The sequence below is a fragment of the Loxodonta africana genome, chromosome 2 (assembly GCF_030014295.1).
Source record: "Loxodonta africana isolate mLoxAfr1 chromosome 2, mLoxAfr1.hap2, whole genome shotgun sequence".
Classification (NCBI taxonomy): domain Eukaryota; kingdom Metazoa; phylum Chordata; class Mammalia; order Proboscidea; family Elephantidae; genus Loxodonta; species Loxodonta africana.
In genome coordinates this window covers 210,676,281-210,748,369 of record NC_087343.1, presented here as the reverse complement: position 1 = coordinate 210,748,369, position 72,089 = coordinate 210,676,281, and the positions used below count along the sequence as shown (strand labels likewise).

At 43.1% G+C, this 72,089-nt stretch overlaps 1 protein-coding gene across 1 annotated transcript; it reads left to right on the top strand.

The window, feature by feature from the left end:
- The first annotated feature begins 22,652 nt into the window (after positions 1 to 22,652).
- Positions 22,653 to 71,224, top strand: SLC47A1 (solute carrier family 47 member 1). The gene is made up of 15 exons (XM_064279357.1): positions 22,653 to 22,875; positions 26,291 to 26,359; positions 27,327 to 27,475; positions 29,462 to 29,504; positions 30,371 to 30,415; positions 35,149 to 35,246; positions 35,546 to 35,859; positions 36,170 to 36,237; positions 38,449 to 38,557; positions 38,672 to 38,747; positions 46,586 to 46,655; positions 46,940 to 47,072; positions 50,176 to 50,270; positions 50,968 to 51,046; positions 69,639 to 71,224. Exons 1-15 carry the CDS (start codon positions 22,789 to 22,791, stop codon positions 69,863 to 69,865), a joined length of 1,662 nt encoding a protein of 553 aa, XP_064135427.1. The 5' UTR covers positions 22,653 to 22,788; the 3' UTR covers positions 69,866 to 71,224.
- Positions 71,225 to 72,089: the final 865 nt, after the last annotated feature.

The window sequence follows — 72,089 nt, the reverse complement described above, 5'->3', positions numbered from 1 at the left end:
ATGTGGTAAAATATATGCAAGTACTTAGCTTTTGCCAAAAGCGCCGCTCTTCTCAGGTACCGGAGGTGTGAGTGGGCTGTGTGGCTAGCTGCTTCTCTCTGAGAAACCTGTGGCTGAACGCTAGGACCAGCCCGCCGCTGCTGCTGACGCCGCTCTGAGAATGGTGCTTGAGGGCTACCCGCTATTCAGGTCTGGTAACTCCTCTCCGCTTCTGAACGGTCTCTTCCTTCCCCTGCCCTTCAGTTCATTGTCTAAGCTTGCCTTTGATGCTCAGGGCCCCGAGCTTGTCACAAATATACTCGTTTCACTTTTTTTTTTTTTAGCCTTTGTTGTAAAGAGGGCTCCACGGAAACATCTGTCTATTCTGCCATCTTGGCCTCACCCCTGCATTTGAATTTTGTTTTACATTTTTCTCCTGCTCTGTCTGGGACCCTCTATTGTGATCCTTGCCAGAGCAGTCATTCTGGAAGTTGTTCCATCGACTTGTTCTGTGCTCATTCTGGCAGAGGTTGTGTTAGTTGTTGTCTATTCGTCCTTTGGACTAATCTTTCGCTTGTGTCTTTGGTCTTCATTATTCTCTTTTGCTCCATCTGGGATGGGACCAGTCTATGTATCTTAGATGGTTGCTCCCACGCTTTTAAGACCCCAATCACTACTCACCACAATGGGATGCTGAACATTTTCTTTATAAACTATGTTATGCCAAATGAGCTAGATGTTCCCCAAGACCATGGTCCCCAGCCCTCAGTCCAGTAGCTCAATCTCTCAGGGCATTTGGATGTGTCTCTGAAGCTTCTATGACTTTGCCCAGGTCAAGTTATGCTGACTTGCTCATATTGCATACTGTCTTAACCTTCACCGAAGTTATCACTTATCTATTGTCTTTAGTGTTTTTTTCCTACCTGCCCCTTCCCTCCCTCATAACCATCAAAGATTGTGTCTTTCTGTGTGTAAACCTTTTCATGGGTTTTCAACTTTGTTAGAGTAGAATTTTTCACAGCATTCTGTTATGATCCTTTTTATTTCGTTTGGGTCTGTTGTGATATCACCTGTCTCATTTCTTATTCAGGTTATTACTTCTCCTTTTTTTTTTTTTGTGAGTTTGACCAGTGGTTTATTGATTTTGTTGATCTTTTCAAAGGACCAGCTGCTGGTCTTCTTGATGCAATTTTTTTCTATTCTCTATTTCATTTATTTCTGCTCTAATCTTTATAATTTCCTTTCTTCTGTTGTCTGAGGGGTTCTTTTGCTGCTCTCTTTCCATTTAATTGAATTGTAGGATTAATGTTCTGATTTTGGTCCTTTTCTTCTTTTTTGATGTATGTGTTTATGACTGTAAGTTGACCTCTAAGCACTGCTTTAGCTGTGTCCCAAAGGTTTTGTTAAGATGTGTTTTCACGCTCACCTGATTGTATGAAATTGTTTATTCTATCCTTGATTTCATCCATCACTTCCATTACTCCGTTGTTTTTAAGCAATGTGTTGTTGAGTTTCCATGGCTTTTTTTTTTCCTTGCTGTTCCTGTTATTGATTCCTACTTTTGTGGCATTATGATCAGAGAAGGTGTTTGTATTATTTCGATGTTTTCGATTTTTTTAAGGCTTGGTTTGTGGCCTAAGATGTGGTCTATTCTGGAGAATGTTCCATGTGTGTTGGAAAAGAATGTTTACTTTGCTGCTGTTGGGTGGAGTGTTCTGTATATGTCTGTGAGGTCAAGTTTGTTGACTATAGCATTTAAACCTTCTGTATCTTTATTGAGTTTCCTTCTAGATGTTCTGTCCTTCACCGAAAGTGATGAGTTGAAGTCTCCTACTATTACTGTGAAACTATTTCTCTACTACTGTTACTACTACTATTATTGTGAAATGGTGACTATACACATGGAACTCGCCAGATGGAACACAGGAATCAAATAGACTACATCTATGAAAAGAAAGGATGGGAAAGCTCAATATCATCAGTCAAAACAAGGTCAGGGGCTGACGGTGGAACAGACCATCAATTGCTCATATGCAAGTTCAAGCTGAAACTGAAGAAAATCAGAGTAAGTCCATGAGAGACAAAATATGACCTTCAGTATATCCCACCTGAATTTAGAGACCATATGGAGAGTAGATTTGGCACACTGAACACTAGTGACTGAAGACCACACGAGTTGTAGGCTGACACCAAGGACACCATACACGAAAAAAGTGAGAGGTCATTGAAAAGACAGGAAAGAAAGAAAAGACCAAGATGGATGTAAGAGGAGACTCTGAAACTTATTCTTGAGTGTTGAGCAGCTAAAGCAAAAGGAAGAAATGATGAAGTAAAAGAACTGAACAGAAGATTTCAAAGGGCCTCTCGAGAAGACAAAGTATTATAATGACATGTGCAAAGAGCTGGAGATAGAAAACCAAAAGGGAAGAACAGCTCAGCATTTCTCAAGCTGAAAGAACTGAAGAAAAAATTCAAGCCTCGAGTTGCAATAGTGAAGGATTCTGTGGGGGAAAATATTAAATGATGCAGGAAGCATCAAAAGAAGATGAAAGGAATACACAGGGTCATATGCCAAAAAGAATTAGTCAATGTTCAACCATTTCAAGAGGTAGCATATGATCAGGAACCAGTGGTACTGAAAGAAAAGGTCCAAAATGCACTGAAGGCACTGGCATAAAACAAGGCTCCAAGAATTGATGGAATATCAATTGAGATGCTTCAACAAACGGATGCAGTGCTGGAGGTGCTCACTCGTCTATGCCAAGAGATATGGAAGACAGCTTCCTGGCCAACTGTCAGGCAGAGATCCATGTTTATGTCTATTCCCAAGAAAGGTGATCCAACTAAATGTGGAAATTATAGAACAATATCATTAATATCACACGCAAGCAAAATTTTGCTGAAGATCAATCAAAAGCAGCTGCAGCAGTATATTGACACAGAGCTGCCAGAAATTCAGGCCAATTTCAGGAGAGGATGTGGAACAGAGATATCATTGCTGATGTCAGATGGATCCTGGCTGAAAGCAGAGAATACCAGAAGGATGTTTACCCGTGTTTTATTGGCTATGCCAAGGCATTTGCCTATGTGGCTCTTAACAAATTATGGATAACATTACAAAGAATGGGAATTCCAGAACACTTTATTGTGCTCATGAGGAACTTTTACATAGATCAAGAGACAGTTGTTCGGTCAGAACAAAGGAATAGTGCGTGGTTTAAAGTCAGGAAAGATGTGCGCCAGGGTTGTATTCTTTCACCATACCTATTCAATCTGTATGCTGAACAAATAATCTGAGAAGCTGGACTATATGAAGAAGAATGGGGCATCAGGATTGGAGGAAGACTCATTAACAACCTGCATCATGGAGATGACACAACCTTGCTTGCTGAAAGTGAAGAGGACTTGAAGCACTTACTAATGAAGATCAAAGACCACAGCCTTCAGTATGGATTGCACCTCAGCATAAGGAAAACGAAAATCCTCACAACTGGTCCAATAAGCAACATCAGATAAACGGAGAAAAGATTGAAGTTGTGAAGGATTTCATTTTACTTGGATCCACAATCAACACCCATGGAAGCAGCTGTCAAGAAATCAAGACACATTGCATTGGGCAAATCTGCTGCAAAGGACCTTTTTAAAGTGTTGAAGAGCAAAGATGTCACCCTGAAGACTAAGGTGTGCCTGACCCAAGCCATGGTATTTTCAATCACATCATATGCATGTGAAAGCTGGACAATGAATAAGGAAGACCGAAGAAGAATTGATGCCTTTGAATTGTGGTGTTGGCAACAAATATTGAATATACCGTGGACTGCCAGAAGAACGAATAAATCTGTCTTAGAAGAAGTACAACCAGAATGCTCCTTAGAAGCAAGGATGGTGAGACTGCTTCTTACACACTTTGGACAGGTAGTCAGGAGGGATCAGTCCCTGGAGAAGGACATGATGCTTGGCAAAGTACAGGGTCAGCGTAAAAGAGGAAGATCCTCAACAAGGGGGATTGACACAGTGGCTGCAACAATGAGCTCAAGCATAACAACGATTGTAAGGATGGTGCAGGACGGGGCAGTGTTTCATTCTGTTGTGCATAGGGTCGCTAGGAGTCGGAAATGACTCAATGGCACCTAACAACAGCAACATTTCTCTTTTCAGGGCTTTTGGAGTTTATGTATTTTGGAGCCCTGATGTTGCGTGTTTATATATTTATTATAACAACAACATTGTTTTTGTGTTCTTCCAACACAGGAATGCCTGCTCTCTGGCATGACTGGACTTAACTTTGATTCTTTTACTTCCAATGAGATAAAAATTTGAGAACACCAAAACACAGAGGCAGGCCAAATGGTTTCATGAGCATTTGATTCCCTATTAAATGTAATCCCCAGATGATACTTAAACGCTACAAGCACTTCTTTCAGTTGCCTGCAAGTAAAAAACTTCAGTGTCCCAACAATTCCAAATTCTGCATTTGTTTGGCCTATTGTCTAGGGGTTTCTGTGGAGAATTTTCCAACCATTTTTTTCAGCAATTGGAGGATGTGCTTTGGCCATACTTAAATAATAACTTTCATGGGCTGAAAGAGAAGATGGTATGGCTTGATGATGAAAGTGGCTCGCTAATCCTTAGGGGCAATAGGTATTGGTCAAATAGTCCTATCAAACCTTAATCATAATGGTAAACTCTGACTGAATAGACTAGGAAAAGGTAGGCTGAACCATTAGGATTTCCAAAAGAATTTTACGTAAGGGAATTTTAAGTATATTTTCAATGCAAACATGCAAGCATCTTAGAAAAATACTCAGTGGTCTCTGTTATACCTTTCTTTGTTTTTTAATTTTTTATTGTACTTTAGATGAAGGTTTACAGAACTAGTTTCTCATTAAACAGTCAGTACACACATTGTTCTATGACATTGGTAAACTACCCCATGACATATCAACACTCTCCCTTTTCAACCTTGGGTTCCCTTTCCTCTTCCTTCCTGCCTCCTAATCCCTGCCCCTGGCCTGGTGTGCCCCTTTAGTCTCATTTTGTTTTATGGGCCTGTCCAATCTTTGGCTAAAGGGTGAACATCAGGAGTGACTACATTACTGAGCTGAAAGGGTGTCCAGGGGCCGTACTCTCAGGGTTTCTCCAGTCTCTGTCAGGTCATCAAGTCTGGTCTTTCCTTTTGAGTTAGAATTTTGTTCTACATTTTTCTCCAGCTCTGTCCAGGACCCTATATTGTGATCCTTGTCAGAGCAGTCAGTGGTGGTAGCCGGGCAACATCTAGTTGTACTGGACTCAGTCTGGTGGAGGCTATACCTTTCTTTGAGGTAATGATCATAAATTTATTTGTATTTTTATTGAGTGGAAAAAAAGTATTGCATGGTAGGGTAAGAGAAAACCTCCCATAATAAGTATTTTTAAAATAAACTTTTCATTTTAGAATGGTCTTAAATTTACAGAAAAATTGTGACAATAGCAACAAGAGTTCCCACAAGCCCCATACTCAATTTCTCCTATAATTAACATTTTACTTTATTATGGTACATTTACTGCATTTAATGAGCCAATACTGATACATTATCATTATTGTATTTTATTGTGCTTTAGGCGAAAGTTACAACTAAAGTTAATTTCTCATACAAAAATTTATACACACATTGTTACATGACATTAGTTGTAACCACCCTTTCCACCCTGGGTTTCTTGTGTCCATTCAACCAGTTCCTGTCCCTTCCTGCCGTCTCATCCTGTCTCCTGACAGGAGCCGCTCGTTTGGCCTCACGTATCTGCTTGAACAAAGAAGCATACTCTTCACAAGTATTATTTTATGTTTTATAGCCCAGTTTAATCTTTGTCTGAAGAGCAGGCATTGGGAATGGTTTTAGTTCTGGGTTAACAGAGCATCCGGGGGCCATTGCTTCTGTGGGGTTTCTTCCAGTCTCAGTCAGACCATTAAGTCTGGTCTTTGTGAATTTGAGTTCTGCTCCACGATTTTCTCCCACTCTGTCAGGGACTCTTTCTTTGTTGTTTTCCCTGTCAGGGTAGTCACTGGTGGTAACCGGGCACCATCTAGTTCTTCTGGTCTCTGACTGAGGGAGTCTCTGGATTATGTGACCCTTTGCTGTCTTTGGATCATATTTTCCTTGTGTCTTTGGCATTCTTCATTCTCCCTTGCTCCAAGTGGTTGGGATAAATTGATGCAACTTAGATGTCTGCTTGCAACCTTTTAAGACCCCAGAGGCCACTCGCCAAAGTGGGATGCAGAATATTTTCTTAAACTTTGTTATGCCAATTGACTTAGATGTCCCCTGAAACCATGGTCCCCAGACCCCAGCCCCGGCTACTCTGTGCCTCAAAGTGTGTGGTTGTGTTTAGAAACTTCTTAGTTTTTGGTTTTGTCCAGTTGTGCTGACTTCTCCCATACTGTGTGTTGTCCTTCCCTTCACCTAAGATAATTCTTGTCTACAATCTAGTTAGTGAATTCCTATTTCCCTCCCTCCCAACTCTCATAACCATCAAAGAATGTTTTCTTCTGTGTTTAAATATTTTCTTTAGTTCTTATAATAGTGGTCTCATACAAAATTTTCCTTTTTTGACTGACTAATTTCACTCAGCATAATTCTTAGAGTTTCTTGATTGTCAGTTACCAAGTTTGTGGTGCAGTCTCTCACCCACAGTCCTAGATGGGCAGGGCTATGTAGGGGTGATTGGAGCAGGTATCTGGCTGTACTGGGGGGTTATGTGCTGAGCAAGGTAGGGGGCTGATCGCTGCCCCTGAGTGCCTAGGTGGAAGACATGTCCCTTTCCCCTAGAGCATGTAGGTGGGTGGGTTTTGCAGCTGAACTTTGGGAACCAAATGCTGTTGGCTGTAAGGATTGGAAGGCACCACTTATTCTCAGGCCCCTGTCGTGGGTGGCTTGGTGCAATGGGTGAAGCAGCCCGTCCTCAGGCCCCTGATGTAGGTGGGTGAGGAACCTGCTTGGTGGGTGAGGAACCTGCTTAGCGGGCAGGGTGGTGTCAAATATCACGAATCTTCCACTTGCTCTTTGCCTTTGCAGTTGAAAATAAGCTTCAGGGAAATACCCTGTTATACTACACTATTAAGGCTTAGGCTGTTGAATGGGCCCATATAGGTCTAGGCAGGGGCGAAATGCATTCAAAGTCTGTGGACCGCTTATGCCTGTGCCTAGGCAAAGGTCCAGCGCCTATCCTGGGTTCCTGGCTTAGGGGGCGTGGCAATTTTTTAAAGCCACTAGACTTTTTTTTTGGACTAGTTTGGGCATGGTTAGTCCTGAATACCCAGCTTAGTGTAGTTGGTGGGCTTTTTTTTGTTTTTTCCCTAAAGCTGGGAGACTGGTTTGGGTGCTATAGGTCCTATTTCCCGCTTAAGGAGAGAGGCAATAGTTGAATACTGCCAGATTGGTATTGAAGTGGAGCAGGGAGTGGGTAGGTAAGGAGAAATGAGGCATTTCACTGCTATGAAAGTCCCAGAGGGGGAAGGGTTACTTTGATCCTGTGTAGTAGGTTAGGCGCTTGCACTTAACTTTCACAGATCCAGTGCTGCTTCCCCCTGGCTCCAGAGACATGTGCATACTCTCCACCGCCTGGTCTCTCCTGGCGTGGTAAAACGGAATGCTACTACTTGTCTCAGCCCATGTGCTCCAGCTGATCCAGCCCGCCAGGTGCCAGCTAACTCAAATCTGGCACGTCTTCACTGCTTCTGAATTTTCTCTTCTTCTCCCTGTCACTCAGTCTGACTCCTCAACGTTGTCTTTGATGTTCAGGGCTCCTAGATTGTCATATATGATTGATTCACTTGCTTTTTTGGGTCTTTGTTGTAAGAGGGACCACAGGAAGCGTCTGACTATTCCACCATCTTGGCCCTCCCCTCCCTGATACATTATTATTAACCAAAGTCCATACTTTATTCATATTTACTTAATTCTTACCTAATGCCTTTTTCTGTTCCAGGATACAACTCAAGATACCACCTTACATTTAGTCATCATGTCTCCTTAGGCTCCTCTTGGCTTTGATAGTTTTTCAGACTTTTCTTGTTTTTGATGGCCTTGACAGTTTTGAGGAGTCAGGTATTTCATAGAATGTTTCTCAACTGGGATATGTTTGATGTTTTTCTTATGATTAGGCTAGAGTTATGGGGTTTTTGAGAGGACGATCATAAAGGTATGGTGCTGCCATTTTCATCACATCACATCAAGGGGACCTACTGTCAACATGATTTACCACTGTGGATGTTTAACTTGATCACCTGACTGAGGTTGCTTGTCAAGTTTCTCCACTGTAAAATCACTTTTTCCCTCTTTTTTATATTGTACCTTTTGGAAGGAAGTCACTATGTACAGCCCACACTAAGGAATGGGGAGTTATGTTATACCACACAGAAGGTTTTTTTTGGTTGTTATTGCTATTAGGAAAGAGATTTCTTTCTTCAGTATTTTCAGATATGTTATTACTAATGCAAAAAACTGATATCATGTACTGAATAACTTATATGTAGCATCTTTATTAAACCCCCTTATTAATTCTATTAGTTTTAAATTGAATTTATTTTTCAATTTTTTTTATTGTTGAGTCTTTACTAGTTAATCTAGACTGTTGTTTGATTTAAAGAATGCTTCAGGGGATGTTTTTGCTTTATGGTTTCAGGGTTAAAGATTATCAAAGGGCAATAGTTTCAGAGTTTCATCCAGCTTCAATAGCTCCAGAGAGTATTTTTAATTTTTTTATTAAAAAATTAATTTGTTTAAAAAATTAATTAAAAATTTATTTTTAGAGTTTGGATTTTTTTCTCATTCAATGTCTTTGGACTGTCTGGAATTATAACTGCAAATAATGCTTTTGCCTCTTTCCATACTTATATATTACATTTCTGTTTCATGTCCTATTGCATTGGCCAGGACTTCCAGAAGGCTATTGAAGAATAGCAGTGATCAAAGATCTAGGTATACAGTACGATTTTTGTTCATTGAAGCCCTCATTTCCTTGGGGAAACTTTTCCTCCTCTACTCCAAAAATCCAATGAGACTACAGCCGGTCATAGACAGCACCCAACCCCTTTGGCTACAGGGCTGAGTACGTGGTCCAGGCCCAGCTAAACATAGACTCCTAACTTTCTGGCCACTGATTGGTCCAGAGGTGGGCAAGAAATCTAAGAAGGGTGGAACGTAAGTAGTTTGTTTGCTCCTTTGGTGCTTGAAGAAAAGGGAGGGGAGCTGTCTTTCTGGCTTATAGGGTGAGAAAGTTGTGAATGAGGGTTACTGGAGGCTGCCCTATCCTCAACAGGAAAACAGAGTTGCCTATAGAGAAAGAGGAAAACTGGGAGCACGGTAGGGGTGGGGGTGGGGGTACGGGTGAGAATGGGGCGGAGGTGGGGATGAGGAGAAAGGCAGAAGGAGAGGGAGACGCTGATGACCTTGTTTAAAAAATCCCTGAATCCAAACTTTCTGGTTATGTGAACCGAGAAATTATTTTTTTTTCCTTTTTCTTTGCTTGAGTCACTTAGTACGGAAAGAATTTGACTCACAGAAATCATCCTTGTCCTAGTTAACTAACACCTGTTAGAAAATTACTATGTGCCAGGCCGATGGCTGGCCGCCGTACGAATCAAGGCTCCAGAGGCCCAGGTCCTTCTACCCCACGTTTCAGGACCCAGGAGAGGTGCAGAGCTGTGCAAGCTCTGGAGTCCAACGGTCTGAGGACCAAGCCGCCCAGGCGCTTTCAGTTCCTTGCCTCGGCCGCTTCTGGAGCTGCCTTCCGAATCCAGGAGCCTTTCCAAGAACGCCTGGAGCCCACAGTCAGGCAGACCGGCAAGGGGCGAGCCGAACTGAAGACTCGCAGGCGCGAGCTCAGCGGGCTCTGACGCCTGGCGGGCGGTCGGGGCGGGGTCTGGAGCGCCGCCAGTCCGGCGCTCACCTCGCCGGGGCCTGCAGTTCCCCGTAGCCCTATACCGGGCGCATGGAGGCTCCCGAGGAGTGCGTGCCCGCGGAGCCAGGCCCGGGAGCCAACCCCGAGCGCCGCGGGCCGCGCTGCCTGCCGCTGTCCGGCTTCCGAGGGGAGCTGCGGGCGCTCTTGGTCCTTGCGGGCCCGGCGGTGAGTAAGGTCGCCTGTCAGAGGCCGGTCCCGGACCAGCGCGGGCCCGGTGACCGCGTGGCCCTGTGTGACGGGGAGTGGTGGGAGAGCGAGCTGGCTGGGGGCGGGCGCCGCGGAGCGCCATGGGAGAAGCGGGCCGGCGGGCGCGCCCTGCTGGGGGGCCTGCCTGACACACCCCGCGCGCCCAGCACACCTGGCACCTCTAGTCAGCATCCGGCGGGAGCCGCACAGCGCGGCCCCGGGGCTCCGCCTTCTGCGTTAGAAGCCTCTGGGAGCTGGGCCCTGCCTGCCTAAAGTGGCTCAGCCAAGGGTGCTTTCTTTGGGTTCAGGCTGCAGATGCACCCCGGGGGGAAGCTCCAGGCAACTGTTTGTGGATTCAAGCTAAGGAAGCAAAAGTAACTCAAAAGGAACTTGTTTCATTTGAAAGCCAGCAGTAGAGTCCGGGAGCTCAGGGATCTAAATAATTATCCTGGATTTATGCAAGAGGGAGAGCCCTGGTGCCGCAGTGGTTAAGAGTTCAGCTGCTAACCAAGAGGTCGGTAGTTCGAATCCACCAGCCACTCCTTGGAAACCCTACGGAGCAGTTCTACTCTGTCCTGTAAGGTGGCTAGGAGTTGGAATGACTCGAGGGCAACTTTTTGTTTGTTTGTTTTACGGAGGAGGGAGGTGACTTGTTTGTCTGCTTGGGTTTGTTGTTATGGGCCGTGGAGTCGAGTTTCGACTCGTAGCGACCCCATGTAACAGAGTAGAACTGCCCCATAGGGTTTCCTAGGCTGTACCAGAAGCAGATCCCCAGGTCTTACTCCTGCAGAGCGACTGGGCGGGTTCAAACCGCCAACCTTTGGGCTAGGTTAGCAGCCCAGAGCTTCACAGTTGAGCCACCACGGCTCCATATCTTAGGTTTAGGTCTCCAAAATTTATTTCTTGGGAATTACCTAGACAATCTTCACAGAAAACCAAAGGCACCCTATTTTAGGCCCCCCCCCCCCAAATTGTGTTCAGTAAAAGAGTTTTCCGTGTGGTTCTTCTCTGGGATTGAGGTTCTTTTGTGTGGGGGTGTTATTTTTACCATTAGGTTAAGGCTGTTTCTGCTTTGTCATTTTTAAAAGTCATGTGGATTTTAAGAACCACAAGAGCCACAGCACTGTTTCACTGATGTACTCCTGGTAATTGGTGTGGTTTTCAAGCTAAGAGGATAGGAGAGGGCCTTCATTAAACATTAAGAACCCAGTGTGTATTTACGGCTTACATCTGCTTTTGGCCAAGGAGCAGACCTGCTGCTTGGCTGTCCAAGGCTGAGGCAGGCAGGTATGACCCCCTGGGAGGTGACACCATTGTTTGTGGGATATCGTGACACCTGCCATGGTGTGCATGCCAACAAGAATAACACCAAGGACAAAGCCGTGAAATGAAAATCCATCTTGTGTGCAGGCATTTGCAGTGCTCTTTCACAGACGGAAAGAATATATGGTCTAAATCACAAGACATAGGGCTCAATTCCCTGCGTTGATCTTAGAAGGTACTTAGGAAACCTCTTTAACCAATTGCCGTGTAGTCGATTCCTACTCATGATGACCCCATGTATGTCAATGTAGAACTGTGCTCCACAGGGTTTTCAATGGCTGATTTTGTTGCAAGTAGATTGGCAAGCCTTTCTTCCTACATACCTCTAGGTAGACTTGAATTGCCAACCTTTCAGTAAGCAGCCGAGCGTTAGCTGTTTGCAATGCCCAGGAACTCTGCAGTCAGGAGTTGTGCTTGTTGTCCGTTGCCTTTGAGTCAGTTCTGACTCATGTTGACCCCATTAGCGCAGAGTAGAATTGCTCCACAGGGTTTTCAAGGCTATGACCTTTCAGAGGCAAGTCACCAGGCTTTCTTCCAAGGTGCCCTTGGATGGGTTCAAACTGCCAACCATTTGGCTAATAGTTGATGGCTTAACTATTTGTGCTACCTGAGGATTCTTGTGGTCAGGAGTACATGTACAAAAATACTGGATAAGGGTTTGAATTTTATCTGTAAGCAATAGAGAAATGCTTAAACCAAAAACCAAACCTAGTGCCATCAAGTCGATTCCGACTCATAGCAACTCTATAAGACAGAGTAGAACTGCCCCCATAGAGTTTCCAAGAAGCGCCTGGCGGATTCAAACTGCCGACCCTTTGGTTAGCAGCCGTAGCACTTAACCACTACACCACCAGGGTTTCCAGAGAAATGCTTAGCAGGGAGTATTTAGTGACATGTATGAGATCTTTTTTTTTTTTTTTTTTATGAGATTTAGCAAGAAAAAGTTGATAGAAGCAGGAGATAATGGAGACTGAAGGTGACAAAGGCCTAAAGGGAGAAGGCTCTTCACCTGGGAGGCATTTCAAAGGGTGCATGGATATGAGTATTCACGATGGGGGTGGCTGGGCAGAGGAAACCTGGCAGTGGTCTAGGGCCTTCTTTCTCTCTTCCCAAAACACCTCTTGGAGTCTCTCGGTGGTGTAAATAGTTAATGCATTCAGCTACTAGCTGAAAATTTAGAGGTTTGAGTCCACCCAGAGGTGCCTCAGAAGAAAGGTCTGACTGACATCAGAATTGACTTGATGGTGACTGGTTTTTGGGTGCAGTGGTGGTTCACTGGTAGAATTCTCCCCTTCTGTGTGGGAGACCCAGTTTCCATCTGGGGCCAACGCACCTTGTGCGCAGCTACCTCTTGTCTGTCAGTAGAGGCTTGCATGTTGCTATGATGCTGAACAGGTTTCAGCAGAGCTTCCAGACTAAGATGGAGCAGGAAGAAAGGCCTGGCAATCTACTTCTGAAAAATCAGTAATTGAAAGCCCTTTGGAGCACAACCGTCCGATCCTATTGTGGATGGAGTTACCATGAGTTGGGGGCAGGTAACACCAACAAATACCTCTCAGCTGGATTTACTTCTACTGTGGAGAAGGGGGCTGTGCCAGCTGACCTCTCAGGTTCTTTCCTGTGCAGATCCCTTGCTGCTGAGAGTGGACTTTCAGACATCCATAGAAAAGGGGCCAGAAAGGGGCTGTCATGGATTGAATTGTGTTCCATAAAAATGTGTGACAACTTGGCGAGTCCATGATTCTCAGTATTGTGTGATTGTCCACCATTTTGTCATCTGATGTGATTTTCCTGTGTGTTGTAAATCCTACCTCTATGATGTTAATGAGGCAGGATTAGAGGCAGTTATGTGAATGATACAGGGTTCAATCTACAAGATTAGGTTGTGTTTTAAATCAGTCTCTTTTGAGATATAAAAGAGAGAAGTGACTAGAGAGACGGGGGACCTCATACCATCAAGAAACAAGAGCCAGGAGAATAGCGTGCCCTTTGGACCCAAAGTTGCTGTGCTGAGAAGCTTCTAGACCAGGGAAATATTGATGACAAGAACCTTCCCCCAGAGTCAACAGAAGGAGAAAGCCTTCCCTTGGAGCTGGTGCCCTGAATTCGGACTTCTAGCCTCCTAGGCTGTGAGAGAATAAATTTCTCTTTGTTAAAACCATCCACTTGTGATATTTCTATTATAGCAGCACTAGATGACTAAGACAGAGGCCTTTCCCTTGCACAACATACGCAGTAGGTTTACACAGGTTCCTCTCCAGGCATTTGGTCCTGGAGAACACGCTCCTGAAGCTGCTGGCAGTGAGAGTCTTTATTTTGCTGCCAGTTTTGTTGACTGCTGCCTGGGCCAAAGCTGAGCAGGGTCCCTGTGACAAGAAAGGGCAGAAGCACAGTCAGCTGCTCATTCCTGTCATCTGTTTGACCCTCCAAGGCACTGCCAGTGCAGGCTGTCGTTTATAAGGTAGTCCTTGAGACACCTAGGGAAACAAGCCCTTATCCAGAATTGGCTCATTCTCAGGACACAGCAGTGTGCTCTGTGATAGCGCAGTTCTCCAGGGTCTGGAGCACTCTCAAAGTGTGGTTGTTGGCCATCTGCATCTTGACTGGGTGAGTATAGGGTGGGGGAGGGAGGATATATTGAAAGGTAGATTCATTGGCTCACAGACCTTGGTGTCTTGAGATAGGGACAGGGCATATGCATTTTGAACAGCCTCTCAGGTGACCGTAGGTACACAGTGAGAAACACAATCCATGGCCAAAAGCCTGCACAAAGGGATTGAAGCCAGGATCTGAAAACAACTAAGTGGTTAGCAAATGCCTTAGTTTGCTAGTGCTGCTGTGACAGAAACACCACAAGTGGGTGGCTTGAAAGAGCAGAGATTTATTTTCTCAGAGTTCAGGAAGCCAGAAGTCCAAATTTAGGACACCAGCTCTAGGGGAAGTTTCTCTCTCTCTGTTGTCGCTGGCAGAAGATCTACATGTGACATCTGTCTTCCCCCATCTGTGCTCCCTTGTCTCTGTGGCTATCTAGCTCTTTATAACTCAGAAGTAATTAGGTTTAGGACACACCCTATACTGAAATGGCCTCATAACATAACAAAGAAAACCCTATTCCCAAAGGAGATTGCACCCTCAGGCATAGGGGCTGGATCCCAACATATATTCTAAGGGAACACAAAAAAACCAAAAACCAAACCCATTGCCATTGAGTAGATTCCGACTCATAGTGACCCTATAGGGCAGGATAGAACTGCCCCCATAGGGTTTCCAAGGAGTGCCTGGCAGATTCAAACTGCCGACCTCCTGGTTAGCAGCTACAGCACTTAACAACTACGCCACCAGGGTTTCCAAGGGAACACAATTCAATCCATAACAGCAAATATGCACCCTGGAACCTGGATCCTCCTGGGACTGAGCCTCAGGATGGCTGACTCTGTTTAGGCTGCCTGGCTTGGGCAATCTGAGCACTGTTACTGCCATAACCCCGGCAGAGCCCCAACGAAGGAACTGTTTTCCCTGGCATTGGCTGTTGAAGGTGTATTTCACATGGATTAGTTTAACTCAGCTCAACTTTCTGGCCTTTTGTAAAAGAGATGTCTATCTCACCCTTGAACTCGGCACTCACCCTAAGAAAATGCCCCTTGCCCACTCAGGTGAAAAATGTTTAGAGCAGTGCTATTTATAATTGCAAAATCTGGGAAACAATCCAGAGGCCTGATGATGGGAGAGACTGAGTACTTGCTCGTGTAAAGCCCCGAAAAACAGCTTACATGTGGCCTGTTGAGAGACATGGACTGTGTGGTGGAAATAAGATTCCACTAGAGATAACAGATTCTGTGAACACAACCATTTGCAGTGGTTGACATACATAAAGGCTTAAAGGACAATGATCTGAAAAGATTTGGAAATAATGCTGAGTTTACAAAAAGGAAAAAGAAAAGAAGCCCATAACCTTCTGTCATGGATTGAATTGTGTCCCCCAAAATATGTGTCAACTTGGTTAGGCCATGATTCCCAGTATTGTGTGATTGTCCTCCATTTTGTGATTATAATTCTATGTTAAGAGGATTAGGGTAGAGATAAAAGGAAAGGGAAGCAAGCAGAGAGTTGGGGACCTCATACCACCAAGAAAGCAGCACCAGAATCAGAGCATGTCCTTCGGACCTGGGGTCCCTGAGCCTGAGAAGCTCCTCGACCAGGGGAAGTTTGAGGACAAGACCTTTTTCCAGAGCTGACAGAGAGAGAAAGTCTTCCCCTGGAGCCGACACCCTGAATTTGGACTTTTTAGGCTACTTTACTGTGAGGAAATAAATTTCTCTTTGTTAAAGCCATCCGCTTGTGGTATTTCTGTTATGACTGCACTAGATGACTAAGACACCTTCAAACTTATATAAATTCACAGTTTAAAGAGGCACTGTTGTTAGTCGCTGTCTAGTTGACTCCAACTCATGGTGACCTTATGTACAACAAAAGGAGATGTTGCCTGGTCCTGCATCCTCCTTAAAATTGCCAGCATGTTCAAGGCCATCGTTGTGGCTATTGTGCCAATCCTTCTCACCAGGAGTCTACCTCACCCTTGCTATCCCTCTACTTCACCAAACACGACTTTCGGTTCTAGCAAATGGTCTTCCTCAATGATGTGTCCAAAGCAAGTGAATTGGATAATGTTTTGTTGTGATTTATAAGGTTTTCATTGGCTAATTTTTGGAATTAGATCGCCAGGCCTTTCTTCCAAGCCCGTCTTAGTCTGGAAGCTCTGTTGAAACCTGTCTCATGTGGGTGACCCTGGTAGTTTTTAGGCCTAGCAGGATGGCAAAAGTGACCAATGCCCTTGTTAGGGTTCCATATACTTTATTTGCATAGTACCACCCCCACAAGGGTTTTACACACCTTATTTGCATTATTAGCAAGCTGTCCAGTCCTCTTGGTGGGCCACAAGTACCTTGTTTGTATAGTCCCAGCCAGTTATTTTGTGGGAGTCAGAAGACCATGGCTAGAAGGGCCATCTTAGGTAATTCGCTGCACTACAGAGGTGCTGAGCTCCACTGAGTGAAGCCACGGAATAACTGTAAAGGTGAGAATCCTAAATCGTGGCCCTGCCCCCTTGTCCTGCTAGGTTAATCTGTTTGCACTGCTCCCACAGCACAGCTCCCATCCCAGGTGCTTTCCCCAGTTACACTCTCCCTGCCTTAAAGGCAAGACCTGAGGCACCTGGTGTTAACAGGCTGTGGCTTAGAGCCCAGCCTATAAAGTCTGATTTTTTCATGTCAACTTTTTACTTACCCTTGCCTGCTGCTACCTTTTCATTGCCTTCTGTCTTCTGTCTCATTTTTGTTTACCTTTCTTTTTAAATACACTTTTACTTTTGGAATAGTTTTAGATTTATGGAAAAGTTGCACAGAGTGTACAGAATTCCTATCTGCCCTTCACCTAGCTTCTCCCATCATTGCGGTTGTTGTTGTTAGGTGCCATTGAATCGGCTCTGACTCATAGCAACCCTATGCACAACAGAACGAAACACTGTTTGGTCCTGCGCCATCTCACAATCATTGTTATGCTTGAGCCCATTATTGCAGCCACTGTCTCAATCCACCTCGTTGAGGGTCTTCCTCTTTTCCGCTGACCCTGTACTTTGCCAAGCATGATGTCCTTCTCCAGAGACTAATCCCTCCTGAGAACATGTCCAAAATATGTAAGACACAGTTTCGCCATCCTTGCTTCTAAGGAGCATTCTGGTTGTACTTCTTCCAAGACAGATTTATTCATTCTTCTGGCAGTCCATAGTATATTCAATATTCTTCGTCAACACCACAATTCAAAGGCATCAATTCTTCTTCGGTCTTTCTTATTCATTGTCCAGCTTTCACATGCATATGATGCAATTGAAAATACCATGGCTTGGGTCAGGCGCACCTTAGTCTTCAAGATGACATCTTCGCTCTTCAATACTTTAACGAGGTCCTTTGCAGCAGACTTACCCAATGCAACGCATCTTTTGATTTCTTGACTGCTGCTTCCATGGCAATTGATTGCGGATCCAGGTAAAATGAAATCCTTGACAGCTTCAATCTTTTCTGTGTTTATCACGATGTTGCTCATTGGTCAAGTTGTGAGGATTTTTGTTTTCTTTATGTTGAGGTGCAATCCATACTGAAGGCTGTGGTCCTTGATCTTCGTTAGTAAGTGCTTCAAGTCATCTTCACTATCAGCAAGCAAGGTTGTGTCATTTGCATAACGCAGGTTGTTAATGAGTCTTCCTCCAATCCTGATGTCCCGCTCTTCTTCATATTGTCCAGCTTCTCATATTATTTGCTCAGCATACAGTTTGAATAGGTATGCTGAAAGAATACAACCCCGGTGCACATCTTTCCTGACTTTAAACCAGTCAGTATCCCCTTGTTCTGTCCGAACAACTGCCTCTTGATTTATAAAGGTTCCTTATTTTATGAGCACAATGAAGTGTTCTGGAATTCCCATTCTTCGCAACGTTATCCATAATTTATGATCCACGCAATCGAATGCCTTTGCATAGTTAATAAAACACAGGTAAACATCCTTCTGGTATTCTCTGCTTTCAGCCAGGATCCATCTGACATCAGCAATGATATCCCTGGTTCCACGTCGTCTTCTGAAACCAGCCTGAATTTCTGGCAGTTCCCTGTGGACATACTGCTGCAGCCGTTTTTGAATGATCTTCAGCAAAATTTTGCTTGCGTGTGATATTAATGATATTGTTCTATAATTTCCACATTCGGTTGGATCACCTCTCTTGGGAATAGGCATAAATATGGATCTCTTCCAGTCAGTTGGCCAGGAAGCTGTCTTCCATATTTCTTGGTATAGACAAGTGAGCACCTCCAGCCCTGCGTCTGTTTGTTGAAACATCTCAATTGATATTCCATCAATTCCTGGAGCCTTGTTTTTCACCAATGCCTTCAGAGAAGCTTGGACTTCTTCCTTCAGTACCATCGGTTCCTGATCATATGCCACCTCTTGAAATGCTTGAACATTGACTAATTCTTTCTGGTATAATGACTGTGTATTCCTTCCATCTTCTTTTGATGCTTTCTGCGTCATTTAATAGAATCCTTCACTATTGCAACTGGAGGCTTGAATTTTTTCTTCAGTTCTTTCAGCTTGAGAAACACCGAGCATGTTCTTCCCTTTTGGTTTTCCATTTCCAGCTCTTTGCACATGTCATTATAATACTTTACTTTGTCTTCTCAAGCTGCCCTTTGAAATCTTCTCTTCAGTTCTTTTACTTCATCAATTCTTCCTTTTGCTTCAGCTGCTCGACGTTCCAGAGCAAGTTTCAGAGTCTCCTCCGACATCCATCTTGGTCTTTTCTTTCCTGTCTTTTCAATGACCTTTTGCTTTCTTCATGGTTAATGTCCCTGATGTCATTCCACAACTTGTCTGGTCTTCGGTCACCAGTGTTCAATGTGTCAAATCTATTCTTGAGATGGTGTCTAAATTCAGGTGGGATATACTCATGGTCATATTTTGGCTCTCATGGACTTGCTCTGATTTTCTTCAGTTTCAGCTTGAACTTGCATATGAGCAATTGAAGGTCTGTTCCACAGCTGGCCCCCGGCCTTGTTCTGACTATGATATTGAGCTTTTCCATCCTGTCTTTCCACAGATGTAGTCTATTTGATTTCTGTGTGTTCCATCTGGTGAGGTCCATGTGTGTATAGTCGCCGTTTATGTTGGTGAAAGAAGGTATTTGCAATGAAGAAGTCATTAACATCCTATATATTCCATGATGGCATTTGTCAAATGTAAGGAACCAACTATGAACAAAACCCAGACTTCATTTTGGTCCCTGGCTGGCAAAAATAGTGACGTGCTTGGCTACTAACTGAAAAGTTGGTAGTTTAGGCCCACCCAGAGGCACCTCAGAAGAGAGGCCTAGTGACCAACTTCCAAAAGGTCACAGCCATGAAAATGCTATGGAGCACAGTTCTACTCTGTGACACATGGAGTCACCATGAGTCAAAGTCAACTCAGTGGCAACTGGTAACTCCAACCCACAGCCATGGAGTTGATTCTGACTCATAGCAACCCCATAGGTTTCCAAGGCTGTAAATCTCTACAGAAGCAGACTGCCAAATCTTTCTTCTGTGGAGTCACTTGTGGTTTTGAACCACTGACCTTTCAGTTAGCAGTCAAATGCTTTAACCATTGTGCCACCAGGGCCAGCACTTCCACTGGTAACTGGTAGAGTTTATTTAAATGTCACTAGTTTTTCTATGTCCTTTGCATAATGTCCCTTTTCTGTTCTAGGATTGCCTCTAGTCACTTAGCTCTTTTTTTTTTTTTTAATGGTGGTAAAATACACATAACATAAAAATTACCATTTAAAGTGTACAATTCAGTAGCATTGAATATATTCACAATGTTGTGCAGCCATCACCACTGTCTAGTTCCACAACTTTTTCATCACCCCAAACTGAAACCCCATACCCAATTAAGCAGTAATTCTCCATTTCCCCCCCTCCCCAGACCCTGACAACCACTAATTTACTTTCTGTCTGCATGGATTTGCCAGTTCTGGATATTTCATGTATATGGAATCTTACAACATATGACATTTCGTGTCTGACTTCTTTCACTGAGCGTGTTTTCAAGGTTCATCCACGTTGTAGCAGGTATCAGGACTTCTTTCTCTTTTATGAATAAGTAATATTCCATTGTATGTATATACCACATTTTGTTTGTCCATTCATCTGATGATGAGCACTTGGGTTGTTTCTACCTTTTGGCTATTGTGAATAGTACTGCTACGAACATTCATATACAAGTCTTTGTTTGAAAACCTGTTTTCAGTTCTTTTGGGTATATACTTAGGAGTAGAATTGCTGGCACACATGGTAATGAAGACTCATTAACAACCTGCATTGTGCAGATGATGCAACCTTGCTTGCTGAAAGTGAAGAGGACTTGAAGCAGTTATTGATAAAGATCAAAGACCACAGCCTTCGGTATGGATTACACCTGAACATGAAGAAAACAAAAATCCTCACAACTGGACCAATAAGCAATATCATGATAAATGTAGAAAAGATTGAACTTGTTAAGTATTTCATATTACTTGGATCCACAATCAACACCCATAGTAGCTGCAATAAAAAAAAAAAATCAAATGACACATTGCATTGGACAAATCTGCTGCAAAAGACCTCTTTAAGGTGTTAAAAAGCAAAGATGTCACCTTGAAGACTAAGATGCGCCTGACCCAAGCCATGGTGTCTTCAGTTGCCTTATATGCATGCCAAAGCTGGATGATGCATGAGGAAGACTGAAGAATTGACGCCTTTGAATTGTGATGTTGGTGAAGAGTACTGGATATACACCATGGACTGCCAAAAGAATGAATAAATCTGCCTTGGAAGAAGTACAACCAGTATGCTCCTGAGAAGCAAAGATGGCGAGACTATGTCTCACATACTTTGGATATGTTATCAGGAGGGATCAGTCCCTGGAGAAGGACACCGTGCTTGGTAAAGCAGAGGGTCAGCGAAAAAGAGGAAGACCTTTGATGAGATAGATCGACACAGTGGCTGTAACAATGGGCTTAAGCACGGCAAGGATTGTGAGGATGGCGCAGGATCAGGCAGTGTTTCATTCGGTTGTACGTAGGGTCTCTATGAGTTGGAACCAACTCAATGGCACCTAACAACAACAACAACATGGTAATTTGATTTTTGTTCAGCTTTTTCAGGAACTGCCGAACTGTATTCCACAGGGGCAGCATCATTTTACATTCCACTAGGTTTTGGATTACTTTACGACAAATTCTAAAAGCATTCCTCTGCTCAGAATTGTGTTGCAGGAGGCCCTGTTGGAGATTAAATTCACACTTGGTATCTGCAGTGGTGAGAGAGGCACCTGGGTCTCTGGGTGTTGATGCAGCCCACACATACCCAGGGTTAGTAACAGACCTTTCGTATTTTGAAGAGCTGGGCCCATCAGAGGACTTGAAAACTGCCTTTCCCCAGATATGTATTTTAGGGAAAGAAAACGGAGGTCAGTAATTCTGAACCTTCAGAGGCTAGGCACCTGATCAGGTCCTGACGTAGCATTTTTGGGTGATTGCAGCTCTGGCAGAGTCCCTAGTGTTAACCAAAGGGTTAGAAGTTTGGGTCTACTCAGAGGAGCCTTGGAAGAAAGGCCTGGTGAACTACTTCCAAAAAATCAGCCATTTAAAACCCTATGGACTGCACTTCTACTCTGACACACATGGGGTCGCCATGAGTTGGAGCTGACTTGACAGCAAGTGGTTTGACAGCCCTGGCCAACTGATGGTGCACGGGCCTGATGGAGGTGAGCGCCAGGAGCCATGTTATTAGGAGCCCAAGCAAGAGGGACCTTGTCTGAGCTCAGCACAGAGGACCATTTCCTTTGAAGTACCGTGCCAGGAGCTTGTCAAGAGAGTTGGCATTGCTGACTGGAATAGCAGCAAGCCTGTTTCCCAGAACATCAGCTTTTGAGAGCAACATGATGTGGCAGGCATAAGCAAAGGCAGCAAGGACTTCTTAGGCCCCTCTTCCCTCCTCTAGGGAGTGGAAGCCAGATGCCTACACTCTAGTGGACCACATAGGCCTCCCGGGGGGAAGGGGCTTTCCCAGGAATGATGCTGGATCACCGGGGTGTGGTGGGTGGGGCTGGAGCTCATTTTAAATTAACCTAAAGAAATGAGGTACGTGTCCAAGCGTGCAGCCAAAGCATTGTGGAGGAATTCATACTGGTTGCTGGAATTGTGAGGGACAGTGGCTCAACATTCTAGAAGCTGAATTTCCCCTCACACCTGGGGTTTCGTAGAATCAAAGGTGCTGGGCAGACCAGGACAGTTTCACCCCAAGATTCGGGATCCTGCAGCCTTCCAGTTGGATGATCTCATTTCCGCCTCAGGCACTCCTGTCTGTGGAGTTTCTTGCTGGCTGGAGTTCTTGATATTAAAGGCTATATTCTCCCCAGTCTTCACTGGGATAACAAAGGAGTTTTAGAAGGCAGCCTTTGAAAATTTCAGAGCAAAATATGTGGTGTGAGAATCTGAAGTGAAAAATAAAAAGGCTAGGAGGTTCTAAAAAAGATGATCCTGACAGTGGTTGCAAATAAACTTTTTAATATTTCATGAAGCCCATCAGAAATTGTCCATTTACTTGTGAAAGGTGGTAGAGGCCACTAAGCACCAAGTCACTTTACTTCTGACTGTAGTTGATTCAAGGAGGTTAGGGGGTTTCTCCCTGGGCCCCAGGAAATGTGCCCCAGGAAATGTGCCCCCTCTTTTGGCGGTGATGGTGGCCGGTCATTTGCACTTCCTTGTTTTCTGTCTCTTCCCAGTTCCTGGCCCAGCTGATGGTGTTTCTGATTAATTTCATAAGCTCTGTGTTTTGCGGCCACTTGGGGAAGCTGGAGTTGGATGCTGTCACACTGGCAATTGCGGTATGTATTGAACTTTCTAACACTGATTTATGAAAGCCGTGTGTGCTAGTTTCCCATTATTGCTGTAACATTACCACCAACTTACAACAACACAAACGTATTATTTCACAGTTCTGGAGGTCGGAGTCCGAAATGGGCCTCACTGGGCCAAAATCAAAATGGTGGCAGGGCTGTATTCCTGTCTGGAGGCTGTAAGGGAGAATCGTTCTTCTTGCCTTTTCTAGCTTCTAAAGGCTGCCTGCATTTTTTGGCTCATAGCCCCTTCCATCTTGAAAGCCAGCAATGGGCAGTCGAGCCTTTCTCACCCAGCATCACTCTAACACACAGTCTCTTCTGCCTCCCTCTTCCACTTACAGGGATCCTTGTGAGTACATTGGGCCCTCCTGGATAACACAGGCTAACCTCCTGTTCTCAGCGTAGCTGCTTAGCCATCTTAATTCCATCTGCAACCTTAATGCTCCTTTGCCATGTAACCTATTTGGAAATTTTGGGGGTTAGGAAGTAGACATCTCTGGGGTGGGGGGGCATTATTTGGCCCAGCGCATCATCTAATTGATAATCCATGGAGCTGTAGTTTCTGCTCTTGGTCTCACACCTGGGAGAAGCAAATAGTAGAAAGAGAGTTGCGTTCAGACTTCCTCAGGAGAAACTCTAACTCCCCCACACCACCCCCATTAATTGTCTTACTGAGGGTCCCTGATCTAGAAATGAAACTGGAAGATGAAATCCTAGATCTTAGTGTCCAAACCTAAAGTTAGGAGGAACCCCAAGTCCTCTCTGTATCCTAAATGTAAACCCAGTAACCAAAAAGATATGTCATTGATCCCTGCCAGAGGTTGTCAACTGGCCACGCAAGAGGCCAGGGGGATATATCAACTCATCCAGATCCAGTTCCCGTCAGCTCGACTCCTACTTGTGGGAACCCTGTGTGTGTAGAGTAGAATTGTGTTCCACTGGGTTTTCAATGACTGTGACCTTTCAGAAGTAGATTGCCAGGCCTTTATTCTGTGGTGCCTATAGGTGGACTTGAATCTTCAATCTTTGGGTTAGCATCTGAACATACTGCCTGTTTGCACCACCCAGCGACTCCTTAGCCTGTTAGGTGTTTCTAAAAACCTGAATTCAGTGGCTCTAGGCAAGTGTGTGCCCTCAGTACCCCCCCAGCTTCCTCCACTCCCCTTTCCTCCTGCCCTGCACACATTTACATGACCTTCCTGGTCTCTCCAGGCATTTGAGTTTGCTACCTCTGAATTGTGCAAAACTACTCTGAACCAGGTATATATAGACTGCTTTATTTTGCTTTCAGGGAGTAACATGGACAACCTGAGGCTTAATTGTCCTTTTTTTTTCTCCTCAATGCTCAGAAATTGTGAGAAAACAGAAATGCATCCAGCAAGCCTCAGGCAGAGTCTGTTTGGCTAGGAATTTTCAGGGTGCAGCCAAGGCCCTCTAAAAGCTGGTGCTTCTCGGTGAGGCCATTTAGGCTTCTGTCCATGGACATCTCCCTGTAGACTCAGGGGAAGGTAGCAGGTTCCCGACAGGGAGAGCATTGGGCATTGTGATATCATTCCTTGGTTTTGGGGGCACTGCTTTGGGCTTCCGCCAAGCTCCAGGAACCCCAGTGTTTTGTTGAGGACCCTGGTCAAGGCAAGTACGCCTACAAGGCCTGGGGTACTAGTCTTTTTTTTTTTTTAATTTATTGTGTTTTAAGCGAAAGTTTACAATTCAAGTCAGTCTGTCTTACAAAAACTTATACACACCTTGATATGTAACCCTAGCTGCTCTCCTGCTAATGTGACAGCACACTCCTCCTCTCTACCCTGTATTCCCTGTGTCCGTTCAACCAGCTCCTGTCACCCTCTGCCTTCTCATCTGGCCTCCAGGAGCTGCCCACATAGTCTCATGTGTCTACTTGAGCCAAGACGCTCACTCCTCACCAGTATCATTTTCTGTCTTATAGTTCAGTCCAATCCCTGTCTGAAGAGTTGGCTTCGGGAGTGGTTCTAGTCGTAGGCTAACAGAAGATCTGGGGGCCATTACCTCTGGGGTCCCTCCAGTCTCAGTCAGACCATTAAGCCTGGTCTTTTTACGAGAATATGGGGTCTGCACCCAACTGTTCTCCTGCTCCCTCAGGAGTTCTCTGTTGTGTTGCCTGTCAGGGCAGTCATCATAGTAGCCAGGCACCATCTAGTTCTTCTGGTCTCAGGCTGATGTAGTCTCTGATTTATGTGGCCCTTTATGTCTCCTGGGCTCATATTTACCTTGTGTCATTGGTATTCTTCATACTCCTTTGCTCCAGGTGGGTTAAGACCAATTGATGCATCTTAGATGACTGTTTATTAGTGTTTAAGAGGCCACTTAACAAAGTGGGATGCAGAACATTTTCTTAAGGCAATTCACCTAGACGTCCACTGAAGCCATGGTCCTGGGGTACTAGTGTTGACTTTAGAGATTTGTTTCTGCACTCCTGGTATTCTATGGGATGTAACAGGCTGTGTTAGGTCTGGGACAAGTGGACTTACCCAAATGTGCTAATGTGGTACATTTGTGTGGTTTTTAAATTTCCCATAACAGGGATTCACAGCCCCCTGAAATTGGGAAGTAAAACAGCTGTCTTTAAAAAGCGAAAGCCTGTGTAATAATCTCTGGCCTGATTTTTTTTTTTTTACTCCCTAAACTTATGCATGAAGTCTCTGGGTGGGGCAAATGGCCAACTTGCTCAGCTGCTAACCGAAAGGTTGGAAGTTTGAGTCCACCTAGCGGTGCCTCAGAAGAAACCCCTAGCAAGCTACTTGCTAAAAATCAGCCATTAAAAACTCCATGGGCAAAGTCCTTGGGTGGCACAAAGGGTTAAGCTGTGGACCACTAGCCAAAAGGCTGGTGATTAGAACCCACCCAGAGAAGCCTTGGAACACTTGAAAGACAGTCCTGATGATTTGCTTCTGAAAGGTCACAACCTTGAAAACTCTGTGGAGCAATTCTACTCTGTACACATGGGGTCGCAATGAGTTGGGATCAACTCAATAGCAATTAACAATATATATACATACACATATGTCATATGTATAATGACTCTTATGAATAATTAAAGAAAACAAATAGAAGAAGGATCACTGAAGTTACTTCTCTTAACAACAACAACAACAACAACAACAAAAAACCCTATGGACACAGTTCTTCTGTGACATATGAGGTCACCATGAGTTGGGTTGGACTCTGGGGCAACTGGTTATAATTTAAGCATGTTCTCTGAGCTGACCCAGCTGCTTTGTTAAGGGCTCCAGGCAGTTAACCCAGTGGTCTAGCTGACTTGGTGCTGGAGGAGCTTTGCGGGCTTCAATCCATGCAGATAGAGACTTGTTTTCCTTTCCTCCTTTAGTTCTGTGTGGCCTTATCTCCTTGGGTTTATTTCCAGGTTATCAACATCACTGGCATTTCAGTGGGATTGGGCTTATCTTCTGCTTGTGACACCCTCATCTCGCAGGTAAACGGAAGTGGTCACACTCCCACACGACCCTGGACATCTTCTCTTTAGCGTAGAAGAGCCCCACCAGCAAGAAGGAAGAGCCTTGTGCACAGTCAGCAAGCACCTGCAGCATTTCACTAGCCATCAATTCCCTTTCCCCCTGTGCGCTTTCTCTTAAATGTGGCTGGAGCCAGTATGTATGAGCGTGACTGCACTGTACTACGTTTTGACCAAATAAGGGACATTCTTCAAACTTTCCTTCTTCTATCACTTACCACAATATGGGAGTCATTGATTTGGGTATAGTTCAGTGGTCCTCAAACTTTAGCGTGCATCAGAATCACCTGAAGAGCATGTTAAAACACAGATTGCTAGATCCTGTCCAGTGGCATGCAAGTAAATGCTGAACAGTCAGCTTTGGGGTGGGAGAGGGGAATATCTTGACTTGCAGTGTTTGCCATTTCTGGGGGCGTAAGTCCTTCCTCTGTGGCTGATTTCAAGCTACCACTGAGATGTCACTGAATGTGAAGCTGGGAAGAGATATGCACAAGTGGCTTTCACAAGCTGGTGGCAGCACACCACTGGCCCTACCCCCAGAGTTTCTGCTTCAATAGGCCTGGAGTTGGGCCCAAGAATTTGCGTTTTTAACAAGTTCCCAGGTAATGCGACCCTGACTGCACGTCAGAACCAAATGGAGAGCTTTTAATAATTGTTGATATCTGAGTCCCTGCCCTGGACCAGTTAAGTTCAGAATGCTTGGAGTGGACCCCAGCATCAGCGTTCTTTAACTGTTCCCCAGGTGAATCTGATGGGAAGCATATTTGAGAATCACTTGTCTTTCTTATTATCAGGGCCAACTCTGTAAAGAACATGGCCAAGTTTTTAGAACCGCCTGCTTCTTTAGGAGGCACAATGGAAGGCTTTCAGGGAAGAGTAGGGGTGCCATTTCTGGGATAGTGAGTTTGGTTTTGTTCTGTGTACTCAGACTTTTGGGAGCCGGAACCTGAAGCATGTGGGCATCATCCTGCAGAGGGGTGCACTCATCCTGCTCCTCTCCTGCTTCCCCTGCTGGGCGCTCTTCCTCAACACCGAGCTGATGCTCCTGCTCTTCCGGCAGGACCCGGCTGTGTCCAGGTACGATGGGACACACCATGGCTGGATTGGGTGTGCAGCCAATCCAAATTCAGCCTCCAGGAATTACAAAGGCCAGGGACAAGGCCACACCTCCAGGCAAGGTTAAGCTTTCTTCAACTGATTTCTACCTGGCCTCAGAGGTGCAGTGGTTAAGAGTTCGGCTGCTAACCAAAAGGTCAGCAGTTCTAATCCACCGGCCATTCCTTGGAAACCCTATGGGGAAGTTCTACTCTATCCTGTAGGATCACTATGAGTCAGAATCGACTGGACAGCAATGAGTTTGGTTTTTTATTTTAATGCTTTTCACACTTGGCACCTAAAATCTGGAATCATCTGCTCTTGGATGACTTATAGGATAAATAGTTTTGATTGAAGTTAGATTTTCAAGCATCCTCCATGTGGGATGGTAGTTTGTGGGTTTTGTTCATAGTTTAGTGCTGCTGGACCTGGTTGATACTAAAATCATCTTGGGTGCTTTTAAAAACCATCCATGCCTGTTCTCTACTTCTCCTTACCCCATATTCTGATTTAATTGGCTTGGGGTGAGTCCTGGGCATCAATATCTTTCAAAGCTCCCCAGATAATGCTAATGTACAGTCAAGTTTGAGACCCATTGAATTAAAGTGATAAAGACCTTTCCAAAGTTCTTGTCTTAAACTCATGGCTCTAAACCCAGTAGACATTTGGCAGTGTCTGGAGACATTTCTGGTTGTCACAACTGGTAGGAGGATGCTACAGGCAGAAACCAGGGATGTTGCCAAACACACCACAGTGCACAGGACAGCCCCTCACAACAAAGAATTATCCAGCCATAATGCTGAGTTTGGAGTTCCTGAGTGGTGAAAATTGTTAGTGTACTCAGCTGCTAACCAAAAAGTTGAAGGTTTGAGTCTACCCAGAGGCACCTCGGAAGAAAAGCCTGGTAATCTACTTCTGAAAAATCAGTCACTGAAAACCCTATAGAACAAAGGAGAAAGAAGGAAACCCAAGAATCAGAGAAGGAACTGGACTGTAGGACTAATTGTTTACATGAACCACTGCCTCCTCCAACTTGAGACCAGAAGAAATAGATGGTACCTGGCTACCACTACTGAATACTCTGATCAAGAACACAATAGATGAATCCTGATAAAAAAGGGAGAAAAATGGAATAGAACTTCAAATTCTTAAAGAATCTAGACTTACCGAACTTATTGAGGCTAGAGGAGTCCCTGAGACTATGGCCCTGAGCTGATCTTCAAACCTTGAATTGAAAATATCCCCTGAAGTCACCTTGAAACTAAGTAACAGTTTAGCCCAAAGAGTAATGATTGTCACCTTTGAGTATTGTACTTGTTTAAAAAAAAAAAAAAAATTATATAAGACCAAAAGGTCAACACGTATTTTAAAGCATAGATGGGAAGATTGGGGCCAAGGAGATTAAGTAAATGGAAGTGAAACAACTAGAAGAGAAGTAACAAGAATATTGACAAAATGTGAAGTATTTAGCCAATGTCACTGATCATCATGTCTAGAAATTATAAAATGGGAGCAGGTTTTGCTGTGTATATTGTCACCAAAAATAAAATTTAAAAAAGAAAACGATAAAAGTAATGTTGGAATGATTTTGATGGAAGGTTTGGAAACCTCTATACCAAGAATTACAAGACATTACATAGAGAAGTTAAAGAAAATCTAAGTAAATGAAGAAACATACTGTACGTACACAAAAGAAAACCCTGTGGAGCACAGTTCTACTCTGACACACATGGAGTTGCCATGAGTCAGAATCTACTCCGTAGCACCAGTAATACTGAGGCTGAAAAAACCTGTCAACCTGTTGACTTTAAAGAACCAGGAGAGGTAATCTGGGTTATAAAATGACAAGTTCTACGCGTAAGTTTTCACTTTTGCTCTAGCAATTTAAGCCCATCAGTTTAGAAAGAGCCAAGAATGCAAAAGGCGGTTTAGTTTGCCTTCATCACTTTTTTCCTTTTCATTATATAGGCTTACCCAGACCTATGTCATGATCTTCATTCCAGCTCTTCCTGTAAGTTTTCAAGTGTTAAGAGGTTCCCTTATTGGGGTCCCTTGGTAAAAGGTAGCTGAGAGATCCAGAACTCAGTCTTAACTGATTCTCACGTGTGCTGTTGGTTCCTTCGAGGAATTGTGGCTTTAATTATGCCCATTAAGGACACAAACATTTGTCCCTTGAAGAAATACCAGGGTTAAAGTGACTCTAGAGGCCACTGTCCTGTGTCCTATAGCTGGAGGGATCTCAGGGCTCACCCCTGGAGAAGGCTTCAGACTTGTTTTTTCCTTTTTAATATAGAGGCATGTTCTTACTCATCTCTGAACCCCTGGGGCATCCCTTTGAGCCTTTACACTTTCACTTGCTGAGCGTGTGTTGCTGTCTTATGCAATAGTGTGCCCATAATGAAGGATCCGACCTAAATTTTATCCAGTTGGACAGTTTGGCCATCTGTCCTCATAATTGGCATTGTGTTTTCTTTAATTTATTCTGAAACCCTTTTAATTTGGTATTCTTTAAAAAGCTCACTAAATAGAACTATGGTGTAGCCTACATTGGAAGCACCCAACTAGAGTTTGCCCAAGGGCCTCCATTATGCCACACTGCCTCCAGAAGAGTCTTTACTATGCACCCAAGGAAATCGCACTTCCTTTTGCCAGACACCTACATTTTTCCAGGGTTGCATGGGTAACATTTGTGTGATAGAAGACATATGAAATACCTTGGTCATAAACACCCCTCCCCCTCCCATCCTTAGATGGCTGCCTCCGTGGCTCCAGTCCTCAGTTTTGGTGTAGATGGGCTGTGGCTCCCGGCGTGGCCTGGTCTCACTACCATGTGGCAAGGCTAAAATGTTAACATTTGTCTCCCTTTTTCTCTTATAGGCGACCTTTCTTTATACATTACAAGTAAAATATTTGCTCAACCAGGTAATGATTACTGCCCTTTTTCTTTGGGAAGCTAATGGGAATTTGCAGCTTTCTGTGGTTAGGGACCCTAAGGATACCAGGGACAGGGGAGGCTGCGATGGAGAGAGCCTGCCTGCTGGGAGCCGTGGGAGTGAATACATGTTTCTGTGTTGTGTGTGCAGGACTTTGGTGTTGAGAAGTTTGTTGAGTGATATCAGGGAAAGGACACATTATTTTTGGCTCTGGAAAATTCCTATCCAGTTCCCATTGGAAATATTGTCACTGGCAGGTAGGATTAGAGCCATAGTGCTCTTTGGCTCGGTGTTCTAACCCAGCTGCTTGGAAGTGGGTTCATGTCTGTCTGCTCCTCAGAGAGAGTAGTACGTTGGGCCTGTCTCTCAGGCTCCAGGGTATGAAGGTCCTGTCTAAAAGGTTCCACTTTTCTCAGGGGGGGATATGAAAGCATAAATCGAAGGACACCTCAGGTCAGTCAGAACTCTGCATATATAATAGCACTGGCTAGAGGTCCTGGGACAGTTGCCCTGACTTATTAAAAAAAAAAAAAAAAATAGGTGTGGATTTATGGTGCCAGCATATGTGGGACTGCTGACTTCCTTCCGGATAAATCCAGGTAAGTGGGGATACTGGGCAATGGATCATGGCCACATAGGCGGAGTTTCCCCTACATATGTAACAGGGGGCAGGAGGGAGGGGAGAAAGAATGGAGGAATTTTTCCATCTGTTTTATGGCTTTTAGAAAGGAAGATATTACTCTATTAACAAAACAAGAATATTTCAGAGCTTTATTGGTTAGTATTAGAATTTTATACTTGAAATCTCTGTAGCATGGAGAGAAGGAAATCAGTATTTCTGAAAGAACACAGCCCAGAGCTCAGAAATACCTTAGTCCACTCTAGTGCCTTCTTCCTGGTTGTCAGTCTCTCACCAAATGCGCCAGCCCAAGTTTTAACATAACCGATTGGGAATGTGGATGTGAAAACCCCTCTCTAATATCCTGAGGCAGAGAGAAAGAGCTAGAAGTAGGTGCCATGAGCTGAGAGGGGTCAGGGAGGTTTGAACTGGGTTATGGCAGACATGTAGAGTCTTCAAGGTAGAGAAGGCAAGGAAGGGCACCCCAGAGAGAGGGGACCCATTCACAAGTATGCAAAATACTGGGTGTGTCCAAGATAATGCAGAGTCTTAACTAGTTTACTGAAGTGGGTGGAGGGATACAGTGGATGACAGAATTGGCGGGGTAGGCTGGCCCAGGGTCAGTTTGTACAAAGCTTGGGTTCTCTGCTGAGGATTTTAATTTTTAGGAACCAAATTAATTGGCAGGGGAAAAAATGAGAGTAATGGATACGTTGTTGTCATGCGCCGTCAAGACGATTTTTGACTCATCGCAACCCATGTGTCAGAGTAGAGCTGCCCCACAGGGTTTTCTAGGCTATAATCTGTATGGGAGCAGTTCCCCAGCTCTTTCTCCCACAGAGCTGCTGGGTGGGTTCAAAGCACCATCCTTTCAGTTAGCAGCTAGTGCTGAACTGTTGTACCAAGGCTGCTGGTCCAGACCAGATGATGAAGATCTATGATGAAAAAGAACACCCCAGGGAAGCAGAAGGAGACCTGGCAGATGGATGCTGTAGACTTAAGTGGCTGGTTGGCAGTAGGGACCATGGGAGAAGCAGCAGCTGCACTTTAATCCAAAGTTTCCACCTTGGGGGCCCAGCCTAGGAAGACCATCCGTGGAGACAAGAGAGAAACACCTGGTTTCTTGGAAAAAGTTATTAACTGTGGTGTGGTCATGTTCCCTTGAGGTGGTAGACCTGCTGCATGCAGAGTGAGGCAGGCAGTTAGAAATTTACATCCTCACCGTGGAGGGAGTATTTGAAACTGGGAGTGGCCATATTACCCTTGGAGAAGGTGTAGGGTGGAAACAGAACCAGACAAAACCGGGGGGAGTACTTGCACTTTTAGGGTGGGGGGTTGTCTTAGTTTCTTAGTGCTGCTGCAACAGAAATACCACAAGTGGGTGGCCTTAAAGCACATACATTTATTTCCTCACAGTTTAAGAGGCTTGAAGCCTCAGTTGAGGGCACTGTAATAGGGAAAGGCCCTCTCTCTGTGGGCTCTGGGGGAAGATCGTTGTCTCAGCATCTGTAGCCCTGGTGTTCCTCGGTTCCTTGAAGGTCTCCACGTGGCATCTGACTTCTCCATTTGTGCTTGCTCCTGGGTCTAATCTGCTCTTTTTGTAACTCAGAAGTGATTAGGTTTAGGACATGCCCTACAATGGTATGGCCTCATTAACATAACAAAGAAAACCCTATTCCCAAATGGGATTACATCCACAGGTTAGGATTCCAATACATATTTTTTTTTGGTGGGGAGGGGGAGGATGGAACGCAATTCAATCTATAACAGAGACTTTGGAAGAGAAGGGGACTAGGTTGGGCCTCTTCTTATCTTGCTTCAAGGGAAGATTTCTTCCTGCTTGTTTCCAGTGTCCATTTGTATGCCCGTGACTCCCACATTTATATCTCCAGCCTCCAGTCTTTCCAGCTGGCTGCAGGAGGCACACAGACGTTACGCTTTCCCACAAATCTGCTCTTCTGCTCTCCTGCACTTCATCTCAATGTGTGGTATTGACCCCTTTCTCTCCTGGTAGACTACACTTGATACAGTCCCATCATCCATGACCCTATCTTTTCCTTCACTCCGCCATCTGATCAGCCACCTGGTCCTCTAGGTTCTGCCTGCTCCTTGCCATCCTTCATGCTGCTGCCTCAATTCATTTCTTAACATTTGCCGCTGTATTCTTTCCGTAGGGTAATGTGGTTCAGTGGTAGAATTCTTGCCTTCCACGTGGGGACCCGGGTTTAATTCCTGGCTAATACACCTCAAATACAGCCACTGCCCATCTGTCAGTGGAACAGGTTTCAGCAGAGCTTCCAGACTAAGAAAGAGTAGGAAGAAAGGCCTGGCAACAGAAGTCCAAAAATCAACCAGTGAAAAGCCTATGAATCACAATAGTCTGATGCTGTTGTTCATGGGGTTGCCATGAGTCGGGGGTGGACTCTATGGCAGCTAACAACAATAACAACATTCTTTCAGTAGGATGTTAACTGATCTCGCTGCTGCCAGTCTTTTTCCTAAGCCGGTCCGAAACTATGATGCTTTTTTACTATCATCCTGAGATGTAAATCTGATCACCTAATCCCCTTGCTAAAAATGCATCAGCATCCCCAGATCAATAAGTAGTGATCAGCCGAGATCCTTGTCCCAGTCCCATTAGCCTTCCACTACCAGTGACAAACCTGCTGTCCAGCAGAAAGTCAGGTTTATCGACCCATCACACTGAGGGAGACCTAACACCAGAGGAACCACGGGACATCTCAAAGGACACCAAACAAAGGAAATAGATCAAGTTATTATAAGGTTGTGAAGAAAGGTAGAACATAGATGAAATTTAAACAAAGTTTTTTGATGGGCTCGAAGCAAAACAGGGCTGAGAATCAAGTGTCGACATCAGATCTAGACTGCAAAGTGGACCCGCTTCTGTTTCCTTGGACACTTCAAAGTTAAGGTGAACGCAGAGTGTAGACAGATGTAGACCGTTGCCTCCAGAAGCCTTGTGACACTCTGCACCTGGGTTGGAAATTGAGGGTGATTTCTGTGTTAAAGTGACTTTGATCCTGCAGGCAAGAGGATGCTTATTTCTTACTCATATAACTTCAAACAGCAAAATGCTTATCGTTTAGATGTTAGAGAACAGCGTTTCTCAGGGAGTAAGAAAGCGGTAGTCATTCAAAGAAGGGGTTGAGATGACACTTGCAGCGTGAGGTGGGGAGATGCTGCCTGTCAACTTCGCATTCGGCTTTATCTGTGTCTGCTGTTGCAGCCTGATGAGTAGCAGGCAGATTGTTACTTTCTTAGACTGATGTCATTTTACTTTCTCACCCTGAAAAAGTCTTAATTTGAGGTACAAAGTAGACTTGACTTTTCTCCTGTCCCTGTACTTCTGAGGAGCGTCAGATATGGCGTAGTTGTTCCACACTCCAGGGGGCAGTGGTGGTTCAGTTGTAGAATTCTCACCTGCTTTTTGGGAGGCCAGGGTTTGACTCCTGGCCAGTGCACCCCACGTGTAGCCACCATCCATCTGTCAGTGGAGGCTTTGGTGTTGCTATGATGCCGAATGGTTTCAGCACAGTTTCCAGACTAAGATGGACTAGGGAAGAAAGGCCTGGTGATCACAAAGGTCTGCGGCTCTGGTAAGTTGAGGTCTGACTTTCCAGCAGCTGACAACAATATTCCACACTCCAGAAAGAAACTCTAGTTTCTTAAGATCGTTTTTGGTAAATTTTCTGAATTTCAATATTGGTCAAGAAAGTGTCATATTTTCACCCACTGTCCAATGCCAAAACGACTTGTTTATACCGTTTAACCCCTGCCAGTCCTTGCCCACTTACAGACAAGGCACCTGTCTTATTACTCCTCTGATGCTTTCTCCTTATCTGCCCATTTCTCTCTGTGGCCAGAACTACAAACTCGTGCCTCAAAGAGAGAAGAGAGGGGAGGGCGGGAGGGTAGAAAGGTAGGAGCAGCAAGGATGTGTCATTGCAGCTAAGACATTCTGGTATGCTTGTAACCCCTGCCCAGGCAGCCCCGTTAGAACCTGTGGTGTGTTAGGAGAGCAGAAAACAGCTGTTGTGTTCTCTGGATCTAAGGCACGGTGTGGTCTTCTCAACTTGTTTCAGGGAATCATACTGCCCCAGATCATAACTGGAGTTGCAGCCAACCTCATTAATGCCCTCACCAACTATCTGTTTCTCCATCAACTGAACCTCGGGGTGATGTGAGTCCAGCTGATTCTTGGGACAGGGAGAAGAATGCCTTGCATGTGGCTTTTTAAGGGGGGAGAAGAGTGGGACCTTTAGCTGGTTGGATATCACATATGCATGTGGTTTCCTTCTTGTCCCAATCTGGAAACACTGTCAGGGATGGAGATCAATGCTCCTCTGAGCAGAAAAAGACCTTGGAGCCTGCTGTAGGTTTCATGGCAAGGGATGAGTCACTCATCTATCTCAGTGCCGGGCGTGGTGGGGAAAGAAAGGAGGGCAGATACCTCTCTCTCACTGTTTTCATTCTTTCTAGGGGCTCTGCACTGGCAAATACTATTTCCCAGTTTATGCTGGCTCTCCTCCTCTTTCTCTGCATTTTCTGGAGAAAATTACATCAAGCTACATGGGGAGGTAAGGAATTCTTTTATCTTTGCACTTGGATATTTGTCTTGTTGAGTTCCAGCCAGGTGCCTAGACATATTGGTAAATGGACTGTGTCTGTTCTGGCTGCAGGGTGGTCCTTTGAGTGTCTCGAGGACTGGGGGTCCTTTCTCCGCCTGGCCATCCCCAGCATGCTCATGCTCTGCATTGAATGGTGGGCCTATGAGATCGGGAGCTTCCTGAGCGGTCAGTGTGAGGACAGATGATGAAGACTGTTGGAAATGTGGGGCCCCGTCTAAGAGCAAAGGTCCCTCAGTGGCGCAAATGGTTTACACACTTGGCTACTAACTGAAAGGTTGGCGGTATGAATCCACCCAGTGGTGCCATGGAAGGAAGGCCTGGCGATCTGCTTCTGAAAGATCACAGCCATTGAAAACACCGTGAAGCACAGTTCTACTCTGATACATGGGATTGCCATGAGTCAGAATGGACCCAATAGCAATGGGCTTGGTGTTTTGGTTGATCTAAGAGCAAGGAGTTGCTTGTCTCTCACCAGGTATCATTGGCATGGTGGAGCTGGGAGCACAGTCTGTTGTGTATGAACTGGCCATCGTTGTATATATGGTGAGTGTCTGAGAGCTGATTATGTGAGGGAATCCAAATGTCTTCCTCACCTAGTGTTCTAAAGGAGTCTGAGAATCAGCATAGGTGTTCATAGCATTAAATGAAACAACGCAAAGGGAAAATTTCATCCCAGAGCCTGGGGGGATGCTTTTGGTATAGTGGAAGAGGAGTCTGGGCAAAACCCCAAATGACCTGATCACTGCTAGTTCCCCTCTCCTAACATAGTTAAAATTTGAAAGATTTGATCTTACTTGCACATTTCCCCCCAAAACAAGAATCTTTTCCAGTTGTCACACACAAATGTCTTGAGGGGCCAGGTGGGTGACATAAAGGAGTGAGAGGGCTGGGTGCATGGCAAGGCTCCCCAAGCTACCTGTACTTCCAAGTCCCTAGGTGGTGCGCTTGGGTTAATGTGCTCGGCTGCTGACTGAACGGTTGGAGGTTCGAGCCCACCCAGAGGTGCCTGAGAAGAAAATCCTGGAGATTTACTTTAAAAAAATCAGCCATTGAAAACCCGCTGGGGGTTGCCATGAGTCAGAGTCGACTTGACGACAACTGGTACTTGCATCTCACCAAACCCAGGTCCTGTCTGTTTCTGAGGCCTTTTAAAATGCTGGGAGCCTAGCCACACACTTCAGCCTGAGCCTGGTTTGCAAGCTCGGCATTACAGTGTGAGCTACTACGTTCACATAAGTATTGATAAAATACACATAGGCATTTCCTTCATTTTTCCAGGGGGCTGTGTTATAATTGCCTACTAAATGACATGAAGGTTCCTCTGAATTTCCAGTTGATATTTTCAGTAAGACAAAAAAAAAAAAGTTTCTAATGACTGGGGATTTGTCAAATTTCCTGTTTTAAGAATCATTCTCTTGAGCATCTTTTTTTTTTTCCCCCCCCTTCCCTGGGTAGAATTTTTTAACCTGTATTTTTCACTTAAACACTTTTTCTTTTATATTTCAGTAAATCTAGTAACTACACCTAAATCAAAATGCTTTTTGACACATAGTATTCCATTATATATACTATAAATTTTAAAACAGTTCCCTGGGAGACACAGAAGGTCAAGCTCTCGACTACTAACAGAAAGATTGGCAGCCCGAACCCACCCAGAGACATCTCAGAAGAAAGACCTGGAGATCTGCTTCTGAAAGTTCATAGCCATGAAAACCCTATGGAGCACAATTCTACTATGTGAAATGCCATGAGTTGGAATCTACACGGCAACTGGGTTCTGGGTTAAGTAGTTTAGGGTCTCACAGCGGATAAGTGACTGGGTCAGAATTTGAACCTAGGCAGCCTGCCCTCAGAATCCCCATTCCTGACCACATTCCTCAATGTTTTTTTTATGACCACTCCTAATCCCTCCAGCCCCCCTCACAAAAACGTAACGTTGTTATCAGTTTGGTATGTTCATCATTTTCGGGTTCTATCTTTTAAACTCTACCTTTGATGGTCTTTCAGGACAGAAACTAGATTGGGCTTGTGGCAGTCCATCCTTCTCACCCCCAGGAGGAATGTGATTGCTCAGGGCCCTCTTTAGCCACGCCACTGCAGAGGCCCAGAGTGCTGTGGAAAAACCCAGTCCGTAATAATTGTCAGGGCCTGGGGCTCCCAGGTGGACAAAGGATATATTGCCAGTTAGTCTTATTAGAACTTTTAGGGACCAAGTTTTACCAGTGTCTAAGTTTGCTAGTGCTGCTATATAACAGATATATCACAAGTGGGTGGCTTTAAAGAATAGAAATGTATTTTCTCACAGTTCTGGGGGCTAAAAGTCCAAATCAGGGTCTTGGCCATGTGGCTTCTTTCTTGCTGGTATCTCTGGGTGTTCCTTACGTGTCCTGCCTTCCCCTGAGTGTGCATGCCTCTGTGTCCAGTCTTCTCCTTTTATAACTCAGAACTGATTAGATTTAGAACCCACCCTACTCAGACATGATCTAATTAACATGGCAAAACAAAACAAAAAACCCCTATTTCCAAACAGGATGACATCCATAGGTATAGGGGTTAGGATTCTAACACATATTTGGGGGAGGCACAATTTAATCCATAACAACCGACAAGGTATGAAGCCTGATTTCCCTGCTTCCTCTTCTTCCGGTAAAGCAAAAGTTAGGCTCCGAGCTGAGAGCAGCGAGGCACCCGACCTACCTGCTGTGTGGTCTCACTTTCTCGGTTTCGTTGTTGTAGGCTTCCTTTTCCTTTTAGATACCTACAGGCTTCAGCGTGGCTGCCAGTGTCCGGGTTGGAAACGCACTGGGTGCTGGGAACATTGAGCAGGCAAAGAAGTCGTCTGCTGTTGCCATGCTGATCACAGGTGATCATGCTGACTTCTTCAGTTCCTCGCAACTCCGTTTCTGCATGTGGAAACCCGGTTTTCCTGAAGACCTCCTTTTTCAGTTTGCTGTTTCTTCTGCCGTTTTCCCTCCAGAGCTCTTTGCTGTCGTCTTTTGGATCCTGCTGTCAAGCAGTAAGGATATTGTGGGGTACATTTTCACTACCGACAGGTGAGTGCTGAGCTTTCCACAACAAAGTACAGCGGAGATTTTCTTCAAATGTGAGATCTGTGGTAAAGAAATGGTCAAGTCTGGCAGATGCTTCCACACCGGCCCTCCCGGGTGGTGCACTTGGAGGGGTGTCTGAGTCGTTTGCAAAATCAGAAACTCAACCAATATTACCTGGGAAGAACTGACTAGGTAATTTTCAGTAGGAACTGATTTATAATCTAGAATGCCAAGTTAATGGCTGTTGATGGTGATTTATGCTCCTGGTAGTCAGAATGCTTGTGTGTATTACAGAAGGGAGCCCCTTTTTCGTACCGTTGATTACATTGGTATCACTGGTACCATTAATTATATTCTCAGTTAATTATTTCCTTCCCAGTGACATACATGTATGTATATAAATATATGTGTATGCACACATATGTATTGGAAGAAAGGCCTGGTGTGATCTATTTCCAAAAAATCAGCCATTGAAAACCCTATGGTATACAATTCTATTCTGGCACATAGCATAGGGTTGCGGTGAGTCAGAACTGACCTGATAACTGAGTTTTATATATATATGTGTGTATATATATATTCAAACACACATATATATACACACATATATAATTATCATCTCAAAAGCTAACATTTTACTTAAATGTGGAAACATATTCCCACAAACGACAGCCAAGAAAAAGGCAATAGAGTTTAAGAACTGGAAAATAAATGATAAAACTGTATCTGAAAACCCAAAGGAATCAACCGTAAACCTACTACACACATAAAAAAAGATTATTAATTAATAGAATATTTATATCACCTATTACCATATAGAAATCAACAGCCTTCATATACAACTAGTAGTAAAAAATATAATGAAATATATAATGTAAATGAAAAAATCCTTTTACAATAGCAATTAAAAAACATAAGCTGGGAAAACTTGCATCACAAACAACTGGCTAATATAAGACACCTAGGAAAATCAAGAAGAAAAAGATCAGCTACCCAGAGAAGTGGTCAAAGAACATAAACAAGTATTTCATGGGAAAATAAGCATCAATGGCCCTTAAACATGTGAAAAGATGCTCAATCCTGTAATAGGAGAACAGAAATCCAAACCACAAATGAAATAGTTTTCATCTATTGAATTAGAAAAATAATCCAAAATCCCAGAGTTTAACATGCCTGTGGAAAAAGCTTTGGGGAAAACAGGCATTCTCATATGTTGCCTGTGGGAGTACAAATCACACTTTCACCGTATCTGTCAAAATTACAAAGACATTCTTTGGTCCTACTTCAGGCGTTTTCTTCTATTGTGAAACCTGTACATATAAGAAATGGAGTTTATACAGATTATTCATTGCAACTTTGTCTGTTATGGCAAAGACTGGAACCATTCCTAGCGCCCATCTACACAGGAGACTGGTTAAATAATCTATGGTACACCCACACAGTGGAATATCAAATGGCTGTGGAAAAGAATGAGACAGCTCTGTATATAGTGATACAGAAAGATTTTCCGAATGTATTTTTAGGTGGAAGAAGTACAGACATCACATAGAGAATGCCATTCAATTAAATCATAAAGTAGAGAAGGGGAAAATAAGAATATAATTTTAATTTGCTTATACTTTCATAAACACTGGACAAATTCAGAAACTACTAAGAACTGCTACCTAGGAACGAAGGTGGAAATGGGGTGGGCTGGGAAAGGAGTAAAGGTAAGACTTCTAAGGCTTTCTATATGATTTTGATTTCTTTTAAATATTTGCATATATTATAATCAACAAATACATTTGAATAAAAGAAATGTAATTCTGTCCTTTTTCTGGTGGGGGAGATGGTTATCATGTTCAGTGCTGGATTTCTTATTTATTCATTTATTCAACAAATATCAATGTTCTGGGTTTAAGTGTGACTAAACTCATTCAGAGTCCTGGTTGGTGCAAGTGCTTAACCACAACACTACTAACCTAAAGGTTGACAGTTCAAAGTCATCCAAAAGCACCTTGCTTCTGAAGGGTCACAGCCTTAAAAACCCTATGGAGCACAGTTCCGCTCTGCTACACATGGGGTTGCCATGAGTCAGAAGCAACTGAATGGCAACTAGTTCTATTCGGCTTTTGGAAACTCACTGAAGGGAATTATGAATTCCTTGCCTCCCCTGATCAGTTGGCAGTATTTTTCTAGTCTCCTACAAGTGATCTCTATGTTGTTGTTAGGTGCTGTTGAGTCAGTTCTGACTCATAGTGACCCTGTGTGCAACAGAACGAAACGCTGCCCAGTCCTGCACCATCCGTCAGTCTATCTTGTTGAAAGTCTTCTACCTTACCAAGCATGCTGTCCTTATCCAGGGAATGGTCCCTCCTGATGACATGTCCAAAATACGTGAGACAAGTATCGCCATCCTCACTTCCAAGGAGCATTCTGGCTGTACTTCTTCCAAGACAGACTTGTTTGTTCTTCTGGCAGCCTGTGGTATATTTGGTGTTTTTTGATAACACCGTAGTTCAAATGTGTCAATTCTTCTTCTGTCTTCCTTATTCATTGTCCAACTTTCATATGTGTATGAGGCCATTAAAAACATCACAGCTTGGGTCAGGCACATCTTAGTCCTCAAAGTGACATCTTTGCTTTTCAACACTTTAAAGAGGTCTTTTGCAACAGATTTCGTCCAGTGCAATACATCATCTGATTTCTTGACTACCGCTTCCATGGGTATTGATTGTGGATCCAAGTAAAATTAAATCATTAACAGCTTAGATATTTTCTCCGTTTATTGTGATGTTGCTTATTGGTCCAGTTGTGAGGATTTTTGTTTCCTTTATGTTGAGGTATAATCCATACTGAAGGCTGTGGTCTTTGATCTCCATCAGTAAGTACTTCAAGTCCTCTTCACTTTCTGCAGGCAAGGTTGTGTCATCTGCATGTTGCAGATTGTTAATGAGTCTTCCTCCAATCCTGATGCCACCTTCTTATTTATATAGTCCACCTTCTTGGATTATTTGCTCAGTATACAGATTGAATAAGTATGGTGAAATGACACAACCCTGATGCACACCTTTTCTGATTTTAAACCACCTAGTATCCTTTTGTCCTGTTTGAACGACTGCCCCTAGGTCTATACACAGGTTCCACGTGAGCACAATTAAGTGTTCTGGAATTCCCATTCTTCACACTGTTATACATAATTTGTTACGATCCACACAGTCAAATGCCTTTGCAGAATCAATAAAACACAGGTAAACATCCTTCTGGTATTCTCTGCTTTCAGCCAGGATTCCTCTGACATCAGCAATGATATCCCTGGTTCCACATCCTCTTCTGAAACCAGCCTGAATTTCTGGCAGTTCCCTGTCTATATACTGCTGCAGCCGCTTTTGAATGATCTTCAGCAAAATTTTGTTTGTGTGTGATATTAATGATGGTGTTTGATAATTTCCACATTCTGTTGGATCATCTTTCTTTGGAATGGGCATAAATATGGATCTCTTCCACTCAGTTGGTCAGGTTCCTGTCTTCCAAATTTCTTAGCATAGATGAATGAGCACCTCCAGCACTACATCTGTTTGCTGAAATATCTCAATTGGTATTCTGTCAATCCCTGGAGCCTTGTTTTTCGCCAGTGCCTTCAGTGCAGCCTGGACTTGAACCATTGGTTCTTGATCATATGCTACCTCCTGGAATGGTTGAACATCTACCAATTCTTTTTGGTACAGTGACTCTGTGTATTCCTTCCATCTTCTTTTGATGTTTCCCACATAAAAATATTGTTGAATATTTTGCCCATAGAAGCCTTTATATTTGTAACTCGAGGATTGAATTTTTTTTTTTTTCAATTCTTTCAGCTTGAGAATGCCGAGCATGTTCTTCCCTTTTTGTTTTTTCACTCCAGGTCCTTGCATGTGTCATCGTAATACTTTTCTCAAGCCGCCCATTGAAACCTTTTGTTCAGCTCTTTTACTTCATCATTTCTTCTATTTGCTTTAGCTACTCTTAAGTTCAAGTTTCAAAGTCTCTCCTGACATCCATTTTGGTCTTTTCTTCCTTTCCTGTCTTTCAAATGACCTTTTGCTTTCTTCGTGTATGATATCCTTACTGTCGTTCCACAGCTTGTCATGTCTTCGGTTATTAGTGTTCGGTGTGTCAAATTTATTCTTGAGATGATCTCCAAATTCAGGTGAGATATATTCAAGGTCTTATTTTGGTTCTCATAGACTTGTTTTCTTGGCATAGACGAGTAAGCACCTCCAGCGCTGCATCTGTTTGTTGAAACATCTCAATTGATATTCCATCAATTCCTGGAGCCTTGTTTTTCGCCAGTGCCTTCAGAGCAGCTTGGGCTTCTTCCTTCAGTACCATCGGTTCCTGATCATATGCCACCTCTTGAAATGGTTGAATATCAACTAATCCTTTTTGGTATAATGACTCTGTGTATCCCTTCCATCTTCTTTTGATGCTTCCTGCGTCGTTTAATATTTTCCCCATGGAATCCTTCACTATTGCAACTCGAGGCTTGAATTTTTTCTTCAGTTCTTTCAACTTGAGAAATGCTGAGCGTGTTCTTCCCTTTTGGTTTTCCATCTCCAGCTCTTTGCACATGTCATTATAATACTATACTTTGTCTTCTCGAGCTGCCCTTTGAAATCTTCTCTTCAGTTCTTTTACTTCATCAGGTCTTCCTTTTGCTTTAGCTTCTCGACGCTCAAGAGCAAGTTTCAGAGTCTTCTCTGACATCCATCTTGGTCTTTTCTTTCTTTCCTGTCTTTTTAGTGACCTCTTGCTTTCCTCATGGATGATGTCCTTGATGTCATTCCACAACTCGTCTGGTCTTTGGTCACTAATGTTCAATGCGTCAAATCTATTCTTGAGATGGTCTCTAAATTCAGGTGGGATATACTCAAGGTCATATTTTGGCTCTCGTGTACTTGCTCTGATTTTCTTCAGTTACAGCCTGAACTTGCATATGAGCAATTGATGGTCTGTTCCACAGTCGGCCCCTGGCCTTATTCTTAGTGATGATATTGAGCTTTTCCATCGTCTCTTTCCGCAGATATAGTCTATTTGATTTCTGTGTGTTCTGTCTGGCAAGGTCCATGTGTATAGTCACCATTTATGTTGGTGAAAGAAGGTATTTGCAATGAAGAAGTCGTTGGTCTTGCAAAATTCTATCTTTTGATCTCTGGCATTGTTTGACAAGAAATATGGAAGACAGCTTCCTGGCCAACTGGCTGGAAGAGATCCATATTTATGCCTATTCCCAAGAAAGGTGATCCAACCGAATGTGGAAATTATAGAACAATATCACACGCAAGCAAAATTTTGCTGAAGATCATTCAAAAATGGCTGCAGCAGTATATCCACAGGGAACTGCCAGAAATTCAGGCCAGTTTCAGAAGAGGACGTGGATTCAGGGATATCACTGCTGATGTCAGATGAATCCTGGCTGAAAGCAGAGAATACCAGAAGGATGTTTACCTGTGTTTTATTGATTATGCAAAGGCATTCGACTGTATGGATCATAACAAACTATGGATAACATTGTGAAGAATGGGAATTCCAGAACACTTAATTGTGCTCATGAGGAACCTTTACATAGATCAAGAGGCAGTTGTTTGGACAGAACAAGGGGATACTGATTGGTTTCAAGTCAGGAAAGGTGTGATTCAGGGTTGTATTCTTTCACCATACCTATTTAATCTGTATGCTGAACAAATAATACGAGAAGCTGGACTATATGAAGAAGAATGGGACATCAGGATTGGAGGAAGACTCATTAACAACCTGCATTATGCAGATGACACAACCTTGCTTGCTGAAAGTGAAGAGGACTTGAAGCACTTACTAATGAAGATCAAAGACCACAGCCTTCAGTATGGATTATACCTCAACATAAAACAAAAATCCTCACAACTGGACCAATGAGAAACATCATGATAAACGGAGAAAAGATTGAGGTTGTCAAGGATTTCATTTTACTTGGATCCACAATCAACAGCCATGGACTCAGCAGTCAAGAAATCAAAAGACGCATTGCATTGGGCAAATCTGCTGCAAAGGACCTCTTCAACGTGTTGAAGAGCAAAGATGTCACCCTGAAGACTGAGGTGCACCTGACCCAAGCCATGGTATTTTCAATCACATCATATGCATGTGAAAGCTGGACAATGAATGAGGAAGACCGAAGAAGAGTTGACGCCTTTGAATCGTGGTGTTGGTGAAGAATATTGAATATACCATGGACTGCCAAAAGAACGAACAAATCTGTCTTGGAAAAAGTGCAGCCAGAATGCTCCTTAGAGGTAAGGATGGCAAGACTGCATCTTACATACTTTGGACACGTTGTCAGAAGGGATCAGTCCCTGGAGAAGGACATCATGCTTGGCGGAGTACAGGGTCAGTGGAAAAGAGGAAGATCCTCAACGAGGTCATTGACACAGTGGCTGCAACAGTGAGCTCAAGCATAATAACGATTGTAAGGATGGCACAGGACCTGGCAGTGTTTCGTTCTGTTGTGCATAGGGTCACTATGAGTCGGAACTGACTCGACGGCACCTAACAACAGACTTGTTTTAATTTTCTGCAGCTTCAACTTGAACTTGCATATGAGCAATTGATGATCTGTTCCACGGTCAGCCCATAGCCTTGTTCTGACTGATGATATTGAGCCTTTCCATCATCTATTTCCACAGATGTAATCGATTTGATTCCTATGTTTTCCATCTGGTGAGATACATGTGTATCGTTGCCATTTATGTTGTTGAAAAAAGGTATCTGCAATGAATAAGCCATTGGTCTTGTAAAATTCTATCAGGCGATCCCTGGTGTCATTTCTATCACTGTCATGGATTGAATTATGTCCCCCCAAAAATGCGTGTATCAGTTTGACTGGGCCATGATTCCCAGTATTGTGTGGTTGTCCTTCATTTTGTGATTGTAATTTTATGTTAAAGATTGTAACACCCTTACTAAGGTTTCTTCTCATTTTGAGCCCTGCTATGTCAGCAAAGGAAGGTCCCAAAAGTTTGACTCCACCCACGACATTAAGATCAACTCTACTGTGAGGAAGGAGCTCTTCCCAGTGGTCTTTTGAGTGCCTTCCAACCTTAGGGGCTCATCTTCTGGCAGTGTATCAGGCAGTGTTCCACTGCTATTCATAATGTTTTCACTGGCCAATTTTTTTCAGAAGCAGACTGCCAGGTCTTTCTTCCTAGTCTGCCTTAGTGTGGAAGATCTGCTGAAACCTGTCCACCATGGGTGACCCTGCTGGTATTTCAAAGACTGGTGGCATAGCTTCCATCATCACAGCAACACACAAGCCCCCATGGTAGGACAGACACGTGGTGGTTCTTGGTGGTAGGAGGTCTGTGTGTAGACATTAAAATTCAAGACTCTGGCTTTAGGGGCTAGGCTCCATTTCCAGGAACCAAGCGTAATTCTGCAAAATACATCTATGGCCTTTATTGCTTGGTAACCTTGGTGCTGTAGAGAGAACTTTAGCCCTTACTCTGCTGTGCCTTGAGAGACACATTCAGACTTGGTCTGTAGAGTCATGGTGAAAGAATGGGGCTAAGGGAGCCAAACAACATTGACTAAATGGACTACATATATTTTCTAAAAGTCGTGATACATACACAATATATAGTTGGTTTCATCTACTGGCGAAGACACAGTAGAATTGCCTCAAAATAGGATGTTGTTTGGAATGCAAGAGGCATGTCAGTTAGGCACGGAAGCCAAGCCTTGCTGAGCTCTAGCAGAAGGTGGGTCTTATCCTGGCAACTGGATGTTATTTCTCCTTTTCTACATGTTTGTCTCCCTACTAATCACTGTGTGCTTTATTTTGCTAACAGGGAAATTATTGCTTTGGTGGCTCAGGTGGTTCCAATTTATGCTGCTTCCCACCTCTTTGATGCTCTTGCTGTAAGTACTGTGCAGTATTCCCTTAAGCATCTTTGTGATATATGTATTTCTTCTGATTATAGTAAATTTAAATTGAGAAAATGTCTAGGGTAGGTGGGTAATAACTGAGTTTTTTAGTATATTCAGATTACAAGAATACTGACAATGATCATAGATTTTAAGTCAGAATCCCATGGAATGATAAGGGCTCAGGAGAACGGGGTCTTTTAGAAGCATTGTTAGTGGTGGACGACTGGCCAGGTATTAGCAATGTTCACACCGATGGAATGTTATCTGCCTTACAGTGCACATGTGGTGGAATTCTGAGGGGAAGCGGGAATCAGAAGATTGGAGCCATTGTTAATGCCATTGGATATTATGTGATTGGCCTCCCTATTGGGATTTCACTGATGTTTGCAGCCAAACTGGGAGTGATAGGTAAGCAGTTGGAGCTTAGTTAATTACAGGCCCAGGAGATGACTGTAGACATTTATTTATTTTTTTGAGGAGACTTGGCTCTGGAAGTTTGCTTCTTTCTTATATTCCTTCTGTGCTGTCTTGTCAGAGACAGCAGAGAAGGGCAGGAGGTAACATCCAGACCTGGCCAGGGCCCCAGGACCACTTGTTTGTAGCCCCCTTGCCAGTGTGTGCAATATTCCACACTGACACCCTTGAGTAGAATAAGATGGCCTTTCTAGTTATCTCCCTGTCCTGACTTAACACGTTATCACTTCAAGAGGAGGTGACAGCAGGCACTGTGGATGAAGCATTCAGAAACACACCCTTTGTGGACCCAGTTCTGTTCCTTTAGTGACACCCCTTGTATGGTGGGACCCTGAGAGTATGTCTGCAGGAGTGAAGCTGTTGTAAACTGACCAGCCTGGAACGTTTGGGGTGAGGAAGGGTAAGTCATGGTCAGCCTTGGTGTGATCATATAGAACTTCTGGTGGCTGTATACCTCCTACAGCAGTGTGCCCTGATGTTAGCCCAAGGAGCATGGCAGGGGGTAGATACACGCAGAGTGTCTCTAGAACTATGATCTCGTTGTGACCCTTGTACCATTCTGCAGCGTCCACCTCCTGCCGGCTACAACATTTTAGTAGTGTGTGTTGTGGGGCTGTCCGTAAGGGCATGGGAGTGTTGTGTGTGAACAGCACAGAAGGAAGGCACGAGGCGCTTCTTCATCAGGTTATTAGATTCAAAGGAAAGAACTTAATCCTCAGCATCTGAAATCACCAGAGCTAATCTTTTAAAAAGTAGGGAAGGACATTGCTTCTGAGCTTTGGTTTCTAAAATAATTATTTGGGAAACATTGGCAGATAATAAATGATTATACCAAAACTTGAAGAGCTTATCTTTTGGGTGAACTAGAGGTTGTCTTTGGCATGGTTCATTTTTATCCAGGAGTGCTTGGCAGGCTCAGAGATGGTAAGAAGTCATCTGACACCTAGAACAAACTTTCAGTCTCATATGTTCCATTATGTCACACATTTTTCTCAAGTTCAATAATATTTTAATGAAAAATATGGGAGTTGTTCAAGTAATGGAGTGGCCAATGTAAAGTTCACTGGGTTTGCACAATGGCGTAGAAAACGGTTTAGTTGCATTCCTGGCATTATTCATGTTTTGGATTTGCTGGTGGCATAGCTAATAGAGGAAACCCCGATGGCGTAGCAGTTAAGTGCTACAGCTGCTAACCAAGAGGTCGGTAGTTCGAATCCACCAGGCACTCCTAGGAAACTCTATTGGGCAGTTCTACTCTGCCCTATAGGGCCACTATGAGTCGGAATCAATTCTATGGCAACGGGTTTTTTATAGCTAATAAATATATTAGAGGAGCCTACTTAAAAATATTGATCCTTCAGTGTTCCCAGTGGAATGTTAGTCCTTTCATTAATTTAACAAAGGCATATTTACTCTGTGCAAGGTAGAAAATTTAAGAATCACTTAAAAGAAATGATGGGGAAATCTGGGGGTGATGAGGGCTCTGTTGAGAAGACTACAGTTGATCCCTGCCACCACGCCTCAGAAGAAAGTAGAGTGCTAATTGGTTTTGAATATTGGGTCACCTCTGGCAGGGTGTGTTGCTACAGATTCTCATGAGCAACTGTACCAACTTATAATGGTCATTGTAATTTCCTGGGAGTCTTCTTCAACACTCAACGTATGGCCCCCTTGTCCCCTCTCCAGCCAACTGACATGGCTTAGGTAATTCTGATAAGCAAAGTGTTGGCAGTGGTGGTGCAGTGGTAGAATTCTCACCTTGCATGCAGGAGATCTGGGTTCAATTCCCAGCCAGTGGACCTCATGCACAGCTACCACCCATTTGTCAGTGGAGGCTTACATGTTGTTATGATGGTGAACAGGTTTCAGTGGAACATCCAGACTGACTAGGAAGAAAGGCCTGGTGATGGACTTCTGAAAATCAGCCAGTAAGAACTCTGTGGATTACAATGGTCTGATCCCCATCTGACGATGGAAGTGGTGCAGGACCAGGCAGCATTAGTTCTGTTGTGCCTGGGGTTGCCATGAGCCAGAATCCATTTCTTTGGTTATGGTACTGTTTATTTGGTTATAGTATGTTCAGGGTGCCCTGGTGGTGCAGTGATTAAGTGTTTGGCTGCTAACTGAGAGGTTGATGGCTCAAACCCACCAGCTGCTCCGAGGGAGAAAGACGTGGCAGTCCGCTTCCATAAAGATCACAGCCTTGGAACCCCGTGGAGTAGCTCTACTCTGTCCTTTAGAGTTGCTATGAAGTCAGTATAAACTTGATGGCAGTGGGTTTCATTTTGGTTTTGGATGGGATTTTCAGAGCTCCAGGGCTTCCCATCCTTCATTCCCACTTGGCCTCTCCTTTCCTGTTCTCTAATCATCTCTGGTGGATATCTTTGCCCTGGGATTTTCCCAGAAAAGTCTGTGCTCAAAGCAAGTAAGGCCCTGCAGGCGGTGCTAAAGGAGGAGGCATTATTAATTTATATGGCTGGTGTTTACTGCGTTTTTTTTAAGCCTGTTACAGCAGTTGCTATGGAGTCAGTTCCAACTCATGGTGACCCCATTGTGTCAGAACAGAACTATACTCCATAGCCTTTTCAATGCTGATTTTTTTTTTGGAAGTAGATTGCCAGAGCATTCTTCCAAAGTGCCTTTGGGTGGACTCAAACTGCCAACCTTTTGGTTAACACCACCAGGGACTCCTTTTATATGTTTATCCCCTATTTTGAGGAAAATCAGGCAGGAGAAGTTTGTTCTGACACTTTCTGTGATTGCCAAGCCTTAGGATCACAAAGGCTAAAAAATGCCTCTGAATATTTGTTATGACCTCCAGAACCACAGGCGGTGGCCTCAGGGAGCTCCAGTCCTCTCAGAGTCTTCTGGGGACCAAGCAAGAGGGTGGGTGGAAGGCTTCTGGCTCACTGTGGGCCCACCTTAGCTGTGTCAGCAGGTACTCAGCGTGGGCAACAGAAGTGAGATACAAGAAACACACTTCCCAAGGTAGCTGATTTTCCCTGAATTAACTTTTATAAAATATTTCTATTTCTAGGTCTGTGGTCAGGGATCATTATCTGTGCAGTCTCCCAAGCTGTGTGTTTTCTAGGCTTTATTGCTCGGCTAAATTGGAAGAAAGCCTGTGAACAGGTAACTATGAGCATGACTGTTGCCGTAAAGATTCGTCTCCTAGAAAACAAACAGGATCATATTTGGCTAGCTCTTTTACATTTTGGAAAGTTCTTTTCTCTTTTATCATTAATGCTTTTTTTTTTGTTGGTTTGTTCATGTTAACTGGATTTAATTCAAATTTTAAAGGGCCAGATGGCCCTGGCTTTATCCATTCCCTTTGTTTATTAGTTGAATAGAAGAATACAAGTTTCCTTTCTCCCTTGCATCCCATTTTAGGCTATCTCATGAAAAGCCAATTTCAGGATAAGAATTGTAATTTGGAAGAAAGGTGGGATGCCATCAAATTCATCCTGATAATGTTTTTTATGGCCCCAAAATATTTTGTGAAGAGACTTGTGTGCATCCTTCCCTTTCACTTTCTGAGGTCAACATTGGGTATGAAAATGGGCAGTAGATGCAGAAGATAAAGTAAAGAGAAGGGAGAATTCAAAATGCCCTTCTGTCTTCTCCCTCGCCTTGTACTTTCACTGTCCATTACTCCTCCCACCCACTGATCTCATTTCAATCTTTATGAAAAATGGTGCAAAACATGTGAACTAGAGAAACTTTATCCGTCAGTTAGGAAAATGGCTTGGCTTTTCATATATTGGTCAAGTAAAATGTTTTATTAACACTCGTAAAGCCTCATGGACTGACTTTGCGTTTCACTTTCTAGGCTCAAGTACATGCCAATTTGAGACTAAAAATGGCCCCAGATGGGAATTCTGCTGTGTCTCAGGATCTACTTTATCCAGGTGTGATGTTAACTACCTCAGCTCTTTGAACAGACCTGCCTAGGTGGTATTGGAGGTGCCATTTGTGGGGCGCAGCTAGATTTGCTCCCGTGAGCTCCCACTTAAATAGGGCAATAAAGTTTCAGAAACAAATGATAACTGTAAGTGAGAAGTGGACTTCAACTCATGGGAACCTCATGTGTGTCAGAATAGAACTGTGCTCTGCAGGGTTTTCAATGGATGATTTTTTTGCAAGTTGATTGCCAGGCCTTTCTTCAAAGGCAGCCCTGGGTCAACTCAAACCTCCAACTTTTTGGTTAGCAGCCAACTATGTTAGCTGTTTGCACCACCCAGGTATTTTGCAAGTGAGGGCAAGTAACACCTAATTTGAAGTAAATTGGCATAAAGTTTATATGCTTTAATTTCACACATTAACATACTGCTATTGAGCCAATGAATACCCTATAAATAGCCCCAGTAGCACAGTAGTTAAGAGCTCAGCTGCTAACCAAAAGGTAGGTAGTTCGACTTTACCAGCCACTCCTTGGAAACCCTATGGGGCAGTTCTACTTTGTCCTATAGGGTTGTTATGAGTCGGAATCAAATCGATGGCAATGGGCAATGGGCAATGGGCAATGTAAGAGTAATGAGAGTGGTTCTAGAGAGACAAAATAGTAAGGATGAGTTTTCTAAATTGGTTTTCAAGTCTGACTAGTCTTAAAGGAGCTGATGACCCTGCCTCCAGTAGTAAAGAGGACACTATTAATACACAAAATATCATCATCAATAGGTCAAGTATTGGTGAGAAGCAAGGCTCTGGGTGATCGTATGTTTGATACTTTTCTACAGTCTTATCAGAATGAGAAGTATAGGGAAGCTCGTTGGTTGGTCCTGCTTTCACTAGACAAAGTGGTGAAAGAAAGGGGTGAGCTCAGGGCTTCACAGGCACAGCTCGAATACTGCATAGAAGACCTGAAAGTTGCCACTTGTGCACTGAAAGAAAGATTTATTTTTTGTCGTAAGAGAGCTGATATTATCGTAAGAGTGGCTGAATTACAATGCCAATTGAATTCCCAACTCAAATGGTGTCTGAAGTTAAAGCGGGGTTATTGGTTGGGGAAAATACAGTCCTGAAACTTGGAATGGGGACATATGGGCAGATAATCAGGAAGATGGTGACACCGAGCCCCTAAATTTTGTTGAATCACTCCTGCCAACAGAACCAGGCCTCTTATTTCCATCTGAAGAGACTACTCCATCTTTGTCTGCTAAGGCACACTACCCAGTAAAACTATTAGCCCTTCCACCCCCATCAGATGAGATTAACCCAGCTGTGTCTGAAGAGCCTTTGGCTGAGATATTCATGGGGCAGAGCCTGGAGCATTACCTGGGGCATTGCCTGAGGTAGATGCCTTACAAGACATTGCTGAATGTTTCCAGAACCCCTACTCATTTTTGCTTCTAGACCTATAACTAGACTTAAGTCCCAGCAAGCCCCAAGAAGTGAGGATCTAGGTTATACTCCAAATGAATTGCTTGACTTTTCTAATATGTACAGACACCTGGGGGATATGTCTGGGAACAGCTATTAAGGGTGTGGGATAAGGGTGAAAGAAACATAAAGTTGGATCAGTCTGAGTTTGTTAATATGGGCCCACTAAGCACAAATTCTTCATTCAGTGTTTCAACTCGAGAGGTTAGAAAAGGATCTAAGAGTTTATTTGGTTGGTTTGCTGAAGCATGGATTGAGCAGTGGCCTATACTTAATCAAGTTGAAGTACCAGACCTGCCTTGGTATACTGTAGAAATATAGTAAGCCATAAGTAATACTGGGGATTGCAGAGATTACTGACACCATCAAGGACCTAAACAGTACAAGGATGGTGATTCCCACCGTATCCCCATCAACTTACTATTTGAACTGTGCAAAAAACTGATGAAATCTTGGAGAATGACAATGGATTACTATAAACTTAACCAAGTAGTGACTTCAACTGCGACCGCTGTTCCAGATGTGGTTTCATTGCTTGAGCAAATTAATACATCACCTGGTACCTGGTATACAGCTATTGATCTGGCCAATGTCCTTTTCTCGATTCCAGTTTCAAAGGACCACCAGAAGCAGTTTCCCTTAAGCTGGCAAGGCCAGCATTACACCTTACTGTCCTACCTCAGAGGTCAACTCTCTAGCCCTATGTCTTAATTTAGTCCACAGGGCTTTAATCACCTTTCCCTTCCACAAGACATCATGCTGATTCATTACATTGATGACATTATGCTGATTGGGCCTAATAAGGAAGAAGTGTCAATGACTGATCTTATTGGTAAAACATTTGCATGCTGACTGAAACTGATTGCCATCGAGTCGATTCCAACTCATAGAGACCCTATAGGACAGAGTGGAACAGCCCCACAGGGTTTCCAAGGAGTGGCTGGTAGATTCGAATTGCTGACCTTTTGGTTAGTAGCCGGACTCTTATACACTGTGCCACCAGGGTTCCATTTGTATGCTAGAGGGTGGGAAATTAATCCAACAAAAATTCAGGCACCTTCCACCTCAGTAAAATTTCTAGGGGTCCAGTGGTGCAGGTAATGTCAAGATATTCATTCTGAAGTGAAGGAGAAGTTGTTACATCCGGCCCCTCCGGCAATTAAAGAGGAGGCTCAACACTTGGTGGGACTCTTTAGATTTTGGAGGTAACATATCCCTCTCAGGTGACTCAAAAATATGCTAGTTTGAGTTGATTCCAGACCAAGAGAAGGCTCTGCAACAGGTTCAGGCTGCTGTGCAAGCTGCTGTGCCACTTGGGCCATATGAACTGGCTGATCAAATTGGTGCTTAAAGTATCAATGGCAGATAGAGGTGTTGTTTGGAGTCTTTGGAAAGCCCTTACTGGTGAATCACAGTGCAAATCATTAGGATTTTTGGGCAAAGCCCTGCCATCCTCTTCAGATAATTATTCTCCTTTTGAGAAACAGCTTTTGGCTTGCTACTGGGCTTTAATAAAGACTGAATGCCTAACCATGGGCCACTAAATCACCATATGGCTAGAGCTGCCCGTCCTGAACTGGGTGTTGTCTGATTCACAGAGTCATAAAGTCAGATGTGCACAGCAACACTCCACAATTAAATGGGAGTGGTACATACGAGCCCAGGCTCAAACAGAACCTGAAGACACAGGTAAGTTGCATGAGGAATTGGCCCAAATGCTCATGGTCTTCATTCCTGTGATATTACCTGCCCTCTCCCAGTCTGCACTCCTACCCTCATGGGGAGTTCCTTATGATCAATCAACTAAGGAAGAGAAAGCTCATGCCTGGTTTACAGATGGTTCTGCGTAATATGCAGGCATCACTCAAAAGTGGACAGCAGCAGCACTGTAGCCCCTGTCAGGGACCTTCCTGAAGGACAGTGGTGAAGGGAAATCCTCCCAATGGGCAGAACTTCAAGCAGTACACTTGATTTTTCACTTTTATTGGAAGGAGAAATGGCCAGATATGCAATTGAACACTGATTTCATGGGCTGTGGCCAATGGTTTGGCTGGACAGTTAGGGACTTGGAAGGAGCATGATTGGAAAATTGGTCATAAGGAGGTATGGGAAAGAGGTATGTCGAAAGATCTCTCTGAATGGGCCAAAGAAGTGAAAATATTTGTGTTTCATGTGAATCCTCACCAAATGGTGACCTCAGCAGAGGAGTATTTTAACAATGAAGTGGATAGGATGATGCATTCTTTGGAAACCAGTCAGACTTTTTCCCCAGCCACCTCCATCACTGCCCAATGAGCTCATGAAGAATGTTGCCATGGAGGCAGATTTGGAGGCTATGAATGGGGTTAGCAACATGGACTTCCACTTACCAAGGCTGACTTGGCTACAGCCACTGTTGAATGCCCAATCTGCCAGCAGCAAAGACCAATCTGGGTCCCCAAAATGGCGCCATTCCTCAAGATGATCAGCCAGCAAGCTGGTGGCAGATTGATTATATTGGGTCACTTCTATTGTGAAAAGGGCAGCATTTCATTCTTACTGGGATAGACACGTACCCTGATCTGGATTTGCCTTCCCTGCACACAATGCCTCTGCCCAAATTACCTTCCATGGACTCACAGAATGCCTTATCCACCATCATGGTGTCCCACACAGCATCATTGCCTTAGATCAAGGTCTCAATTCATAGCCACTAAAGTATGGCAATAGACCCATGCTCATGGAATGCACTGGTCTTACCATGTTCCCCATCATCCTGAAGCAACAGACTTGATAGAATGATGGAATGGCCTTCTAAAGACACGATTATGGTGCCAGCTAAGTGGCGACACTTTGGAGTTTTGGGCAGTGTTCTGCAGGAGGCTGTATATGCTCTGGGCAGAGTTCTGCAGGAGGCTGTATATGCTCTGAACCAGCATTCAGTGTATGGTGCTGTTTCTCCCATAACCAGGCTTCATATGCCCATGAATCAAGGGATAGAAATGGAAGTGGCACCACTCACTATTACCCCTAGTGTTGCACTCACAAAATTTTTGCTTCTTGTCTCTGTGACTTCATGCTCATGAATCTAGAGGTCTTAGTTCCAAAGAGAGGAGTGCTCCCACCTAGCCATGCCGTTGAGCTGAAAGTTAAGAATGCCATCTGGCCCCTTTGGGCTCCTCATGCCTCTGGATCAACAGGCAAAGAAGGGAGTTACCATATTGCCTGCTGTGATTGACTCTAATTACCAAGGGGAAATCAGATTGATATATATATATTTTTTTTAGTATATATAGTACAGGAGATCCCTTATAATGTCTCTTAGTACTGCCATGCCCTGTGATTAAAGTCAATAGAAAACTATACCAACCCAGTTCCAATATGATTGCTAATGGCCCAGACCCTTCAGGAATGAAGGTTTGGGTCACCCTACCCCGCAAAGAATCACGACCAGCTGAAGTGCTTGCTGAGGGTAAAGGGAATGTGGAATGAGTGATGGAAGAAGATAGTTCTAAATACCAGTTAAGACCAATCAGTTGCAGAAATGAGGACTGTGATTGTTTTGAGTATCTCTTCCTTGTATGTGCATGTATATATATGCTTCACTGGTTTTGCTTCTCTAGAGAACTGAGTCCCTTAGACATGCACTCATACTAATTTCTTACTCTTTTATAATATAAATCTTTATATAGTTTTTAAAAAATTATTTTAATTTAGATGAAAGTTTATAAAACAAACTAGCTTCTCATTAAACAGTTAGTACACATATTGTTTTATGACATTGGTTGACAACCCCATGACATGTCACCACTCTCCCTTCTCAACTTTGGGTTCCCTATTACCAGCCTTCCTGTCCCCTCCTGCCTTCTAGTCCTTGCTCCTGGGCTGGTGTGCCCCTTTAGTCTCATTTTGTTTTATGGGCCTGTCTAATCTTTGGCTGAAGGGTGAACCTCAGGAGTGAACTCATTACTGAGCTAAAAGGGTGTCTGGGGGCCATACTCTCAGGGTTTCTCCAGTCTCTGTCAGGCCAGTAAGACTGGTCTTTTTTTTTGTGAGTTAGAAGTTTGTTCTACATTTTTCTCCAGCTCTGTCCAGGACCCCCTATTGTTATCCCTATCAGAGCAGTCAGTGGTGGTAGCCGAGCACCATCTAGTTGTGCTTGACTCAGTCTGCTGGAGGCTGTGGTAGTTGTGGTTCATTAGTCCTTTGGACTAATCTTTCCCTTGTGTCTTTGGTTTTCTTCATTCCGCCTTGCTCCAGATGGGGTGGGACCAGTGGAACATCTAAGATGGTTGCTCACAAGCTTTTAAGACCCTAGACGCTACTCACCAAAGTAGAATGTAGAACATTTTCTTTACAAACTATGTTATGCCAATTGAGCCAGATGTTCACTGAGACCATGGTGAACAATGCTGCAATGAACATGGGTGTGTATCTGTCTGTTTGTGTGGTGGCTCTTATTTCTCTAGGTATATTCCTAGAAGTGGGATTGCTGGATCATATGGTATTTCTATTTGTAGCTTTTTAAGGAAGTGCTATATCATTTTCCAAAATGGTTGTATCATTTTGCATTCCCACCAGCAGTGCAAAAGAGTTCTGATCTCCCTGCAGCCTCTCCAACATTTATTTCCTGTTTTTTTTTTTTTGTGCTTTGTGCCAGTAATGTCAGGGTGAGATGGTATTTCGTTGTGTTTTTTATTTGCATTTCTCGAGTCCTCCTACTTTATTCTTCTTCAGTAGTGCTTTACTTCCCTTTCCATATGATGTTGATTATTAGATTTCCCATCTCTTTAAAGAGTATTGTTGGTATTTGGATCGAGATTGCATTGTATTTGTAAATTACTTTCGGTAGAATTGTCATTTTCACAATGTTGAGTCTGCCTATCCATGAGCATAGTATGTTTTTCCATTTATGCAGATCTCTTTTGGTTTCTTGGAGCAGTGTTTTGTCGTTTTCTTTATACAGGTCTTTTACATCCCTGGTTGGATTTATTCGTAAGTATTTGATTTTTTTAGGGGCTATTATAAATGGCATTGTTTTCCTGATTTCTTTTTCATTATTCTCTTTATTGGTGTATAGCAATCGAACTGCTTTTTGTAGGTTTATCATGTATCCTGCTGCTCTGCTGAATCTTTCTGTTAGTTCCAGTAGTGTCCTTGTAAAGTCTTTTGGATTTTCTATGTATAGTATCATATCATCCACAAATAGGGACAGTTTTACTTCTTCATTACAAATTTTGATGCCTTTTACTTCTTTTTCTTGCCTTATTGCTCTGGCTAGGACTTCTGGCACAATGCTAAATAGGAGTGGTGATAAAGGGCATCCTTGTCTTGTTCCTGTTCTCAAGGGGCTGTTTTCAGCCTCTCTCCATTAAGAATGATGTTGGCTGTTGGTTTTGTATAGATGCCCTTTATTAATTGTGAAATTCTCATCTATACCTATTTTATTGAGAGTTTTATTTAAAATCAGGAATGAGTTAGGACTTTTTCAAATGCCTTTTTGTGTGTCAGTTGAGATAATCATGTTGATTATTTATGTAGTGGATTATGTTGATTGATTTTCTAATGTTGAGCCATCCTTGTATTAAAAAAAAAAAATTGTATACCTGGTATGAATTCTACTTGGTCGTGGTGTATTATTTTTTTGATATGATGCTAAATTCTATTGGCTAGAATTTTGTTGAGAATTTTTGCATCTATATTTGTGAGAGATATTGGTCTGTAATTTTACTTTTTTGTGGTGTCTTTGACTGGTTTTGGTATCAGAGTTATGCTGGCTTCATAGAATGAATTTGGAAGTATTACTTCCTTTTATCTTCTGAAATAGTTGAGTAGTACTGGTGTAAGCTCTTCTCTGAATATTTGGTAGAATTCTCCAGTAAAGCCATCTGGGCCAGGGCTTTTTTTGGTTGTTGAGAGTTTTTTTTTTTTTTTAATTACCTTTTCAATCTCTTGCCTTATTATGCGTCTGTTCAGATTTTGAACATCATTTTTGGTTAGTTTTGGTAGGTAGTGTGTTTCTAGAAATTTGTCCATTTCCTCTAGGTTTTCAAATTTGTTAGAGTATAGTTTTTCATAATACTCTGTTATGATCCTTTTTATTTCAGGTGGGTCTGTTGTAATGTCCCTTATTTCACTTCTTATTTAAGTTATTTTCATCCTTTCCTGTTTTTCTTTTGTCAGTTTGGCCAGTGGCTGGCTTGTCAATTTTATTGATCCTTTCAAAGAACCAACTTTTGGTTTTGTTGTTTCTATTTTTTTTTTCTATTCTCTATTTCATTTATTTCTGCTCTGATCTTTATTATTTGCTTTTTTTCTGGTGGCTGTGAGCTTCTTTTGCTGTTCTCTTTCTATTTGTTCACATTGTATAGCTAATGTTGTGATTTTTCCCTTTCTTCTTTTTTGAGGTATGCATCTATTGCTATAAATTGATCTGTGAGCACTGCCTTGGCTGTGTCCCAGAGGTTTTGGTATGATGTGTTTTCATTCTTGTTTGATTCTAAGAGTTTTTTTTATTCCATTTCTGATTTCTTCTATTACCCAGTGGTTTTTTGGCAAGGTGTTATTCAGTTTCCATATAATCGACTTTTTTTCCTTGCTCTTCCTGTTGTTAATTTCTACTTTGATGGCGTTGTGGTCAGAGAAGATACTTTGTATTATCTCAGTGTTTTGGACTTTGTTGAGGGTTGCTCTGTGGCCTAAGATGTGGTCTATTCTGGAGAATGTTCCATGCGCGTTGGAAAAGAATGTGTACTTTGCAGCTGTTGGATGGAGTGTCATATATATGTCTATGAGGTCAAGTTAGCTGATTGTGTCCTTTAGATCTTCTGTATCTTTGTTGAATTTCTCTCTAGATGTTTTGTCCTTTACTGAGAGTGGTGTGTTCAGTTCTCCTATTATTATTGTGGAACTGTCAGTTTCTCTTTTCAGTACTGTTAGAGTTTGTTTTATGTATTTTGGAGCCCTGTCATTGGGGGCATAGATGTTTCTTATGGTTATGTCTTCATAATGGATCATCCCTTTAATCACTATATAGTACCCTTCTTTGACTTTTATGGTGGATTTTGTTTTAAAGTCCATTTTATCTGAGATTAGAATTGCCTCTCCTGCTCTTTTTTGGTAGCTATTTGCTTGATATATTTTTTCTATCCTTTGATTTTTAATAAGTTTATGTCTTTGTTTCTAAGATGAGTCTCTTGTAGATAGCATATTGATGGATCCTATTTTTAATCCATTCTGTCACTCTGTGTCTCTTTATGGGTGCATTTAGGCCATTTACATTCAGTGTAATTACTTATAGTTGTGAGTTTATTGCTGTCATTTTGTATTGCCTTTTTTTTTTTGTAGTGCTGATGTTTTCTTTGTTCCTCTTACTCTCCTGTGCTGAATTCCTTTTGTTTGTGGGTTTCTTTTCATTTCTTTTGTTTTCACTGAGACTTTATGTTTGTCTTCTTTATGTTGATGACTAGGTTTGTCAACTTTCTTTGTGGTTATCCCAATAAGTCCTCCTTAAACTGTTAGCTCTCTGATGCCTTCAAGAAGATATTTTTACTTTGTTTTATCAAGCTTTTATAATTATCTTCAGAGGATGGATTGGTCAAAGTTTTCTACCATCAGTGAAATCTCTATCATCTATCTATCTATCTGTCTGTCTGTCTGTCTATCTATCTATCTTTATATAAACTTCAAGGAAATTGCTCACACAATTGTGATACCTGGAAAGCCCCAAATCCATGGGTCTGGCAGCAGGCTGGAGACCTCTCCTGGCTCACAAGGTTTCAGGGGCTGGTGAATCCAAAATTTTCAGGTCAGACAGCAGGCTAGATTCTTCTGCAGGTTTACATCCCAAGAACTGGAGGTCAGGTGAGGAGAAGAGTCCAGCATCAAGAGAGAGAGCAAGCTTTTTGCCAGAACATCCATTTATATACTGGAGGCAGGCCATACCCACAAGGAAACTCCCCTTTCAGGTGATTGGCTGATCATATCAGATCACATCATGGAAAGTGATATGTTACATTAAGGAAGCACACACAGTCCAGTGTCTGCAAAATCACTGAGAATCATAGCCTAGCCAAGTTGACATATAACATTAACTGTCACAATCTACCCCTTATCAACTTGGCACCTATATGCATCTCCTTAAACCATACGTAATCTCCAAATAAGGACAAAGTCATACTTGTGCCTAACATGGTACAACTAACATGTGTACAAACGAAAATGCACTAATCCCTTTAAAAAAAAAAATCCCTTTTACATCTTGTATTTTATAATAAGTAATGGAATAAGGGAGGGAGAAAAAAAAAGATTTCACACATGCACACACACACGTATAACAAAATAAGGAGAAAATATTCATAACAATTACAATCCTTGTTTCTGCAACTGGTCACGTGGTGATAGCTGGTATTTAGAACTACCTTTTTCCACTACCCATTCAATATTCCCTTTGCCCTCAGCAAGCATCTCAGCTGATTGTGGTTCTTTACCTGATGGGGTGACCCAAACCTTCATTTCTGAAGGGTTTGGGCTATTAATAGTTCTGTCTCAGTTGCTTTGCTGTAATTTTTCATTGATTTTAATCACAGGTCGTGGTAATACTAAGAGACAACTGAAGGGATCTTCTGTATCCCAGACATACTTTCTTTACCTCCGTTATGTCATAACAGTCCAGCTTCCCCTTGGTAATCAATAATCCCTTCTTTGCCCATAGATTCAGAGGCATGAAGGGCCCAAGTGCTGGATGGCTTTCTTAACTTCCAGTTCAATGGAATCGGTGTTATGTCTGCTGGTGGGAGCATTCCACCTTTTGGAACTAAGACCTCTAGATCAGCAGAGCATAGGGTCGTAGGGACAGTAAGCAAAAACTTTGTGAGTGGATCACTAGGGGAAACAGTGAATGATGCCACAACCATTTCCACCCCTTGATTCCTGGAACCGTGAATCCTGGCAATGAGAGAAACAGCACCATATATAGGACACTGATTTAAAACAGTGTCCTCCTGGAGAACATTGCCTCATCTCTGCAAGGCATTGCCACCTAGCTGGCACCATAACTGAAACTTTAGAAGGCCACCATCTGGGGAAATAGGTCTAGAGTTGTTGGTACTTCTTCCTCACTAGGTCCAGTCAGCGTAATGTCATCAATGTAATGGACCAGTGTGACATCTTGTGGAAGAGAAAGGCGATCAAAATCCATATGGACTAAATTGTCACATACAGCTGTATAGTTAATATAGCACTGAGGTAGGACAGTGAAGGTGTATTGCTGGCCTTGCCAGCTAAAGGCAAACTGCTTCTAGTGGTCCATAGAAACAGGTATGGAGAAAAAGGCATTAGCCAGATCAACAGCTGCATATCAGGTACCAGGCGATATATTAATTTTCTCAAGCAGTGAAAAAACATCTGGAGCAGCAGTTGCAATTGAAGTCACCATCTGGTTCAGTTTACAGTAATCCACTGTCATTTTCCAAGATTTTTTGTTTTCTGCACAGGCCAAATAGGAGAGTTAAATGGGGATATGTTGTGAATCACCACCCCTGCAATCTTCAAGTCCTTAATGATGGCATTAATCTCTGCAGTCCCTAGAGGAATGCACTGTTATTTTTGGTTTAATGTTTTCTTAGGTAGAGGCAGCTCTAATGGCTTCCACTTGACCTTTCCTAACATAATAGCCCTCAGTCTACTTGCCAGGGATCCAATGTGGGGGTTCTGCCAGTTGCTAAGTATGTCTATTCCAATTATGCATTCTGGAACTGGGGAAATCACTGCAGGATGGGTTTGGGGACCCACTGGACCCACTGTGAGATGGAACTGACCTAAGACTCCATTAATATTCTGACCTTCATATGCCTCTACTCTGACTGGTGGGCCACAGTGAGGTTTTGGGTCTCCTGGAATTAGTGTCAGTTCAGAGCCAGTGTCCAGGAATCTCCAAAAGGTCTGATTATTTCCTTTTCTCAGTGAACACTTTCATAAAATGCCATAGACCCCTTTGGGGAAGACTGGGAGAAAGATTAGCAGTATGAATTTTTGGCAGTGTAGTGGGGTCCTTCCTCAAGGGAACTTGGTCTCCCTTTCATTCAAGGGTTTGTGGGTCTGTAAACTGGCTTAAGTCAGTGAATTGATTGAGGGGCTGTGACTACTTTGGCAATTCAAGTTGGACTGCCATTCACTTGACCTAGAATACTTCTGCTTATATAGATCTAGTAAATATTTAATATGTTTCTTATCTATTTCACTCCTAGGGATACCATGACTAAGTAGCCAATGCTGTAAGTCTATGTGAGTCAGGCTATTCTGATTACTGCTTTGACTCTGCTGTTGATTATGGTAACCACACCCACCCTGTCTTTGGTGATTAAGTGCTGCCATTTGTCCCCTGCCATCTCAGGATCCAAGCACCCTCATTGTAATTAGGTTCCCCAATTCAGTGAGGGCAGTAACCACTGTAATATCTGACCTACATAGAAGAGCAATCACAGTGATCTTCAAAGATGCTGGGGCACCCTCCACAAATTTATTACTTACCCGCTAGCCCGCTGGCGTTACAGTTGTGGTGAAAGGTGTGTCCTTTGGGCACTCCCTGGGTGGGCTGGTGGGTCTAACATGATAAATTCACTCTAAAAAAAAAAAAAAATTTTTTTTTTTTTTTTTTTTTATGCCAATTTCCCTAAGCCTTTGGATTCCTTCTAGAGTATACCAAGGCAGTTCTGGCTTTTCAATGTCATTTAGTATAGGCCACTTCTTAAGTCTACGTTTCAGTCAACCCACCAAATAAACTATTAGATCCTTTTCTAACTCTTCTAGCTGAAACATTGAGTGAAGAATCCCTACTTAGTAGGCCTATATCCATAAACTCAGACTGATCCAACTTAATGTGCCTTGCACCATTACCCCACATGTTAATAGCTCTCCCACACATATTTCCCAGGTTTCTGTTTGTATATATTAGAAAAATCAAGCAGTTATTTTGGGGAACTGCATACCTCCTCATGAGTAACACTTTGTACATCACTTCTTGGAGCTCACTGGGACTTGAGACTAGTTGTAGTTCTAGGAGCAAAAATGGGTGGTGGGTTCCCTCCTGGGGACATTCAGCAGTGTCTTGGAAGGCATCTGCCTTAGGCAATGCCTCAGTGTCACTTCCAGGCAAAGACTTCTCAAACACAGCAGGGTTAATCTCACTAGATAGGGGCTGAAGGGATGATTTTATTGGTTAAATGTGGCTCACCAGACAAATCTGGATTAATCTCTTCAGATTGGGGTGGAAGCACTGGTTCTACTGGCAAGGGTGATTCAACAGAATTTAAGGGCTCAGTGTTCCCATCCCAATTTTCAGGATCCCATTTCTTCCCAATCAATACCTAAACTTTAACCTCAGATACCTTTCAAGTTTGGGAATTCAATTGGCCTTGTAATCCAGCCACTCTTAGGATAAGACTCTGGGTTTGGTTTTCAGCAATCTCAGCTCTGTTACAACAGGAAATAAGACTTTCTTTCAGAGCACAAATAGCAACTTTCAGGTTTTCTACGTGACACTTGAACTGGAACTTTGAAGCCCTGAGCTCATCCTTTTCTTTCTCCACTTTGTCTAGCAAAAGTAGGAGCAACCAGCCAGCTCCATTATACTTCTAGTTTAACAAAAATGTTGAAAGTATCAAATACATGATTATTCAGAGCCTTGTCTCTCACAAGTATTTGATTAAGAGTATCCACGCATCTGTCAGTTTGTCATTCTGTGGGGTCTTATGTGTTGCTGGAAGCTATGCCACTGGTATTCAAATGCCAGCAGGGTCATCCATGGTGGAGGGGTTTCAGCTGAGCTTCCACACTAAGACGGACTAGAAGAAGGATCCAGCAGTCAACCTCTGAAAAGAATTAGCCAGTGAAAACCTTATGAATAGCAGCAAAACATTGTCTGATATAGTGCTGGAAGATAAGCCCCTCAGGTTGGAAGGCACTCAAAATACGACTGGTAAAGAGCTGCCTCCTCAAAGTAGAGTCCACCTTAATGACATGGATGGAGTCAAGCTTTTGGGACCTTCATTTGCTGATGCCACACAACTCAAAATGAGAACAAACAGCTGCAAACATCCATTAATAATTGGAACCTAGAATGTACAATGTATGAATCTAGGAAAACTGGAAATCATCAAAAATGAAATGGAACACATAAAGATCAATATCCTAGGCATTAGTGAGCTGAAATGGACTGGTATTGGTCATTTTGAATCAGACAATCATATAGTGCACCATGCTGGGAATGACAACTTGAAGAGGAATGGCATTGCATTCATCATCTAGAACATTTCAAGATCTATCCTGAAGTACAATGCTGTCAGTGATAGGATAATATTCATATTTTTTTTTTTATAAGGAAGACCGGAAACGCTGGTGGCATACTGGTTAAGAGCTATAGCTGCTAAGCAAAAGGTCAGCAGTTTGAATCCTCCAGGAGCTCCTTGGAAATGCTATGGGGCAGTTCTACTCTGTCCTATAGGGTTGCTAAAGTCAGAATCGACTCAATGGCAATGAGTTTGGTTTTATTTATTTATTAATAAGGAAGACCAGTTAATACAACTATTATTCAAATTTACGCACCAACCACTAAGGCCAAAGATGAAGAAATTGAAGAATTTTACTAACTTCTACAGTCTGAAATTAAACATGTAATCAGGATGCACTGATAATCACTGGTGATTGAAATGTGAAAGCTGGAAACAAAGAAGAAGGATCAATATCTGGAAAACACGGCCTTGGTGATAGAAATGATGCTGGAGATCACATGATTGAATTTTACAAGACCAACAGTTTCTTCATTTCAAATACGTTTTTTTCACCAACATAAAGAGTGAATATACACATGGACCTCTCCAGACTGAATACACAGGAATCAAATCAACTATATCTTTGGAAAGAGATGATGGAAAAACTCAATATCATCAGTTGGAACAAGGCTGGAGGCTGACTGCTGATGAGACCATCAACTACTCATATGCAAGTTCAAGTTGGAAATGAAGAAAATTAGAGCAAGTCCATGAGAGCCAAAGTACAACCTTCAGTATATCCCACCTGAATGTACAGACCATCTCAAGAATAGATTCAATGCGTTGAACACTAATGACCGAAGATGTTGTGGAACGACATCAAGGACATCACACATGAAGAAAGCAAGAGGTCATTAAAAAGACAGAAGAGAAAGAAAAGACCTAAGTGGATGTCAGAAGAGACTCTGAAGCTTGCTCTTGAATATCGAGTAGCTAAAGCAAAAGGAAAAAATGATGAAGTAAAAGAGCTGAACAAAAGATTGCAAAGGGTGGCTCGAGAAGACAAAGTATTATGATGATATGTGCAAAGACCTGGAGATAGAAAACCAAAAGGGAAGAATACACTCAGCATTTCACAAGCTGAAAGAACTGAAGAAAAAATGCAAGCCCTGAAGTTGCAATACTGGAGAATTCTATGAGGAAAATGTTTAACGATGCAGGAAGCATCAAAAGAAGATAGAAGGAATACACAGAGTCACTATACCGGAAAGAATTGGTTGACATACAACCATTTCAGGAGTTAACATATGATCAGGAAGCGATGGTACTGAAGGAAGAAGTCCAAGTTGTGCTGAAGGCAGTAATGAAAAACAAAGCTCCAGGAACTGATGGAATACCAATTGAGATGTTTCAACAAGGATGCATCACTGGAAGTGCTCACCCATCTGTGCCAAGAAGTTGGTAAGACAGCTACCTGGCCAACCAACTGGAAGAGATCCATATTTATGTCTATTCCCAAGAAAGGTGATCCACCCAAATGTGGAAATTATCAAACAGTATCATTAATACCACATGCAAGCAAAATTTTGCTGAAGATTATTCAAAAGCAGCTGTAGCAGTATATCAACAGGGAACTGCTAGAAATTAAAGCTGGATTTAGAAGAGGATGTGGAACCATGGATATCATTACTGATGTCAGATGGATCCTGGCTGAAAGCAGAGAATACCTGAAAGATGTTTACCTGTGTTTTATCAACTATGCTAAGGCATTTGACTGTGTGGATTATAACAAATTATGGATAACATTGCGGAGAATGGGAATTCCAGAACACCTTAATTGTGCTCACGAGAATCTGTACGTGGATCAAGAGGCAGTCGTTTGAAAAGAACAAGTAGATACTGCATGGTTTAAAGTCAGGAAAGGTGTGCGTCAGGGTTGTATCCTTTGACCATACCTATTCAAACTGTATACTGAGCAAATAAACCGAGAAGCTGAACTATATGAAGAAGTACATGGCATCAGGATTGGAGGAAGACTCATTAACAACCTGCATTATGCAGCTGACACAATTTTGCTTGCTGAAAGTGAAGAAGACTTGAAGCACTTAGTGAAGAAGATCAAGGACCACAGCCTTCAGTATGGATTACACCTCAACATAAAAGAAAACGAAAATCCTCACAACTAGACTAATAAGCAACATCATGATGAATGGAGAAAAGAGTGAAGTTGTCAAGGATTTCACTTTACCTGGATCCACAATCAATACCCATGGAAGCAGCAGTCAAGAAATCAAAAGACACATTGCGTTGGGCAAATCGGCTGCAAGAGATCTCTTTAAAGTGTTGAAAAGCAAAGATGTCACCTTGAGGAGTAAGGTGCGCCTGGTGTTTTTAATTGCCTCATATGCATGCAGAAGCTGGACAATGAATAAGGAAAACTGAAGAAGTATCGATGCCTTTGAATTGTGGTGTTGGCGAAGAATATTGAATATACCATGGACTTTCAAAAGAATGCGCAGATCTGTCTTGGAAGAAGTACAACCAGAATGCTCCTTGGAATCAAGGACGGCGAGACCACGTCTCACGTACTTTGGACATGTTGTCAGGAGGGATTAGTTCCTTCAGAAGGACATCATGCTTGGTAAAGCAGAGGGTCAGCAAAAAAGAGGAAGACCCTCAATGAGATGCAGTGACACAGTGGCTGCAACAACTGGCTCAAGCATAGCAGCAATTGTGAGGATAGTGCAGGACTGGCTAGCGTTTCGTTTTGTTGTGCACGGGGTCTCTATGAGTCGGAACCAACTTGACGGCACCTAACAACAGCAGCATCCAATGGTGGTGATATTTTGCATATCTCTATTGCTACGTCATGCATGGATTAACAGTATCCTCTACTACTGGAAATAGAGTCATTAGGGCCTTTAAATCTAGCCACTCTCGAAGACAATTCAGAAAACTCATCCTTAAGATTTTTGTTGGTGATGGTTAAGATTGTGTGTCGACTTGGCTGGGCCATGATTCTCAGTGTTTTGGCAGTCCCGTGATGTTGTGGCCACTTCCCTGTTGAGATTTGATATGTGATTACCCCCACGATGGGATCTGCTGTGAGTGTCCAGTTGGTTGAAGGGGACTTTCCTTGGGTGTGTGGCCTGCATTGAGTGTGGGCGGACATTCTGGCAACGCTCGGGGGCTTTTGCTTGCTCCAGATCCTACGGCTGGCTCCTGTTTGTCTAACCTCCAGTTCCTGGGACTTGAGCTATCAGCTTACCTGTAGTCTTGCCTGCCGATCCTAGAATTTGTTGATCTTCACAGCCTGTGAGCAACAGCCCTGCTTGCTGACCTGCCGATCTTGGGTTTGCCATCCCTTGCAGCTGCGTGAATCAGGAGAAGCCTCTATCCTGACCCATGGACTTGGGATGTTACAGCCTCTACAACCATTTGAGCCATTTCCTTGATATAAATCTCTCTCTCTTTCTCTCTTTATATGCTTTACTGATTTTGCTTCTCTAGAGAACTCAACTTAAGACATTGTTCGTCTAGAACAACTCTCAGTATCAAAACGTGTTAGTCTGGGTTCTCTTGAGGAGCAAAACCAGTGAAACATATATGTAAATATATGTAGAGAGATTTATTTCAAGGAAATGGCTCATGCAGTTGTAGGGGCTGTCAAGTCCCAAATCCATGGGCCCAGCAGCAGGCTGGAGACCTCTGCTGGCTCACAGGGTTGCAGCATCTGGCAAATCCCAAATCTGCAGGTCAAGCCCCAGACCCCAACCCGGTGCCGTCGAGTCAATTCCGTCAGCAGGTTGGAAATCTCTACTGGCTCACATCCCAAGAACTGGAGGTCAGGTGATCAGAGTGCTGGATTGAGAGAGAGCTGAGCTTTGCCAGATCATCCCTTTATGTATTGGAGGCAAGCCACACCCCTAAGGAAAATCCCCTTTCAACTGATTGGTTAATCACATCGGCTCACATCATGGAAGGTGATTAAATTATATTACAGTATGGGGGCACACCCTTCCAGTATCTGGCAAACCACTGAGAATCATAGCCTCGCCAAACTGACATATAGCATTAACCAGCACACCTCCATTTGTAAAATAGGGACGATAGTAGCATCTACTTCATAATATTGTTGTGAGGGTTAGGTGAGCTAATATATGTAAAATGATGAGCACAGTGCCTGACAAAGTAAGCATTTTGTATGTGTGAGCAGGTATTGTGTTCAAAATTATTTTCTCTCAAAATTCTGAGGGCATTGCAACATTGTTTCCTAGTACCTAGGTATGCTTTTATTTATGCTTACTAAGAAGTCTGAGGCCAATGTTACGGTTCCTTTAGGTAATCTGCCTTTGTTTTTCTCTTGGGAAGCATTTAGGCTGTTTCCTTTACTCTGACTATTCTGAATTGTCAGGTGACTAAGTCTATGTTTGAGTCCTTATTTGCTGGTACTTCACAGGCTCTTTGATTTGAAGAGTCACATCTTTCTTCAGTTCTGTATATGGCCTTAAATTATTTCTTAGGTTATTTTTCTTCTTTATGGGCTTTGTTTTCTTGATGAAATGCTTGTTAGATGGGTGTTTGCCCCTTGGAAAGTTCCCCTATGAATCTTAACTTAGATCTACGTTATTTTTCTAGTTCTTGGGGAACTTCCTGGGGCACCCAAGCAGTAGGATGCAGTCAGCGTTGATGAATGAGTGGATGGAGAGGCACTCTGAGATACGATTTCTGTTATTTTTTTCACTGTAGCAGCTGCTTCCTGAATTCACATTCTCCCAGCTATTAGCACATATATGTATCACATTTTATGTATCTTTCATACAGATGAAAACAATCCCTTTAAGCTGCTAACTGAGTTCCTTTTTCTCCCTAGAGGACCCTGAAAACCATGGAAGAATTTTAATGAGAGATGTTGAAAAAAAAGATGAGACTCAGTTGGATGAGCAGATGCACCCAGAAGATCCCCTCTCCGCTCACCCAAAGAATAGGACTCAGTTGTCCATGAAGCAGCTGATCCTTCGGCGAGGGCTCCTGCTCCTGACAGTCATTTTAGTCTTGCTCGTGGGGATTTTAGTGAGATTATATGTCAGAATTCAGTGATGTGGCAGGAGAGAGATACAATCAGGTCACGTGATACTTCTGAGCTTACAAATAATTCAGAAGCCCAGGAGTGGTAATTCATACTGAGTTAATATAATTCGGCTGTGCCTCTGGATTTCAAGACCTGAGAATTCAGAGATATATTTTCCTAATGAAGAAAAGGAGCTGAAATAAAAAATATATTATGGTCAAGATAATGTCTAAAAGTACATTTGAATAATAATTCACCCACCAAGTAGCTCAACATTAAGACCGCTGCTATTAATTTTTTTATGGAGATGAAATTCACGTCACCTCAATCAAATTAACCATTTTAATGCTTACTGTGTTTTTTTAGATAAAAACTCATGTACCAAGTGCTTAGGCTTTTTAAAGTCTGAATTATTTAAAAAATATTTTACAATGTATCTTTCTTGTGTCTTAGATTATTATTCAGCAGGTACACGGCATTTATCACTATTTATTAGGGTCTAGGTCCTAGGTACTGTGGGCCTTGGGAATGCAGAAGAAACTGAAGAGGGGAAGACAAATCATTAAGGAGAAAGGAGTCAGATGGCATTGTTTCACATGTTTCTTGTTAACGGCTTGTCTTAAAATCTGTTTGGACAAACTTGGATTGGCAGAGGCAAGGAGAGAGGGAACCATATGCCAAGGCCCCATGGGAGTGTGCACTTCATTTTTCCAGAGTAGTGGGAACTCCACAGCAAAAGATAAGGGGCTTGAAGGGCTCACCCAGCCAAACTAGAGGAAGAAGTCAGACCCTTTCTTATTCTGATAGAAGGTTGTTGTTAGGTGCTTTCAAGTTGGCTCTGACTCATAGTGACCTTGTATATAACCGAAGGAAAAAGTTGTCTGGTCCTGTGCCATCCTCACAATCGTTGCTGTGTTGATAGGACAGGTTAGAAAGTTGGAAGGCAGTAGAAATGAGAAGAGAATGCCAGGATAGGAGAAAAAAGAGGCTGGGGTACTGAGCAGACTCTGTTTATCTTGTGTTAGGCTCTATCCTTGTCTAAAAAAAAGGCAAAAGCTTTTAGTAGCAGACATGGCATATCCAAAAGTCTTTGTTACGTCCCAGTCTCAGAAAGCTCAGGATTTTTTGAATAAATGTTCCCTTCACCTCAGCCTCAGAAAATTATTCTGAGGCCTTTGAGCTGGGATGATCTGGGACTCTGTAAGGAAGGGGTGGTGGTGTCAGAGCCTGACCAAATTTTAATAATGGTTCTTGGGTGGTACAAACATTTTGCTCTTGGCTACCAACCTACAGGTTGGCAGTTCAAACCCACCCAGTGGTGTGGCAGAAGAAAGGCCTGGTGATCTGCTTCTGTAAAGATTACAGCCAAGAAAACCCCATAGAGCAGTTTTACTCTGTAACACATGGAATCGCCGTGAGTCGGAATGGACTGGTCAGCAATGGGTAGATTAAGCAGTAACCATAGTTTGATTCAGCCTTCCTGGTGCTGGGTACATGCCCTGTGGCACAAGTGTTAATTCAACAAGCCTAAATACATATGAAAGGAGCCCTGGTGGTGCAATGGTTAAAGTACTAGGCTGCTAACTGAAAGGTTGGCGGTTAGAACTCACCAGCACTCCAGGGGAGAAAAGACCTGGCGATCTGCTCCTGTTAAGATTCACAGCCTAGGAATCCCTGTGGGGTAGTTGTACTCTGTCCTGTAGAGTTGCTATGAGTCCGAACGGACTGGACACACAGTAAGTATATATGAGGTACACTGGGTGCTGAGATGGATACAAAGAAGTAGGCATGGCCTTTGCCCTGAAAGAAGAGATAATGAACAAAGTCAGGGGGTCATGAGGAACACCCCGCTCTCCAAATAAAGTGTACCAACAAGGGTTTAACCGTGTTTGGAAACTGTGCGACATCTGTGCATGTGTAATTTGGAAGATTCTGCCTTCCAATGTTTTGTAAATGTGTACAACTGTAAATTGAGAAGCTTTTGACCGTTAAGAATTTCGCCACTCTGAGTAAAAGACAAACCTGACCCTGGGTCATCTGCTGGTATCTCTACCCTCATTCCTTCATTCCACAAATTTAGGCTCCTTTTCCATATCTCAGGGACAGAGATAAGGCAAGGAAAGTGGCCCTCAAGTTTGGGCCTGGGGCAGAAGGTGGGCCACCCCAATTCACCTCCCCTTCCTCCATTCCCTCCCTGGCTCTTTGTTAGGAAGCCCCACAGGACACTCCTTCCCCACTAGAGGCTTCTCATTA

Coding starts and splice junctions, on each gene's coding strand:
- SLC47A1 (XM_064279357.1), top strand. CDS start 22,789: ATGGTGTTTCTGATTAATTTCATAAGCTCTGTGTTTTGCGGCCACTTG. Junction 38,558..38,671: donor TGTTGCCATGCTGATCACAG/GTGATCATGCTG, acceptor TTTTCCCTCCAG/AGCTCTTTGCTGTCGTCTTT. Junction 51,047..69,638: donor TCAGGATCTACTTTATCCAG/GTGTGATGTTAA, acceptor TTTTCTCCCTAG/AGGACCCTGAAAACCATGGA.